This window comes from Lactuca virosa, chromosome 5 (genome assembly GCF_052849685.1).
Source record: "Lactuca virosa cultivar CGN04683 chromosome 5, Lactuca_virosa_CGN04683_v6, whole genome shotgun sequence".
Lineage (NCBI taxonomy): Eukaryota > Viridiplantae > Streptophyta > Magnoliopsida > Asterales > Asteraceae > Lactuca > Lactuca virosa.
The window spans coordinates 345,158,456-345,230,544 of NC_136430.1; the positions used below are offsets into that span (position 1 = coordinate 345,158,456).

A 72,089-nucleotide genomic window follows, 5' to 3' on the forward strand; every position below is an offset into this window, starting at 1 on the left:
ATTTACTTATGGATTGTTAGTTATATAATTTGTTTTTTTTTTGAGTAAATTACACGAATGGTCCCTATGGTTTGGGGTAATTTGCGTGTTTGGTCCCTAACTTATTTTTTTAACTCGGAAGGTCACTACTATTTGTTTTTGTTACGCGTTTGGTCTCTACTCTTTGTTTTTGTTACGCGCTTAGTCCCTGTCTCACCTAAAAAGATTATTATTTAAATAGGAAAAAATTGTGACGTAGGTAAGGTAAGGTGGGGGGTTGGGGTAGGGGTGTGTTTAGTTAAATAAATTAAAAAATCAAGGGCAAAATAGTCTTTTTAAGGTAAGATAGGGACCAATCGCGTAACAAAAACAAACAGTAAGGACCTTCCGAGTTAAAAAAATAAGTTGATGACCAAACACGTAAATTACCCCAAACCATAGGGACCATTCGTGTAATTTACTTTTTTTTTTTTGTTTCAATCTCTATCGAACAATTATTCTTTATTATAGAATCAATAATAATCCTCTAATTTTATGTAAAACATAATGATTTAACATATACACAAATTCTCTAAAACTATCTTTAATATATTATTTACGGAATGCCATTGATATTGAGGAACCCATTTAACACTTACGTATATAAGTACAAATATCAAATTTTAGATATTTACCAGATATATATAACAATTATCAAATTTTAGATATTTACCAGATATATATAACAATTCAGTCATTCAGATATCCTAGTTGTCAAGCAAATATGAATTTGGATTGGTTAAGCCTTAAAAATTGTCATTTTGCTATTTCATTTACGGATTTAGTTAAGCCTTAAAAAGTTGTCCTTTTGCTATTTCATTTACGGATTTACCAAACAATGCGAGTTTTATAAATACATTAGACTAAACTGCACAAATGGTCCTTGTGGTTTGCTCAAAATTGCTACTTTGGTCCAAAAAAGTTTGGATTAGCAGCAGAGGTCCAAAGTTTTCATTTTGTTGCTTGTTTGGTCCAATCTATTCTGATTTTTTTCAAAATGACGGATTTGCCCTTGTTAATATGATTTTCTCTTTTTTGTTAATTGTTTTCCTGATTTTCAGATTTAAAAAAAATAAAAATAATAAAAAATTAAATTAAATTTCTCTCTCTCTCTCTCTCTCTCTCTCTCTCTCTCTCTCTCTCTCTCTCATTTCTTCCTTTTCTTCTTCATTTTTATGGTAAAAACACCACCGGAGGTGGATGCATTTCCGGTGACCATCAAGAACAACTCCACCGGCGAGCCAATGGGCTGCCATCGCCACCACCAACACCTCCCTCGCCACCAACTGTTGCCTCCGTTAATGCTTCCTTCTTCTCGGATCAACAGAGGATCGAAGACCTCCATCCTCTTTTACGTTTTGTTGCCGATCACAACAGAAAGGGAATGAAGGCTTCGGGGATAGCCTTTTGCCGGCAGCCCTCCTCGTGACTGTGTAACCACCACAGATGAACCACCATAGGACCAAGTTTATTTGTTGCTCTCGTGTTTCTTTTCTGCTTTCGTTCAAGTTCTTTCTTCCCTAATCAGACAAGGACCGGAGAAACCCACTCCCAACCCTCCTCCTCATCCCCTTTCTGCGGACGATCACCACCCACATACATCCCCCTCAATCTGTTGCTGCTTCCAATCGGGTCCCTCTTCTCGATTAGACAAAGGCAGAGGACTGAAGTCATTATTCCTCCTTCGTGTGTTGCCGACCGATTGGATCAGAAGAAGAAAGAAGACGATGGTGGTTTCAAGATGAACAGAACACAAGCCCTAGCACCGTCCACGCCGTCTCTCGACCCTCCTGGCTCCATCAAACGACCCTCGGGTGAGCTTCAGAGGCTGCTACCATTCTCATTTCCTAAAACCCTAGGGTTTTCAGAGGTTGTCATCGCTTCAATCCCCAGCTTCGATCTATGTGTCACAGCCTGGAACTTTTAGGGTTAGGGTTTCGCTGCCAGAGCTTCGATTTGGTGGCGTTCATCTTTTCTGTCGGTGGTGTTCATCTTTTCTTCCGGTGGTGTTCACGATTTCCGACGAGAGTAAAGCTTGGGTGAGGGAGTAAGGGCGATGACGTTCTCTTAGAGAGAGAGAGAGATAGATAGAGAGAGAGAGAGAGAGATTTTTCATTTTTATTTTTTTTTATTTTGTTATAAAAAAAATTATAAAAATAAAATAGAAAATGCAAATTTTCTTTTTTTCTTTTTTTTCTTTTAATCAAAAAAAGTATTTAAATAATAAAAAAACTGAAAAAGAAAAAAAAATAAGGGCAAAATAGTCATTATGAAAAAGTTTAGAGAAAAGTGGACCAAACTCGCAACAAAATGAAAAGTTTGGACCTCTTGTGCTAGTCCAAACCTTTTTGGACCAAAGTGTCAATTTTCAGTTAACCACAGGGACCATTTGTGCAGTTTTGTCAATACATTATTAAACTTCGTTTCATGCGAAGTTATAACAAGAATTTCAAATCCATATTTCAACCAAAAAAGCACTAGAGTTGGCTAATGATATCATCATTCCCAGTGATTGTCGGTAGTAAACCATCATAAATTGGAAGTTGAATTTGACGCACAAGGTGGTTTTCCACTCTTAATTAAGTGTAGTGTCAAATCGACTCTTAATTAATGTGATTTTTTCATAACAAAAAATGTGTTAGATGAAATCACACTTATTACAACATATCGTTATAATAAGTTCCACAGTGTTTGTGGTTCTGATTTTATTTTTCTAACATCCCCTAATCTAATAAATAAGAACAATTTTGTCATGTGTCATTCAATTAGCCCCTCCCCATCGATTTATCCCGCTCAAAATACCAAAGTGAATTTCCACAAATACTATTCTGCTGGAAATTAGTTTCAAATTTGATAGCAAAAAAATCAGGAATTCCATAGCAAGAACTCAGTCATATCCAAACTTAATCACCAATTCTCGAAGGTAGATTCTCACTTAAACCCTAATACTCTTCTGTGACATCCCGATTTTCACGGCTAGAAAAGACCAATTTTGTTTATGCTTTATAAAAATCAGAGTATCTCTTTTAATAAAAGTGTTGCGGAATTTGTTCTCAGTAAAACATGATAAATACGTTATCAAAGCATTTCCGAAGAAATGTATTTTTATTCATTTTCAAAACCGTGGGATGTCATTGTCAATACAGAAACATAAACATAAACAGAACTTACATTCATTTACACTAGTGATCTACATCTCTTTTAAATCTCTCAGTGTAAAGTGGCTTCATATCGGCACATGTGATTCAAATAAGCTTGAGTGTGTCAGGTTGGGAAACCTGGTGAGTACATAGGGTTTTCAACCCACAACAATATAATTATTATGTTTAAACATAAAACAATCAACCCAATTACACATCCCCATTATCTTCTTTACTCTTAAGGATCTACCCTAAGAATCAACTATTCCTCGTTCATTCATTCCTAAGGAATCGGCACGAAGTCCATCGTCACCGGGGTTTAGGCACTAAGTCTGCATAGTCGCCAGGATTTATACAACAGGCACTAAGTCTGCATAGTCGCCAGAGTTTAGGCACTAAGTCTGCATAGTCACCAAGGTTAATACAACAGGCACTAAGTCTGCATAGTCGCCAGGGTTTTGGCACTAAGTCTGTGATAGTTTATATGCATAAGAACAATCCTATGTACTCATACAAACCCTAATGCTTGGATCTAGGTTTCTCTATTGTACATGCAATGAATCCAAGACTTACAAACTCTAATCTAGCATACATAATTTCGAAATTAACATATAACATCAGATCTAGATGTTTACCTCTTCAATGGAAGCTTGAATCTTCTTTCTTGGAGCTTAGAGTCACTTGGGAAGCAAGTGGCCGGAAATTGAAGGCTAAGGGTCTTATTTATACTGTAGGCTGCTAGGGTTTCAGTCTAAACCCTAATGGACAGCTTAATGACCAAACAGCCCAAGGAACCTTCTGGAATAGGGCCTTGGACGAAAATATGATGATCCTTCATCATAATTTCGTTCCCCCTTAGTCCATTAGGTTTCCCAGCCCAAAACTCAACTATCACACACTTGACAGTTTAAGCCCCTTTATTTAATTAATCTCTTTTAGTCACCAAATTAATTCCTAATTAATTTATGACTAATACTAATTAAATAAATATGATTTCTCCTTTAATATATTATTCTTATAATATATTAATAAACCATAATATCCTCTCTCTTTTCTTAAATTACCTTGTCAAGTTGCTTTGGTGAAGGCAACCCAAAAGGACCATGCATAACCGGGTCAAGTACATACCAAATATAGTTACGGACTTAGACACTAATCCAATAGTCTCCCACTTGGATAAGTCTAGTAACTATATCTCACATACGACTTCAGGATCCGGTTAGCAATCGTAGCTCTTATACGCTTCTGTCAACTCTGATCAAAAATCCTGTCCTTCAGATAAGGGATCGTATAATCCTCTGTTCTAGATATCATGCCGACAATACTTATTGTCCAGCATTTTGTTTCTCGATCTCTGATTTGTTCGACATAGAATTTAGTTGAACACATCAACTTCATCCTGACCGGGCCCGACACATAAGTCAAACCAAATCATCGAGTGGCCAAGATATCGCTTTTATTCTCTTAGAATAAAAGGAACAGATAAACTTTGATTTATATGCTTTTATTATCCACTAGCTAAGTTACACACAATAATACGTTTTATAACATCAAGTTACTGATGCGTTTTCGTGTTATCAATGCATAATCAACTAGCAAACAATAACCATATCTCTAGGTTTAAAGATTATATGATATTATCATCTTGCGATCACTTGTGATAACTTTCATGAAGTGATACTAGCAAGTGCGGGTTTATTCCAATGCTCAAAACATATTTCATAAGCACTCATAAACTTTGTAGCAAACCTTTGCTATGTCTAAAACCTTTTAGACAATCTACAAACAAATTTATGACAATCTTCTTTCATATCTACTTCCAACATATGAGCGATTGTGGACCGTTCGAATAATCTTATTATTCAGAAAGTCAAAACATGCAAAATTTAAACAATAGATAAATAATCAACACAAGTTAGTAACCTTTCTTATAAATAACACATCTTTATTTAATCATCAAATGTTGAATACAAAATTATCCATTACAAGTTTCCTACCTATCTAATCTAAACTAATATCGTCCTTTAGCCCAACGCTCCTAGCATGCTTCAAATGCTTGACCCTACTCAGTCCCTTCGTAAGGGGATCTGCTGGGTTATCTTCCGACGATACCCTCTTCACAACGAGGAGTCCCTCTTCTACCCGATGTCTAATAAAATGGTATTTCCTGTCGATATGTCGAGATCTGCCATGATCCCTTGGTTCCTTGGTCAAGGCAACCGCTCCTTCATTATCACAGAAAATTTCCATGGGCTCCTTTATGGATGGCACAACTCCAAGGTCTCCTATGAAGTTCTTCAACCATATAGCCTCCTTTGACGTCTAGCTTGCCGCAATGTACTCTGATTCGCACGTTGAATCAGCTACGGTCTCTTGCTTGGAACTTTTCCAAGTTACTGCTCCTCCGTTCAGGGTAAAGACCCAGCCCGACTGCGATCGGTAATTATCCCGATCCGTCTGAAAACTAGCGTCACTGTACCCTCGCACCCTTAAGTCATCACTCCCACCGAGGACTAGAAACCATTCCTTGGTCCTTCGTAGGTACTTAAGAATATTCTTGACAGCAATCCAATGTGCTCTACCAGGGTTCCCTTGATATCTGCTGACCATGCTCAAAGCGAAAGCCACATCAGGGCGGGTACAGGTCATAGCGTACATAATCGAGCCAACTGCGGAAGCGTAAGGTACTCGGCTCATATCAGCTATCTCTGCCTCTGTACTCGGGATCTGAGTCTTACTCAGTTTGGTATTGCATTGAATTGGCAACTCCCCTTTCTTGGAATTTTCCATACTAAAACGTTTTAGTACCTTTTCCAAGTATGTATCCTGACTGAGTCCTATCAGTCTCTTACTTCTGTCTCTCACTATCCTTATTCCCAGAATATACGCAGCCTCTCCGAGGTCCTTCATAGCGAAACATTTCCCAAGCCAAGACTTGACCTCCTGCAAGGTTGGGATGTCGTTTCCTATGAGTAGTATGTCATCGACATACAATACGAGGAAGCTCACTATACTCCCACTGTCCTTGACATACACACATGACTCATCTTCGCTTCGCAGAAAACCAAACTCTTTGACCTTCTCGTCAAAACAAAGATTCCATCTGCGAGACGCTTGCTTTAATCCATAAATGGATTTTTCAAGCTTGCACACTCTATTGGGATGCTTCACATCGATAAAACCCTCTGGCTTATTCATGTAAACATCCTCAGCCAACTTCCCATTAAGAAAAGCGGTTTTAACGTCCATCTGCCATATTTCATAGTCATGAAATGCAGCTATTGCGAGCATTACCCTAATAGACTTTATTTTAGCAACTGGCGAGAAGGTCTCATCATAGTCAACTCCAGGAGTTTGAGTAAAGCCCTTCGCGACCAATCGTGCTTTATAAGTGCGCACTTTCCCATCCATGTCTGTCTTCTTCTTGAAGATCCACTTGCACCCGACTGTCTTGCGACCTGGTACATTATCAACCAAATTCCAAAATTGGTTGTCATACATGGACTGAATCTCGCTGTCCATTGCCTCTTTCCATTTCGTAGACTCCGGGCCTGCCATGGCTTCCTTGTAGCTATTAGGTTCATCCAGATTTATTAGTGTACTATCACTAATAAACGTATCCCCGTCAGTAGTAATATGGAAACCATAAAACTGGGGTGGAACACTAACTCTACTCGAACGTCTAAGAGGTAAGGACTGATCAATTGGTTCAACAGGAGTTTCCTCCTCAGGTTGAACGCCGGTGTCAGAGGTTCCTTCATCTCCTGACTCTTGAAGCTCTTCAAGGTCAATCTGACTCCCACTGTCTCCTTGACTTATGAGTTCTCTCTCTCTGAAAACCCCTCTCCTAGCAACAAAGACAACATTGTCACTTGGTCTATAGAAGAGATAGCCAAAAGACTTTTGTGGATAGCCGATGAAATAACACTTCTCACTACGAGGTTCTAGCTTGTCGTGAGTCTCTCGTCTTACGAAAGCTTCACAACCCCAAACCTTGATATGTGCTAACGAGGGAGCTTTCCCTGTCCACATCTCGTGAGGTGTGTTTGTAACCTTCTTGGTGGGAACTAAGTTAAGGATATGGGCGGCCGTCTCTAAGGCATACCCCCAGAATAAGATCGGTAACGAAGCACGACTCATCATCGAACGAACCATGTCCAACAAGGTTCGATTATGTCTCTCAGCCACACCATTCAATTGTGGCGTTCTAGGAGGCGTCAATTGCGAAACTATTTCGCATTCTTTTAGATAGTCGTGAAACTCAAGACTTAGGTACTCTCCTCCTCGATCAGATCGAAGCATCTTGATTTTCCTGCCCAACTGATTCTCTACTTCATTCTTTAACTCTTTGAACTTTTCAAAGGTTTCTGACTTCTGCTTGATTAAGTAGATATATCCATATCTGCTATAATCATCTGTAAAAGTCACGTAGAAGCGACAAGCGTCCCTTGTGGTGGATCTAAAGGGTCCACATACATCTGTATGTATGAGATCCAATAAACCCTCACCCCTTTCACAAGAACCAGTAAAGGGTGACTTGGTCATCTTCCCAAGCAAACAAGACTCACACATATCATCATCCCTAAGGTCGAATGATTCCAAGACTCCACACTTTTGGAGTTGGGCTATGCGTTTCTTGTTTACATGGCCAATGCGACAATGCCACAAGCATGCTTTGTCCAAACATGTGGATGAATCAATATTCAAGACATCATTTCCTAAATTATCTATAATCAACACAGATTCATAAATCCCATTACAAGGTAATGCATTGAAATAAAAAACACCATTCAAATAAGCATTAATAGAACCATTGCTATTATCAAATGAATATCTGAAACCTTGTCTAAACAATCCATGAAAAGAAATGATGTTCCTTGCTATATCTGACGAATAGCAACAATTATTTAAATCTAGCCCTAACCCATTACTCAACACTAAGGAATAAACTCCGATCTTGGTGACTGGTGAGGACTTCTTGTTTCCCATGATCAAGTTTATTCTTCCATGCTCCACTTCCCTACTTTCTCTTAGCCCCTGTAAATCAGAACAAATGTGGTAACCACATCCAGTATCAAGGACCCATGAAGTAGCAAGTGATGAGTTACTAGATTTAATTAAATACATACCTGCAAAGGTGGGCTTTATCTTCCCATCCTTAATATCTTGCAGATATTTAGGGCAGATTCGTTTCCAGTGGCCCTTCTGGTGGCAATAGAAGCACTCTGCTTCCTTGGGGTCAGAAGAGGGCTTAATAGAACCTGCTTTGGTCCCACTAGAAGAGGAACCATCTTGGGTCTTACCATTTTGGTGGCTCTTAGAAGGAGCCTTCCTCTTTTTACCCTTTCCTTGGCCAATTGCCAGCACAGGAGAAGCTACAGTAGAGGATGATGCAATAGATTTGTCCTTGAGGTTGCTCTCAGCAGTCCTCAGGAGCCCTTGAAGTTTACTCAGGGTGACCTCTTCTTTGTTCATGTGGTAGCTCATTCTGAACTGGTTGTAGCAGGAAGGCAACGAGTGGAGGATGATGTCGATAGCCAAATCCTCATCAAACTTAACATTAAGTTTGAGAAGACGATCAACATACCTTTGCATCCTTTGCAAATGAGCGGTTAGGGATTCTCCACTCCCCATCCTAGCGGTGATCATGTTGGTAATGATCTCATAGCGCTCTTGCCTCACGCTTTGGTGGTACCTGTCCAGCAAATCTTGATTCATCTCATATGGATACATGTCCTCATAGGACTTTTGGAGTTCGAGGTTCATGGTGGCCAGCATGATGCAATGAACTTTCATAGTATCACGCTCGTGGGCCTCAAAGGCGGCCATTTCTTCAGGAGTCGCAACTTCTGGGTTGATCTTTTCTAGTTTCTCATCGAGGACATATTCTTTTTCCTCGTAGCGAGTTATCATGTGAATGTATCTCATCCACTCGTTGAAATTCGACCCATCAAATGTCACCTTTTGACATAGGTTCATCAACGAGAATGACCCAGAAGCGTTGTTGTTTGCGTTTGCGTTAGACATCTGAAATAGAAAGGAACAAAGTTTGATTAGAAATGAATCCCCAATTAAACGCCCAAATGAGAAATTAGGGCTAGGATCCAACAACATTATTTACAACTTAGAAAAGGGATGCCGTAATCTAAAAGTAAATAATTTGAAGGTAAGTGAATGACGATTCACTAATTTTCACCATGAAAAACGAAAAGAGATTAAGTTTTAAATGTATTTGAAAATTCCTAGATTTCTTTTGAGATTCATTGAACATTTCAATGGCATGTTTAAATCTCGATATGCACTTCAAATTTGCGACTGGGATGCCGAGGATCGCAAACAAGTTGTGAATAACCATGCGAATCAACATGGTGCACTCAATGTCTCTATCACCTAATCAATGTGCCGGTTAGCCACACACGCTCCATTGATCTATGATAAACATCGAGCCACCCTTTGCCACCAATGTCAATCCCAAATTAGTGTGCCGGTTAGCCACGCACGCTCCACTAACGTTTGACAAGAGTACAAAGTGTAATTCCATGGAATAACATCATTTTTCACATTTTACCCTAAAGTAACTAAGATTGAGAATTTATAAAACATTTTAGTTACTTTATTATTTCCATTATACTTATAATGAGGAATTAAGTGCCCTATCCTATCCGTTCGGCTAACGACCCTCCACCAGTCAAGCAAGCGGTGGGTGTGAGTGTACACCCATTAAGCGTCGTTTTATAGGCAACAACCTTATACCCACCTTATAGACCGACTTCGTGAATGAGGCCTACTAGCGATAAGACTGGCTTATTCTTATACATATATATTAATCTTATAATAAATAAAGTATAAGGTTGATTTTTAAACTTGAAAAAATCTAAGGGTTGAAATTTAAAACTTTTCAATAATTAAACTTTTAATCAAAGAATTTAAATTTCAAAACTTGAGGGCAAGTTTTGAACCTTTCAAAACACAAGGGATCAAATAACAAATAATATAAATCAAACAATTAATTTAATGATTATCTATATTTGACCTAATTCAATTTCTTGCAAGATAAGTTACCCAATTAATTCAAATAATCAATTTTAATCATATAAGGAATTTATTATCTAATCAATTGGTAATTATCTTGTGTTTTGGCAAGGATAATCTTTCAATAACAATAAAAATCGAATCTTATCAGTTAAAAACATATAAGGCAATTATCCTTTAGCAAAACAGCAAGAAAATCCGAAAATCCCTCTGTCTGACGCTCCGACTCGCCGAGTCACTCACTAGACTCGCCGAGTTGGGTTGACTCGCCGAGTCAGTTCGAACAGAGGGCCAAAAAACGTTTTTCAGCAGATAATCGATCATAGCATCACATACAACAGAAACCAATCAATGCTTTGATACCACTGATAGTTTATATGCATAAGAACAATCCTATGTGCTCATACAAACCCTAATGCTTGGATCTAGGTTTCTCTATTGTACATGCAATGAATCCAAGACTTACAAACCCTAATCTAGCATACATAATTTCGAAATTAACATATAACATCATATCTAGATGTTTACCTCTTCAATGGAAGCTTGAATCTTCTTTCTTGGAGCATAGAGTCACAATTGTAACTCCTCTAATGGCTTACAAACACCACAAGCAAGAAAGCAATTATGAGAGAGAGGGAGGATGCTTAATTTCGGCCTAGGGTTTCTCTTGGGAAGCAAGTGGCCGAAAATTGAAGGCTAGGGGTCTTATTTATACTGTAGGTTGTTAGGGTTTCAGTCTAAACCCTAATGGACAACTTAATGACCAAGCAGCCCAAGGAACCTTCTGGAATAGGGCCTTGGACAAAAATATGATGATCCTTCATCATAATTTTGTTACTCCTTAGTCCATTAGGTTTCCCAGCCCAAAACTCAACTATCACACACTTGACAGTTTAAGCCCCTTTATTTAATTAATCTCTTTTAGTCACCAAATTAATTCCTAATTAATTTATGACTAATACTAATTAAATAAATATGATTTCTCCTTTAATATATTATTCTTATAATATATTAATAAACCATAATATCCTCTCTCTTTCCTTAAATTACCTTGTCAAGTTGCTTTGGTGAAGGCAACCCAAAAGGACCATGCATAACCGGGTCAAGTACATACCAAATATAGTTACGGGCTTAGACACTAATCCAACAGTCTGCATAGTTGCCAGCGTTTATACGACAGACACTAAGTTTGCATAGTCGCCAGGGTTTTGGCACCAAGTTTGCTTGATCGCCAAGGTTTAGGCACCAAGTCTGCATGATTGCCAGGGTTTAGAGTACACCGGGTGAACACATCGTTCACAACACCTACAGGTTGCGAGCCTGCTAGTGTTCCACTGGACTGTCTAGAATAGTCCGTGGTTGTCATCCATACTCTGTTAGATGACGGGGCCATCATTTGGGAACAAGGCTTCTCACATCATCCACCTCTCACCCTTACCTCATGGTCTATATCACCTCTCAACTCATCATCCAACTCATATTTCATCTACCCATGTTTTACCCAACATATTATTTAGATATAAATACATATACAATTTAAATCATATAAAACTTGTATAAAATCGTTCATCCAGCATAGATAGCAAGTATACAGATAATATGCACACATAGCACGTAATTTATATAAAATACTTCATATCTATGTGTAAGATGAAAGTAACTATGCACTCACTTGAAAAGGTGGTGATTCCAAACTCAGACAGCGCTTCGCTTCTTAAAAAAATAATTTCCTTCGACGAAACCTAGTATTATTACCACTAGAGTTTAGTCTATTATTCGCCGAGACTAATTAATAGTCTAGCTATTATTACTATTATATAAGCGTTAAACAATACTTATATAACCCATAATAATAGCTCAAGTACTTATTATAAGTTCCTAATAACATTACTATAATTAAATAAAAGCTATATTAAAAATAGCGTAGGCGTAGCTCACTTACAGCGGGTTTTATAGAAAACCGGGATTTGCTTGGAGCAGCGTCCCCGAGCCAAAAATCTCTTCTTCTCGGAGCCGTCGAGCACTCCGGGGCTTCCGCCTCGTGCTAGGGAGGTTCCCTAGGCTTTTCGAGGGGTTTCGGGGCTAGAGAGAGAGTAAAGAGAAGAAAGAATGGGAAAGGTGTGAAGAAAATGAGGGTGGGAGAGGTTCTATTTATAGGGTGAAAATGGCTGAACTTGGTGCCACATGTCACCATCTAGTGGCAAGACTTGGGGAGAAAGCAATGGCCAAGATTGTGCCACATCACCCATTTTCGCACAACACACTTCCGACTTCTAAAATCTGTAACTTTTACATACGACCTCCGTTTTTGACGTTCTTTATATCCAATCTTAGGTAAAAATAAGATCTACAACTTTCATTTTGACTCTGTCGGCTAATTCTCGACCGATCTTAAATTTAACAGTACGAGGAGATTATACTGTTAAATGTCCGTGTAAAATTCATAACTTCTACATACGGACTCTGTTTTCGTTTGTCTTTTTACCGTTGAGTTCCTATTAATGAGATCTTCAATTCTCATTTAGGTCGCGTAGGCCAAAAACCGCTCGATCTAAAATTCGAGTTTCGGGTTGTGCACTGCTAAGCCAAATCTTAGAAAATTCATAACTTCCTCATACGAAGTCAAATTTGGGCGTTCTTTTATTGTATGTTCTCGGTTTAACATATACTACAACTTTTGTTTAGATTTCTAAGGCTAAAAAGTCCTTCATCGTAAATTCACTATTTACGTCTCCCGGTGTCGTGCCGGTTTTGCCATAAAACTTCGACAGACTATAACTTCTTCGTTATAACTCGGATTTCAACGTTCTTTATATGTATGGAACCCTTGAGACGTATTCTACTTGGTTAATATTATTTATTCTAAATAATCTTTTGTCAAAAAGTCATCTTCGACTCCTATTATCTCTAAATTGACTAGCCTGGATCTACGGGCATTACATCTTCTCTCTCCAACAATGGTTCGTTGCAAGAAACGGCGTTCGAAACGCTACATCCAGGTAATTAGCCTTTGGAGTCGCGATTGACTTTCTGGAAGGAACTTCTGCCCTGCCGATTACTTTCGCTTCACATTCCTCGAATGGTTGTCGTCTTCGTCACAGCTGGTAAGCCTGGTTTCTCTAAATATCAGTCTAGAGTTTGAATTTCTTCTCCTCCACCTCCGTTTCCATCTTCTAAAGAACATCAAATCACCTTAATGTTAAGACTCCTTGATTATTTCTTTAATTTTTAGGATAATATGAAAGAAATCATTTATGAGGTCCATCATCATTTTTGTCCAGGTTCGTTTGCTTTAATCTCTATTTTGGTCTTCCATCTTTTTTTTAATGAAATAACAATCTTTTTGTGAAATTCATTTTAGGGTAAGTATGAGTGTTTGTAGATAATTGTGTATTCTAGGTGTATTTGAATCATCCTGTGCTTTTACAAATAACAGGGTGGTTTTTATGTTGCAGGTGCGAAGGCATTTGCTTTTGTTGAGATGCTCTTGTTGGTGATAAATCTAAAAGATTTACAACAAGAGAAGAAGAGAAGTTCAAATTTAATGGGAAGTAAGTACCTGTACTTTTGCACCTTTAATCTCTATTTCTTCCTTTCTCTTTATAGTTTCTACAAAAATGCAGTTTAATTACTTTTTATGCTGCTCTTTTGGTATTATGTTGTGATTAAAGCTTTTTGTTGAGTAGAGCCCGGAAGGATGCCAAGAAGAGATTACATGGTAATGAAAACTATTATCCATGAACTCTGGAAACCATTTTCAGTTTCAAAAATTGAGGTTAGTATATTTATTATTCATCTTCTTCCAATTTACAATACAGGTGATGAATATATTAAATTTGCTTGATGAAACTTTTAGTTTTTAAGTTTGTAGGTTAACTGTTTGATGAAATGTCTAAGTCAATTACAACTGCTTTCTTTTGAATAACTAATAAATAAGTTGTTGATTGCAGGCTCTATCTCAGCTTAACATTGAGAGAACTCCAACCCAGGTACCAATTTTTACCATTTTACAGATTAAACAATTCAAATTTATGAAGTGATTAAACCATCTTACCTTTTTTACTATTAAATAAACAGTTTTTACTTGGTTACCAGATTTATTTTGATCCCAGGGCAAAAAAAATATAGAAAATGACAACTTACTTTTACCATTTTATTGATTTAGCCATTCAACAATTATAATAATAATAATAATTATAGAAAAATAAATTATTGTAAACAGTCAAAAAAAGTATAGCGGTTTAATATTCTCTTTTACAATGGTTTGTTTACACCGGTTTGTTTTCAACTTTTTACTAATGTATCAGTTTTCATCATTAACTTTTTTTGATAATATTAATTTGGGTCCAAAGGATTTCATTATTTGTCATTATCAAAGGGTATTTGGGCATTTGTGATATAGACATATAAAGTTGCAATTTTCTTACAAATTTATAATATAATATATATCATATTCCATTAACGACTTGATGAGCCATTTGGTAACATACCTCTATGGAAATTTGCATCTTTGTTCATCAAAATCTTCAAATATTGTCACAAACTTCACGAGTTCTCTCAATCTGCTTGCTTTTTTCCAACATATTCATAGCAGATGCTAAATTTGGCCGTTTCTTAGCCATCCTTATCTTTTCAGCTATTTGTGCTTTGGTAACTTTCTTTCTACACCTAATCACACAAATTTATATTGATTTCATTTATTAATTCTGTAAATAATAAGCATACATAGGGGTTGCTTCTTCTTTCTGTCTGTTAAGTCATCTATGGTAAATGTGGCTGACTGAAACTAAATGACCATTTTACCTTTACATTCCATTAAGGTCATTAAGTACAAAAGAAACAAAGTCTAACATGTTGAATTGAATTTGAACCAGGGTGATGTTAATGACACTACAAAATTCGAATTTTGTTAAAGGGGTGTTTATGTGGTTCTAAGGTTATCAGAAGGAGGATAAGTGGTTTTTTGACACTCTGGTGCTATTGATTCAATAATCCGATGAGGTATATTAGATTGAAGAATCCTATGAATTATGTTTCTTGCATTATTTCGAAGGACCGGTATAAATGTGTTATTAAATTCAAAAGGAAGATCATTAATTTCTAAATTTCAAATAAAGGGCGATTTGGTCTTTTTTTGGTGGATATAATTTCGATAGTGTTAAAGTTGATTTTATGGTTCTGGGTTTAGAAAGGAATTTGAAGTTTTGGTGTAATAATTTGGAAAAAGGGCATTTCAGTCTTTTTTGAATTTTGGCATATGCGACAGTTCTCTGGTTAGTCTGGATATTCGATTTTATGCTATACATGTGGGGCTTCGGATTTGATTTGAAGTCTTTTGAGTCTTGACCGTCTGGTGCAATAATAAGTTCTGAGGGTACTTTGGTCATTTTTCTGGATTATTACAAGAATGTGCTTTTTTCTGTGATAGCAAATGAAGTTTCAATGCCTATGTGGTTATCGAATCAATTGTAATTGGATTCAGGGAATTTGCAACCTTTATTATACCAAAAGATCTAAGGGGTATTTTCGGTATTTTGTTAATAAAAAAGAACTTGCTGGAATTTTTTTTATCGATTCAAATCCTTGTTATTTTGATTTTACTCATTATTGTTACAGTATAGTTGTTGGTGGCGTGCTCAAGCCATGGAAAAGTGTCTTTGCATACATACAACACCTATTCAGATTTCAGTGTGACCCGTTCTTGTGTAAATTGAGAGCATTTTTATTTTTATTTTTATTTCAATTGTTGACTTAATGTTGTCTTTGAATGTGTTTGACTGTATTTGTTCATCTGGAATTCACATTTTCTTTATTTCATGTTCTATTTGTTCATTTAAACATTTTGTTTGTTTCATGAAAGTTGTTTTTATGGTGAGAAGAAATGAAAATATGTTTTTGTATCCAGTTTCCTGTATGTGTTTTCTATAAGAAATAGAAAAGTTAAAGAATACAAGATTATAGAGGAGATAAGATCCGATTAAAATTGATGTATTTAAAAAAAATCAATCAAATGTATGGCTATTAAAAAAGTTGCTAGAAGATGTATGTAATTAATAAAAAAGTACAGTAATGTTATAATAGAACTCATAATCATATAAACAGCTTGCACAACTATTTATTATCTATGCTAAAACTTTTATCTTTGTAAATCAATAAATCTTTTGCAAATATTTGATTAGTCGACTTCGAATTATCAATACTGTATTTTATTTCTTCGATAGTGACTTGAATTATGAATACTTACAAATTACAAAGTTATTAAAAAAATACAATATTACAATTCATAAGTTTTTCTAAATTAATGATATATTATTTTATTACATAATCAACTTTTTAATTCTATTTAAAATTAACACCCGTGGGTTCCACGAGTTTTAACCTAGTATATTTATATATCCACACAAGATGTCTAATATTCAAACCTTCACACACTTAAAATATTGTTAGTGTTCCGCGATTGATATTTTATGTGGGCCATAAAAAGGGTTGATGTTGACCGTTTACATGATTAGGTTTCCCGGTTTATCAACTTTTGAAATGTCTTATAAAAAGAGTCATTGAAACCATGTATTTCAAACAAATATTTATCTTTTAAAATATTAATTTTATTTTTATTTATTTATCACATATTGCTTCACAAATATATATCTAACATCTTCCTATTTCTCAAAGAGTATTTTGGGAAAGTTACTCGTGAAGGTAATGAACTATCATTTTTGTTAGTCGCTTTTTTTGTACATTCTTTACAAGTACTGAACTTGTTTTTGATGTTTACAAAATAGCATTATGGCTTGTTGTAAAAGTATCATGCGACTTTGGCATCTCCGACGACACTCATGTCACTTTCTCATGTGAGTTATTGGCTCTTCGAGTTCAGGTTGTTCATCAGCTTCGATTTTCGATTTCTAGTGCAACTTTGAGATCATGTTGTGCATCAGCTTTGATTTTTGATTTCTAGGGTTTTTGAAATCGTTCCAAAAATAAGAACACGAATATAGGTTTTTAATTCCAGATTGCATTCCATGAACATGAACCTAGGGTTTCTTGAATAGTTCAAAATTAAGGGTTCGATTTTCGATTTTCTAGGGTTTCTAAGACCATTCAAAGAACAAGAACAAACCAAGAACCTGTGGATTTCCATATTCGATTTTAGGGTGTCTAAGGGTGCGTTTAGTTGCGGAAAAATGATCCGTTTTCCGGAAAAATTTTCCAAGAAAAATGAGAATTTTGAAAACGCGTTTAGTTCGTCTATTTTTCTAAATTTTCCACGGAAAATAAAAATTTTCCGTTTTCTAAATTTACAAAGAAGTTTGAAATTTTTGGAAAACCAATAATTATTGTTTTCCACGTTTTTCTAATTCCAAAATTTTTCTAAAATATAAACACACACTCACTCACACCTCTACCTACCCCCACCTTAATACCCCCAACTGTGACATCCCCTAATTTCTCGGTCAGAAAAGACCGATTTAATTTATGTTTTTTAAAATAAAATCAGAGAAATCTTTTTAAAAGATGTTGCGGAATTGGTCATCAAAACAAAACATGATAAAAGTTTGTCAAAACCTTTCTTTAAGAAATATATAATTTCCTTTTATATCAAAACCTCGGGATGTCATGTTCCGATACAGATCAAAAGCATAAACAAGACATTATAAGCCTTACAACAGTTATTTATAACTATTGGCCTATAATCCAAAAATCACTCATTATCATCATCCGACAATGCTCGGGGTCCTCTACCTGTAATATAAACAGCTGAGTGGGTCAGGCTTGGAAGCCTGGTGAGCATATAGGGTTTTCAACCCACAATACATAATTTAATATGCTTAAACATCAATCAATCAACCGAATTACCCCAACCCCATTATCTTATTTATTTCTTAAGGGTTTACCCTAAGAATCAACTATCACTCCTTCCTAAGGATTCATCCTACGGAATAGACACAAAGTCACCTTGTCACCGAGGTTTATACAACGGACACTAAGTCCATAGCTGCCAAGGTTTATTCAACATGTGCTAAGTCCATAACTCTCATTTATCGACAGTATTATTTACAGGTATTCCCCCTGCAATAAATGCCAATGGGTTTTTAGAGTACAGCAAATGAACATATAGTTCATTACACCTACAGGTTGCGGGCCTGCTAGTGTTCCACAGACTGTCTAGAATAGTCCATGGTTGTCATCCATACTCTGCTGAATGACGGGGGCCCACGTTTGGGTAAGGGCTTTTCTCATATTGCACCACTCACGCCAACGTTTGGGTAAGGGCTTTTCTCATATTTCACCCCTCACTATCAACTCATGATCTCATTTCACCACTCACTCTCAACTCATGATCTCTATCACTGATCATCTCATCTATCCAACACACTTTTCATCACACCCACTATTTCATTTACCCATGTTTTACCCAACATTTTTCGTAGATAAAAATACATATACAGTTTAAATTATTTAAAAACCTGTATAAATCATTCCTTCAACACCCATCTCAAATAAACAAACAACATATATTCACACAGCACGTATTTTATGTAAAATACTTCATATCTATGTGTAAGGTGAAAGTAACTACACACCCACCTGATTTAATGAAAATCGGGCAGCAATTCGTTTCCTAAAACGATCATTTCTAATAAAACCGGGAGTTTTATTGAGAAACCGGGCTCTGCGAGGGTCGGGCTTCGAAACCGAAAAGATAAATTTTTCGGGCTTCTCGGGCACTTCGTGGTGTATTCCGGGGGTTATAATCGATACCGGGGCTTTGGGGAATGTTAAGATGAAGAAAATATGGAAAAAGGGGTTAAAAGTGGCAAAACTACCCGAGAAGGCTCGCATACCCCTTCTATTTATAGGGTCCGAAGGTCGGCTTAGAAGGGTGGGGTCCGCAGGCGAGGGTCCGCAGGTGCTCGCACATGGGCTGTGCGTGCGAGGGCCTCGCTGGAGGCTTCTGATTGGACCGCTTCGGACTGCTCTTCGGTTCGGACACGTTGCTGATGACACACCGAGATCGGACACGGGGCAGCCTCCTATTGGACCGAACCTCGGACTCGAGAAGAACATGACACGCCTCGCCAGGTGGCTTCGGTGACTCAGCAGGTTCCGGACACACGTCGGATGCGAAGCGAGGACACGTGGCCGAAGTCCACGTGTGCGAAATTCCTCGGTTTTGGGGATTTTTCTCGATTTTCACTCCAAAACTTCTAAAATCCATAACTTTCGCATACGAGCTCCGTTTTTGACGTTCTTTATATGCATGCGTAGGTAAAACTACGCTCTACAACTTTCGTTTAGACTTCGTCGGCTAATTTTGACTTTAATTTTTATATTATTATTTTTAACAGACCGGGACAGGAATTCCGTTAAAAATTCATAACTTCTTCATCCGAAGTTCGTTTTCGTCAGACTTTTTACCGTTGTACTACTATTTACGAGACCTTCGATTCTCGTTTAGGTCGTGTCGGCTAAAAATCACTCGATCTAAAATTCGAGTTTTTAGCTGTCTACTGCTAAGCTGAAACTTCGAAAAATCATAACTTCCTCATACGAAGTCAGATTTGGGCGTTCTTTTTATACCTACTCTCGGTTTAACGAACACTACGAGTTTCGTTTAGATTACTAAGGCTAAAAAGTAGTTTATCAAAAACTCACTTTTTACGACATTCGGCACCGTGCCGGTTTATCGCGAAACTTCGACAAGTCATAACTTCTTCGTTATAACTCGGATTTCGGCATTCTTTATATATCTGTAATCCTTGTCACGCCCACTACAAGTTTCTTAATAGATATCGACTTTATCTAAAATTTAATTTTTGACGCTCATTTTTATTCTTAATTAATTAAACCCTAATAATTAAGCATAAAACACATAATATTCACATAATTCCTTTTCATTTCTTCAAAATGAGTCACAAAGGTTAACCTAGACTATCATGTCAATATAATGCCTAGCCTAGAAACACGGGCATTACAACAACCCACTACACCCACACATACCCACTCCCAAGCCCCCCCCCCCCACACACACACAAACACACCCACCCCCACCCCTACAAACACACACACACACAACCACAAACACACACACACACAACCACAAACACACACACACACAAACATACATACACACACCCACCCCAACCCCCACTCATACCTACACCCCCACAAACACACACACACACACACACACAAAAACACACCCACACCCACCCCCACCCCCATAAACACACACATCCACACACACACACACACACACCCACCCAACACCACTACCACAATCACCGCCTACCATTACCATCACCACCACCACTCATACCTACACCCCCCCCCACACACACGCACACCCACACCCACCCCCACCCCCATAAACACACACACATCCACACATACACACCCACCCAACACCACTACCACAATCACCGACCTACCATTACCATCACCACCACCACTACCCCATCACCACCGCCGCCGCCACCACCACCGTCGCCATCATCGACACCACCACTGCCCCCGCCCCCACCCCCACCTTATCACCGCTACCGTTTTTTAAAAATGAAAGCCGATAGAAATATACACATCTAAACGTATTTTCTAATTTTCTAAAACTGAAAATGAAAAATGAATAAGTTTTAACTAAACGCGTTTTCTAAATTTTCCAATGAAAACTGAAAACTGAAAACGAAAAACGAAAACTGAAAAGGGAAAACGAAAAACAAAAAATGAAAACTGTTTTTCCGTAACTAAACGCAACCTAAACTGTTCATGCTAATGTTTAATTTTCCATATTTGATCTTAGAACCCTACCGATTTCTTGCATGTTTTTCATGTAGCCATGCTATCTTTTTCAGCTCGATCTAATGTTGGAATGAAGTTCAAATTTTAGCAGACATGAAAAATATGTTTAAGTTATTCATAGTGTTCATAGTTTCGTCGGAATATTCATATATTCTCTAGAAAATTTTTGTATTGGGTGGAAAATTCATCTTGACCGGCTAAACCTACAATAGCCGGTCATAATGGTATTTTGTGAACATAAAAACAAGCTCAATGATAGATAAGGTATAAAAAATGAATAAATGTGAACAAAAATGATAGCTCGTTACACACACACACACACATATATATATATATATATATATATATATATATATATATATATATATATATATATAACTTTTCCTCTTTTCCTTATAAATCTAGCACCCATTTGCTTCTTTATCTCCTAATTTATAAGAACATTTTTTTCATCTTAAAGTTTCAAAGACGAACCTTAAATTGAATAAGGAATTGAGTTTGGGATGAAAGTGGAAAGTGGAACCATGTAACATGAACTGTTAAGAAAATCCGAGATAGGATATCTTTCAAAGAAAATGAATTTTAATATAATGAGAATGAAGAATGTACGAAATTGTTGTGACAAAACATTTTTTATAAAAATAAATGTAAGATGACATAATTATCTTTTATCAATTTGTTCCCCGTGGGCATCATATTCTTATTTCACATTAAGAAAACACATCGAAACATCCGATAGTTGCTAGGTGACATTTGATATAATGAAATATAAATAAAAGAAAAATCTTACAAACTAAATTAAGATATATGTATTAATTGTCATAAAATAAACTTGGGTTACAAACTTGCTCAAAGTGGAGTGTTTGCATTTTGTATTTAAACTAAACCAAAACAATAAAACAAAAAATACATTAGTTATTTAAGATGACAGTGCATTATGCACTTACATTACATATACTTCAACATGCCTTCTCATATTTTGATCTTAATACGCATATGCCGCATTTGTTCTATTTGTCTTATGATTTATATGAGAAGGTTAAACCAATAATGAAATATAACAATTTTAACACGTATCACTTACAAGTTGCAATATCTACCTTTTCAAAAATAAGTTTGAATATACATACATCATTATCTACATTTCATTTTTACTAAAACTAGTTGTAATCATATATTACAAAATACTATTACTTCACATTACTATAATAGAAGTCGGTTTGTATTGTTTGAAAAAAAAAGTTAGTTTGTAAACGAGAAACAACCTTAAACCCTAATTATCTATTACAAAACTATCTTTTAATTTAATTTCTATCGACCAAGGGTAAATATGTCATTTATCAACACCTCGTGCTATTACACTAATCTGTAAAATAATATTTTGTGTAAATTCCAATGACAATCTCATGCATTCTCACATACAAGCTAAAAAGACACAAATACCCTTCACATGATATCAATACCCAAATGTGCAATATAACAACCTACTTCCAACTTCTCTAACCACACAATCTCATTCATTCCCATCTAGACGCTTAAAAGACAAAAATACCCCTCACATGATATTAATAGATGAAAGCACACATTATGTCAATAATTCAATTAAAGATACCTGTTGAAAAAGATGGTCTTAATTTCTATAAATTAGAGTGAAAGTGTGAAAAACATCACCTCATAATTTCATATCTTCCTCTCAATTTCACACACACATTCCAAAAATGGTAAGTCTTCACTTAACCAACATCATCTTATTATATTATATTCATACTTGATAGTTGATACTACTACTAATTCATGTTTAAATTTACCATTTTAACAGGTTTGTTCTACTTCTACGAATGAGAATGAGAATGAGAATGAAGAAGATGAATGTGTAGATTTCAAAGGGAATCCTGCTGACATGTCCAAAACAGGTGGATGGGTTGCAGCTGGACTGATTTTAGGCACTGAACTCTCAGAGAGAATCTGTGTGATAGGAATAGCAATGAATTTAGTAACATATCTCCATGGATCTTTGCATCTTTCTTCATCAAAATCTGCAAATATTGTCTCAAACTTCATGGGCACTCTCAATCTGCTTGCCCTTTTTGGAGGATTCATAGCAGATGCTAAAATCGGCCGTTTCTTAGCCATCCTTATCTTTTCATCTATTTGTGCTCTCGTAAGTTTCCAAATCACCATTTTACCCTTACATTCCATGAACATCATTAACTAAATATTTTAAGAAACATCCCCTATGTTGAATTGAATTTTGAATTTTGAATTTTGAACCAGGGTATGGTGTTACTGACACTAGCAACCACCATCCACCGCCTGAAGCCGCCATCATGTGAGAACTCAGGCGGGTGGAAATGCATAGAAGCCACCGGAAGTCAACTGGTGATGCTCTACATAGCACTTTACACGGTGGCACTGGGTGGTGGTGGGATAAAGTCAAATGTCTCAGGGTTTGGGTCTGACCAATTTGACAAGTCAACACCCAAAGATGAAAAGAAAATGGTTTTACTTTTTCAACAGGTTTTATTTCTGTATCAGTGTTGGATCTCTTTTTGCAGTGACTGTAATGGTTTATTTACAAGATAAAAAAGGTTGGGGGTGGGGGTATGGGGTGTCTGCTGGGACTATGGGTATAGCTGTCTTTTTGCTGTTGTGTGGGACCCGGTTTTATCGGTATAAAAAACCAAAAGGGAGCCCTTTGAGTGTTATATGGAGAGTTGTGTTTTTAGCTTGGAAGAATAGGAGATTGTCTTACCCTAATCATCCTAGTTTATTGAATGGCTATGATTCCTCAAAAGTTCCACATACTGACAAACTCAGGTAAATAAAATTTTATATGGAAGAAGAATTTACAATCATCTATGAATTTATAAATTATATGGTGGTATATTATATATAGGTACCTTGACAAGGCTGCAATAATGGCAACAAATGAAGCAAATGAAGATTTATGGATAGTTTCAAGTGTAACTGAAGTTGAAGAAGTCAAAATGGTTATAAACCTAATCCCAATCTGGTCAACAGGGATCCTCTTCTGGACAATTTACTCTCAGATGAACACTTTCACAGTAGAACAAGCAAACATCATGAACAGAAAACATGGAAGATTCAACATCCCTCCAGGATCATTCTCCTTCTTCCTCTTCATATCCATTCTCCTATTTACCTCCCTTAACGAAAGGGTAATTGTTCCTTTTGCTAGAAGGATCACAAATTATCCAAAAGGTCTCACAAGTCTTCAAAGAATTGGAATTGGCCTTGTGTTTTCAGTAGCAGGAATGGTGGCTGCTGCCATTTGTGAGATAAGAAGGAAATCTGATATGAAAAATGGTATCAAAACGAATGCTTTTTGGTTAGTGCCTCAGTTTTTCTTGGTGGGTGCTGGTGAAGCTTTTGCTTATGTTGGTCAACTTGAGTTTTTCATCAGAGAAGTACCTGAGAAGATGAAGTCCATGAGTACAGGTCTGTTTCAAACTACTTTAGCTATGGGGTTTTTTGTGAGTAGTTTGTTGGTGTCATTGACTAACATGGCAACTCATGGGAAATGGCTCAAGAACAATTTGGATCAAGGGGAGTTGAATAACTTCTACTGGATGCTTGCAATTCTAGGAGTGTTAAACTTTTTCGGGTTTTTAATCTTGGCATCTAGACACCAGTATAAATCGCAGCATTATGAAAAGGAGATTGAAATTTGAGACAAGAAGGATTGATGAAATATAGCTATATAGAAAAAGAATCAAAGATGTAAGCATTAATGTAAAGAAAGAAGACAAATAGTGAAATAGCATATAATGTATATAGGTCATAGGATAAGAAAGTAAGAAACCATTCTCTACTAAAAATATATCATGAAAATGGTACATTATGAGCTATTTCAATAACTAGAAAAGGAGAATGATAATAATATCTTCAAGAAACAATGGAGTCTCTTTCATATCATGCATAGTTTCAAGCACTTGCAGGTGTTGGAAGATGGGTGACAATCAAAGGTGGACGAATTGCACACTGTTTTTCTTGCTCTTGTTTGCGTGATTTGAACATTTCTTCAGTCTCGATTACAACCAATCTTTTAACCTGTGTTCAGGACTAGATTTGTTAATTTAGAAAGTAAGAAGATGTGAGATTTTGATGAAAATGGAAGATGTTTGAAAACCTGTTGAAGCATTCCTCTGAGAGTAGGAGTATTCCATCGCATGACAGTTCTGTTGCATTTCCCAAGACGCAATGCTTCTAAGGTACGCCTGTGAAGTTTTCGTGTTCCTGGAATGCCCCTCACTAGAGTTATGTAGAGGTTGGGACTCCATGCGATTGGAGCACATGCTTTGTAAGCATTCATCTTTCTTCTTCCTACACATAAGATTTACATCATTACAACACCTAATGACCTAAATTATAACGGTATTTGTAGTAATTGTTAATTGTAGTTGTGAATTCGTTTGTTTAAACATATTGATTTTGTAGTTGCGATGTGGTTTTTCGACTCTTGATTCTACGTGAACGCACTATTGATAATCAAGGTGGCATTTCTACAAACAGTTTGGGGGCATAAGGCATTCGACCAAAAAATTGATCAGGCCTCATCATATACATTAATACATATACCCAAGATTAACACTTTATAGAGTAAGTGAGTAACTAAACAACAAACTCGTTAAATTTTAATCATGATTGAATAAGCCTTGTTTCCAACAAACAGAAATCAATTCCACCCAAAAAAAAAAAAGGATAACGGATGAGGGAGTGGGGGAGGAACCTGAGAGAGCGTTGCAATAAGAAAATACAAATCGAGTCGCCGCCGACGAGAAGATCAAGACTTTTGGTGGACAGTGGTACTATGTAACGCAGCAAACAATGTATTTTGTAGTTAACTAGGGGTATCATAGAAATGAATTAATAATGAAAGGCATAATAAAAAGTAGTAGATCGTAAGAAATAAATTTGTAAAAATAATCCATAATCTATATATCTGTACAATCCTAATAAAAGACTCTTTGAAAATGTCACGTGTCCTTTCTAGAGTTTATTCTTGTCACATGACAACTTTATACACCTTGAATTTTCCCCGCCCATGTAATAATTCTTCCTTATCAAGAACTAAATTTTGAAACAATCTATCGTATCACAATTAATCATGAATCTAATGCCTTAAAATCAGGAACGAATTTAGAAACAGTCATTGAACTTCATCTTTTCTGTTTCTCGCTCAGAACACGCTCTCTCTTCACATCCTAACCTAAATTTTAATGGTGCTTTATTTTATGTTTTCGATTTTGGAATAAATTAAGCAACAATAGTTTGTTATCTCTATTACTTACATTTATTTCAACTCATATAGATGTGTAATTTTACTGTGCTCCATCGCTTATCCTTCTGGTCATAAGTCACCAAAATCCATTCCAATTTCTTCTTCGCTATTTCTTAAATCTAGGTGTTTACTGATTTAATTTCTTCAATAATTAGGTCAATCTCACAGTTTCCCCATCGCTACAGGGTCCCTCTTCAGTTTTGTTACTGTTAGATTTATAATAAATTTACTTGAAGGTAAGTAACAAAGCTCTTCTTAAACGATTTGTTAGTTGCATATTTTGATTTTATTTTTAATATGTGGAATTTGAAGTTTTCGCAGGCTTCTTATGTGCATCGATTATTCAATATATTTTAATTTGATATAATATCGAATGTAGTCCTATAAAGGAACAAGTGCAGATATGAAGATCTCTCTTTTAGCGGAAGAATCAGTTCCAGGTTACCACTATGATTCAAAGAAGTCTGATTTTTTGGCTGATAATGATTATGCTCCTCCTAACATCTCATTCATTTTAGTGTTATCTAATGTAATAAGTATAAATGTTTCATGACTTATGCCCAATTTGTTAACAAAAGTTTTTTTTTTTCTCTTTTCCCATCATTGCCTCCAAACATGACTTGTTTGTATAATTTGTATTTCTCATTTCATATATATTGCATTTGGTTGATGCATCATATAGGAGTGTGGAATAACATGTTACAAGTTCGGGAGTGGGGACTATTATACATGCATTAGTAAAGACAGCATCTTTTAATAGTATTATGCATTCATCTTTCTCACTTCTTGACTATTGGTTACTCTTACCAATGTTAGCGAATGTAGTCTAAAAAAAACCATTTATTTAAGCTTAAACTTAGGTAGGGAGGTCATACATCCTTTATGGTCTTTAGAGAGTGTTTGAGCTTCAAAGTCAATGATTATTATTACTACCTAACATGAAAACTAATTATACATGCAAATAATAAACTCCATAACTATCGGGGGTAAAATTGTCTAAACCGAGGGTTTGTCTATGATACAAGCCGAGATAAGTTATCTCTTCAAAATTTCATGATTTTAGTGTTTCTTTCATGATTTCAAAATTTCATGATTTTAGTGTTTCTTTCTGATACTAAAGTAAGTTCTATTTTTAACGATTTCTGGTTTCGTTTAGAAAGTTCCTCAAAGAAAATGGGAAGGAAATGAAAGATGCTATGGTGTTTGATTAATAAAAGGTGCAAGAAAGGAAAGAGGATCCTAAAGAAGTGGTTATTAGTTTTAATTGAGTTTTGGATGAATAATAATGAAAAATAATAAAAGATTGATTATTGGGAGAAGCAATAAAAGTAAAAGGTATTTTTGGTATAGGGTGCCATTTAAAAACATGAATTGTCCGAATTTTATTTATATCAGAAGAATGCAGGGTTAAAAAGGAAGGATACTTTTGGTATTTTACGAAAAATGGGTATTGATAAAATATTTGGTACTCTGAGTGCATAAAAAATTGAAATACTTGGTTCAAAACTAAAAGGCATTAAATTCGAATATGGAATAGTAGTGATAAGAGCAAATGGTGGGTTAGAAAGAAAAGAAAATGGTATTTTGGTCTTTTTTTTTTTTTTTACCTGTTTTGTAGATTTTACAAGGATTGAGGCAGCAAAAAGAAGATGGATTTCTTGCATCAACTTTTTATATAGTTCAAATTAAAATTGCTTTGTATAATTGTTGTTTTTGCAAATTGCAATAACAGATGTTCTTGCAAACACTTTTGGTGTTTTTGTTTTATTGCTTATTTAGTCCGTTGAGGACTTGTAGTGTGAGCGGGTAAGCTTCTTTTTCAATATTTATTAATTATTTAATACAATGGTTATCTAGCAAGCCTTTGATGTTCTAAAGAGACGTTGGTAGATACTCTCAATACCAACACGATCGTTTGAGCGAAAAAGAATAAGTAGTTTGGTGTACGCATGCATCATATTGCATAATATGATTATAGAAGATGAGGGGAATGAGATTTTCCGTTATAATGAAAATGAGAATTTACCAAATGTTGAAGGAGTAGATATTGGTACCGCTAACGTACATGACGAACAAATGGGAAATATTACGACTGAGTTGGACACCACAACCTTCGCATTGTTTTGGTGGAACACATCTTCAATGCTAAAGTGAATCCCGTTGTCGACAATTTTGAAGACGATTTCGACAATACAGATGATGAATCAGACATGTTTGTAGATGATTCGTACGAGGATTATGATGACATGGAGAGCAACAATGATTAGGGTCACATACTATTCTACTATGTTTCGATTATGTTTTTTTTTTTTTTACTTATGTTTTTAATTTCATGTCTTTTTTTAATTAGTGAAGCACTTTTCTTGTATTAACTTTATATAATTACATTTTATTAAGTTACGTTTTATTCAATTTAAAAAAAGAAAAATAAAAGTGTGGTATGACACCTACTAGTTTTGTGAGGTGCTGGGAAAATGATGTGTCAATGACCTGGCAGACCAATAGTTGAATATATATGACACCCACCGATCTTATCTTCAATATGTGGTTGCATATGAATAATCAATGTGATGCAGTATTTGATGCAGTATTTGTGTTTGTGGTATGAAAACATACGGTGTTATCCATGATGGATGGTGGATCGGAGTTGATGTTGATTATGTTATCAACTTTCGTATATAATCAATATATAAATTTGAGTTGATGGTGATTTCGATTGAGGAGGAGAAGAAAGTGAGAAATAAGGGATGATGATGGGTCATGAAAAAGACCACAACTCATTTTAAACCAAAACGGGCCACAATGAAGCGAATACATGAATGTTTCAAAGGCATTTATTATTTTAGTATAACCAAAATCTTTTACTCTTTATGAAGCCCACTTTTGTGTTTATCCAAGGCCGAAATTAAATACGTTGTTATAATAGGCGTGAAAAGAGCATTCTCAGACCTTCAGATAATCATGTGTATTGATCAAAAGGGGTGTAACTTGTAAGCATAAAGTGTAGTCCTGCTGACACCTATCAAAAAATAAAATTACACGCACAACGACAAAACCATTTGAGGTTTTATTGTTTATTTAACATAATGTATATACCTATTTATATATTAAATACGTGTAGTATCATACTTTATAGATCTTGAAGTATGTTTAGATCTTAGACCAAACGACAACGAAAAAGAATGGAAGAATATATATATATATATATATATATATATATATATATATATATATATATATATATATATATATATATATATGAACATATGTTTCTTACAACCATCTAATTATTACAATTATTTAAAAAAAAAAGTGTGATTATTTACAATTATTTAATCAGTCACTTGAAAAACTTTATTTTAAGTGTAATTTATTTAATCATATTGTTATAATTCATGTGAATGCTTATTATTCCATATATGCAACTTAAGCAAGGTCTTTCCCCAATATAGTTGCCGGGAGGATCATAGTTACATGTCACGAACCATGCACCATTATTGCATTGAACCCTTGCACAACCAAGACGAACCGAATTGTTCCAAATTACTTGAGTATAATGCCCACACACCTGTTCCGGAGCACAAATGTTCAAATTAAAATCATAATCTGCCTTCTCGCTAACCCACAGGTTCACAACATCTACACCGGTCAAGTCAAACCCTGACCAGAGGCAAGATTTTCGCCGTAGGTATTGTTTTGGGGGTGCACCAACCGACAATCAACACGTCTTTGATTGGCATAGTTTTGTGCAAAACTGGCCACACGGCGATCCTATGTCAGGGGCCCTACACCAACCAGAGCTCGGGCTTGATTATGAGCATCAACATAGTCTTGTGGCGAGTTTTGGGCTCGGGAAATATTAAGAATTCTCGTGAATATAGCAAGAAGTAATATGTTGTTCCAATGGCCCATTTTTTGATTTTGTTTAGTGATACCAAAACGACACTTCAAGGTTGTGGGAATTAAATGGGTGATTTTAGTGGGAATTTATAGGTAGAATTCTCTAGAATACAGAATTCAAATTGTGACGTTGTATATACATAAAAATATTCTTTTTTTTTAAAAAAAAAATCATTCTAATTTATCTTTCAATGTAGATTTTAATAATAACATAACGACACTTTATCAAAGCTTTTTCAGTCGTTTTGGTGACTTATTTTCCCCACTTTGGAAATTCTCGTGGATGCAAAATGAAGAATAAATCATATGAATTTTGGCACCAGACATCCTTTCATAACAATGAAAGGACAATTTATTATATAAACCTTTCAGTCTTTTTGTTGACTTATTCTTTTTTCCACACCTTTTAGTCTTTTTGTTGACTTATTCTTTTTTTCCACACCCTTTAGTCTTTTTTGTTGACTTATTTTTCCATAATATGAAAATTCTTGTGGATACAAATAGATACAAGAACGATCGACGAATACTACCAAATAAGATAAATATGATTTGTTTATTGTTAGATATAATTAAGTAATGAGTTGCATGCTTCATCCTTTATAAGACATAAAATGACTATAATGTCCTTTTCAATTTATTTTTCATTTATTTTTGACATTTCTAATCATTATTAACTAGAAATTGCCCGGTCCCCGCTCCACGGGTGACACAGACAAGGTTTTGCTTAATATGTTTTTTTTTTTTTTTTTTTGGGGGGGGGGGAATAGTGTTCAGTTTGATGAAACGATGGATTTATTTATTTGTGGGAGACCACATTTGCCGACATACAAAAGTCTAGGGACAAAACCTGCAAACATGCCAAGTCTACATACATTTAGAAACATGCTTTACATATTCTACATTCAACAATCCTTTCAATAAACAAAACTAATCCTTTCAATCTCAAAGCAAGCCCACATACATGTCCATTGAAACATCATAACCTTTTCCACTTAATCACTTCAGTCCTCCTCCAATTGTGTTCACCCCTCCCCTCACAAGTAAGTCTCCCTCCTTGGAACTACTAGAGCACTTGATGTAACATGAAAATCGGCTTGGAATGTTTTGATATTAAAAAGAAAACTGAAAAGTTCAAGGTAAATGACTTGAAAAATCTATTTTTTTAAATTTTTAATTCTGCTCATTATATATAATGAGAATACATTGGTCTTTTAATATATGTCTTGTTGACTTACATTGATTTTGGGTTGGAAATGTTGAGAAAGTCGAATGTGTGTGGTTGCAAGTACAACGCTATAATTGGTAAAAATTTTGAAGTAAAAAGTTTTGGGATTTTTGTAAAAAATGTCTTGATAAATGAATAATTGAAAGTAAAAATGTTGTAATAGTAAAAAAAAACTAAAAAACTTAATGCTTTAATTGGGATGATTTTTCAAAAGAATTGTGCTTTTAATAAGAAAATTGAAAGTACAACGCTATAATTGGTAAAAATTTTGAAGTAAAAAGTTTTGGGATTTTTGTAAAAAATGTCTTGATAAATGAATAATTGAAAGTAAAAATGTTGTAATAGTAAAAAAAAACTAAAAAACTTAATGCTTTATTTGGGATGATTTTTCAAAAGAATTGTGCTATTAATAAGAAAATTGAAAGTACAACGCTATAATTGGTAAAAATTTTGAAGTAAAAAGTTTTGGGATTTTTGTAAAAAATGTCTTGATAAATGAATAATTGAAAGTAAAAATGTTGTAATAGTAAAAAAAAACTAAAAAACTTAATGCTTTAATTGGGATGATTTTTCAAAAGAATTGTGCTTTTAATAAGAAAATTGAAAGTACAACGCTATAATTGGTAAAAATTTTGAAGTAAAAAGTTTTGGGATTTTTGTAAAAAATGTCTTGATAAATGAATAATTGAAAGTAAAAATGTTGTAATAGTAAAAAAAAACTAAAAAACTTAATGCTTTATTTGGGATGATTTTTCAAAAGAATTGTGCTTTTAATAAGAAAATTGAAAGTACAACGCTATAATTGGTAAAAATTTTGAAGTAAAAAGTTTTGGGATTTTTGTAAAAAATGTCTTGATAAATGAATAATTGAAAGTAAAAATGTTGTAATAGTAAAAAAAAACTAAAAAACTTAATGCTTTAATTGGGATGATTTTTCAAAAGAATTGTGCTTTTAATAAGAAAATTGAAAGTACAACGCTATAATTGGTAAAAATTTTGAAGTAAAAAGTTTTGGGATTTTTGTAAAAAATGTCTTGATAAATGAATAATTGAAAGTAAAAATGTTGTAATAGTAAAAAAAAACTAAAAAACTTAATGCTTTATTTGGGATGATTTTTCAAAAGAATTGTGCTTTTAATAAGAAAATTGAAAGTACAACGCTATAATTGGTAAAAATTTTGAAGTAAAAAGTTTTGGGATTTTTGTAAAAAATGTCTTGATAAATGAATAATTGAAAGTAAAAATGTTGTAATAGTAAAAAAAAACTAAAAAACTTAATGCTTTAATTGGGATGATTTTTCAAAAGAATTGTGCTTTTAATAAGAAAATTGAAAGTACAACGCTATAATTGGTAAAAATTTTGAAGTAAAAAGTTTTGGGATTTTTGTAAAAAATGTCTTGATAAATGAATAATTGAAAGTAAAAATGTTGTAATAGTAAAAAAAAACTAAAAAACTTAATGCTTTATTTGGGATGATTTTTCAAAAGAATTGTGCTTTTAATAAGAAAATTGAAAGTACAACGCTATAATTGGTAAAAATTTTGAAGTAAAAAGTTTTGGGATTTTTGTAAAAAATGTCTTGATAAATGAATAATTGAAAGTAAAAATGTTGTAATAGTAAAAAAAAACTAAAAAACTTAATGCTTTAATTGGGATGATTTTTCAAAAGAATTGTGCTTTTAATAAGAAAATTGAAAGTACAACGCTATAATTGGTAAAAATTTTGAAGTAAAAAGTTTTGGGATTTTTGTAAAAAATGTCTTGATAAATGAATAATTGAAAGTAAAAATGTTGTAATAGTAAAAAAAAACTAAAAAACTTAATGCTTTATTTGGGATGATTTTTCAAAAGAATTGTGCTTTTAATAAGAAAATTGAAAGTACAACGCTATAATTGGTAAAAATTTTGAAGTAAAAAGTTTTGGGATTTTTGTAAAAAATGTCTTGATAAATGAATAATTGAAAGTAAAAATGTTGTAATAGTAAAAAAAAACTAAAAAACTTAATGCTTTATTTGGGATGATTTTTCAAAAGAATTGTGCTTTTAATAAGAAAATTGAAAGTACAACGCTATAATTGGTAAAAATTTTGAAGTAAAAAGTTTTGGGATTTTTGTAAAAAATGTCTTGATAAATGAATAATTGAAAGTAAAAATGTTGTAATAGTAAAAAAAAACTAAAAAACTTAATGCTTTATTTGGGATGATTTTTCAAAAGAATTGTGCTTTTAATAAGAAAATTGAAAGTACAACGCTATAATTGGTAAAAATTTTGAAGTAAAAAGTTTTGGGATTTTTGTAAAAAATGTCTTGATAAATGAATAATTGAAAGTAAAAATGTTGTAATAGTAAAAAAAAACTAAAAAACTTAATGCTTTAATTGGGATGATTTTTCAAAAGAATTGTGCTTTTAATAAGAAAATTGAAAGTACAACGCTATAATTGGTAAAAATTTTGAAGTAAAAAGTTTTGGGATTTTTGTAAAAAATGTCTTGATAAATGAATAATTGAAAGTAAAAATGTTGTAATAGTAAAAAAAAACTAAAAAACTTAATGCTTTATTTGGGATGATTTTTCAAAAGAATTGTGCTTTTAATAAGAAAATTGAAAGTACAACGCTATAATTGGTAAAAATTTTGAAGTAAAAAGTTTTGGGATTTTTGTAAAAAATGTCTTGATAAATGAATAATTGAAAGTAAAAATGTTGTAATAGTAAAAAAAAACTAAAAAACTTAATGCTTTAATTGGGATGATTTTTCAAAAGAATTGTGCTTTTAATAAGAAAATTGAAAGTACAACGCTATAATTGGTAAAAATTTTGAAGTAAAAAGTTTTGGGATTTTTGTAAAAAATGTCTTGATAAATGAATAATTGAAAGTAAAAATGTTGTAATAGTAAAAAAAAACTAAAAAACTTAATGCTTTATTTGGGATGATTTTTCAAAAGAATTGTGCTTTTAATAAGAAAATTGAAAGTACAACGCTATAATTGGTAAAAATTTTGAAGTAAAAAGTTTTGGGATTTTTGTAAAAAATGTCTTGATAAATGAATAATTGAAAGTAAAAATGTTGTAATAGTAAAAAAAAACTAAAAAACTTAATGCTTTAATTGGGATGATTTTTCAAAAGAATTGTGCTTTTAATAAGAAAATTGAAAGTACAACGCTATAATTGGTAAAAATTTTGAAGTAAAAAGTTTTGGGATTTTTGTAAAAAATGTCTTGATAAATGAATAATTGAAAGTAAAAATGTTGTAATAGTAAAAAAAAACTAAAAAACTTAATGCTTTATTTGGGATGATTTTTCAAAAGAATTGTGCTATTAATAAGAAAATTGAAAGTACAACGCTATAATTGGTAAAAATTTTGAAGTAAAAAGTTTTGGGATTTTTGTAAAAAATGTCTTGATAAATGAATAATTGAAAGTAAAAATGTTGTAATAGTAAAAAAAAACTAAAAAACTTAATGCTTTAATTGGGATGATTTTTCAAAAGAATTGTGCTTTTAATAAGAAAATTGAAAGTACAACGCTATAATTGGTAAAAATTTTGAAGTAAAAAGTTTTGGGATTTTTGTAAAAAATGTCTTGATAAATGAATAATTGAAAGTAAAAATGTTGTAATAGTAAAAAAAAACTAAAAAACTTAATGCTTTATTTGGGATGATTTTTCAAAAGAATTGTGCTTTTAATAAGAAAATTGAAAGTACAACGCTATAATTGGTAAAAATTTTGAAGTAAAAAGTTTTGGGATTTTTGTAAAAAATGTCTTGATAAATGAATAATTGAAAGTAAAAATGTTGTAATAGTAAAAAAAAACTAAAAAACTTAATGCTTTAATTGGGATGATTTTTCAAAAGAATTGTGCTTTTAATAAGAAAATTGAAAGTACAACGCTATAATTGGTAAAAATTTTGAAGTAAAAAGTTTTGGGATTTTTGTAAAAAATGTCTTGATAAATGAATAATTGAAAGTAAAAATGTTGTAATAGTAAAAAAAAACTAAAAAACTTAATGCTTTATTTGGGATGATTTTTCAAAAGAATTGTGCTTTTAATAAGAAAATTGAAAGTACAACGCTATAATTGGTAAAAATTTTGAAGTAAAAAGTTTTGGGATTTTTGTAAAAAATGTCTTGATAAATGAATAATTGAAAGTAAAAATGTTGTAATAGTAAAAAAAAACTAAAAAACTTAATGCTTTAATTGGGATGATTTTTCAAAAGAATTGTGCTTTTAATAAGAAAATTGAAAGTACAACGCTATAATTGGTAAAAATTTTGAAGTAAAAAGTTTTGGGATTTTTGTAAAAAATGTCTTGATAAATGAATAATTGAAAGTAAAAATGTTGTAATAGTAAAAAAAAACTAAAAAACTTAATGCTTTATTTGGGATGATTTTTCAAAAGAATTGTGCTTTTAATAAGAAAATTGAAAGTACAACGCTATAATTGGTAAAAATTTTGAAGTAAAAAGTTTTGGGATTTTTGTAAAAAATGTCTTGATAAATGAATAATTGAAAGTAAAAATGTTGTAATAGTAAAAAAAAACTAAAAAACTTAATGCTTTAATTGGGATGATTTTTCAAAAGAATTGTGCTTTTAATAAGAAAATTGAAAGTACAACGCTATAATTGGTAAAAATTTTGAAGTAAAAAGTTTTGGGATTTTTGTAAAAAATGTCTTGATAAATGAATAATTGAAAGTAAAAATGTTGTAATAGTAAAAAAAAACTAAAAAACTTAATGCTTTATTTGGGATGATTTTTCAAAAGAATTGTGCTTTTAATAAGAAAATTGAAAGTACAACGCTATAATTGGTAAAAATTTTGAAGTAAAAAGTTTTGGGATTTTTGTAAAAAATGTCTTGATAAATGAATAATTGAAAGTAAAAATGTTGTAATAGTAAAAAAAAACTAAAAAACTTAATGCTTTATTTGGGATGATTTTTCAAAAGAATTGTGCTTTTAATAAGAAAATTGAAAGTACAACGCTATAATTGGTAAAAATTTTGAAGTAAAAAGTTTTGGGATTTTTGTAAAAAATGTCTTGATAAATGAATAATTGAAAGTAAAAATGTTGTAATAGTAAAAAAAAACTAAAAAACTTAATGCTTTATTTGGGATGATTTTTCAAAAGAATTGTGCTTTTAATAAGAAAATTGAAAGTACAACGCTATAATTGGTAAAAATTTTGAAGTAAAAAGTTTTGGGATTTTTGTAAAAAATGTCTTGATAAATGAATAATTGAAAGTAAAAATGTTGTAATAGTAAAAAAAAACTAAAAAACTTAATGCTTTAATTGGGATGATTTTTCAAAAGAATTGTGCTTTTAATAAGAAAATTGAAAGTACAACGCTATAATTGGTAAAAATTTTGAAGTAAAAAGTTTTGGGATTTTTGTAAAAAATGTCTTGATAAATGAATAATTGAAAGTAAAAATGTTGTAATAGTAAAAAAAAACTAAAAAACTTAATGCTTTATTTGGGATGATTTTTCAAAAGAATTGTGCTTTTAATAAGAAAATTGAAAGTACAACGCTATAATTGGTAAAAATTTTGAAGTAAAAAGTTTTGGGATTTTTGTAAAAAATGTCTTGATAAATGAATAATTGAAAGTAAAAATGTTGTAATAGTAAAAAAAAACTAAAAAACTTAATGCTTTATTTGGGATGATTTTTCAAAAGAATTGTGCTATTAATAAGAAAATTGAAAGTACAACGCTATAATTGATAAAACTGTTGTAATAGGAAAAAAAAAACTAAAAAAATGTAAAAACTTATATAAAAAATGTCTTTGCTAAAAGAATGTTTGAAAGTAAAATTGTTGTAATAGGAAAAAAAACTAAAAAAATGCATGCAATTCTTTAATTGGGATGAATTTTTCAAACGAAATGTGCTTTTAATAAGAAACTTGAATATACAATGCTATAATTGGTAATTTTTCAGAGTAAAATGCCTAGATAAGTAAAAAATGTAAAGATTTATATAAAAAAATCTCTTAATAAAAAAATATTTGCAAGTAAAAATGATATTATAATAATAATAATAATAACAAAAACAAAATCCAATGCTTTAATTGGGATGATTTTTCACACAAAATGTGCTTTTAATTACAAAACTAAATGTACAATGCTTTACTTGGTAAAGATTTCAAAGTAAAATACCTAATGAAGTTAAAAATGTGAACATTTTTGTAAAAAAATTATTGATAAAAGAATATTTGATAGTAGAAATGTTGTAATAATAAATGCAAAGATTTTTGTAAAAAACGCCTAGATAAGTAAAAACTGTAAAGATTTATAGAAAAAATGTCTTGATAAAAGAATATTTGAAAGTAAAAATGTTGTAATAGAAAAAAAAAACTAAAAAAATGCAATACTTTAATTGGTAAAGTTTTTAAAGTAAAATTCCTAGATAAGTAAAAAATATAAGATTTTTGTAAAAAATGTCTAGATAAAAGAATATTTGAAATAAAAAATGTTGTAATAATAAAAAAATAATTGGTAAATTTTTCAATGTAAAATGCCTACACAAGTAAAAAAATATAAAGACTTTTGCAAACAATGTCTTGATAAACGAATATTTGAAAGTAAAAATGTTGTAATAGTAAACAAAAAAACTAAAAAAATGCCTAGATAAGTGAAAAATGTATGATTTTCGTAAAAAATGTCTTGACAAAAGAATTTGTGCTTTTCATCAAAAAAAAAAAAAAAAAAAAAAAAAAAAACTGTACAAAGCTATAATTGGTAAATTTTTCAAAGTAAAATACCTAAAAAAATGTTCTGATAAAAGAATATTTGCAAGTAAAAATGATGAAAGAGTAAAAAAAACTAAAAAAAATGCAAAGCTTTAAGTAGTATGATTTTATAAAAGATATGTGCTTTTAATAACTAAATATATAAATAAATAAAAACTGTAAGTACAAAGCTAAAATTGGTAAATTTTTCAAAGTAAAATGCCTAAAAAATGTTTGATTTTTGTAAAAAATGTTCTGAAAAAAGAATATTTGCAAGTAAAAATGATGACAGAGTAAAAAAAAACTAAAAAAGTGCAATGCTTTAATTGGGATACTTTTTCAAAAGAAATGTGTTTTAATAAGAAAAATTTAATGTACAATGCTATAATCGGGAACATTTTTAAAAAAAGATGCCTAGATAGATAAATAAAAATGTAAAGATTTTTGTAGTAAACAATGTCTTTGATAAATGCAAGTAAAAATAATGTAATACTAAAAAAACTTCAAGGCTTTAATTGGGGATGATTTTTCAAACAAAATGTGCTTTTAATAGAAAAAATTGAAAGTACAATGCTATAATTGGTAAATTTTTTCTAAGTAAAATGCCTATATAAGTAAAAAAAATGCAAAGATTTTTGTAAAAAATGTCTTGAAAAGTAAAAAAATGCAATAAGAAAACTGTACAACACTGTAATTGGTAAAATTTTCAAAGTAAAATGCCCAGATAAGTAAAAGATGTAAAGACTTTTTAATAAAATGTCTTGATAAAATAATATTTGAAATTAACTTTTAATAGGAAAAAAACTAAAAAAATTCAATGCTATATTTGGGATTATTTTTCAAAAAAAAATGTGCTTTTAAAAAGAAAACTGAAAGTACGATGCTATAATTGGTAAATTTTTCAAATTAAAATGCATAGTTGTAAAACATTTATAAATATTTTAATAAAATGTCTTGATCAAAAATTTTGAAAGTAACTATGTTTCTAAAAAGGAGCAAAGCTTTGATTGGGATGATTTTTCAAAGTAAATGTGCTTTTAAAAAGAAAACTTACAGTACAATGCTATAATTGGTAAAATTTTCAAAGTAAAATGCCTACATAAGTGAAAAATGTGAAGATTTTTGTAAAGAAATGTCTTGATAAAAGAATATTTGAAAGTTAAAATGTTGAAATAGTTAAAAAAAAAACTAAAAAAATGCAATGCTTTAATTGGGATGGTTTTTCAAAAGAAATGTGCTTTTAATAAGAACAATGAAAGTACAGTGCTATATTTGGTAACTTTTTCATAGTAAAATGCCTAGATAAGTATATTTTTTAAAAATGTAATGCTTTAAATAGGATAATTTTTCAAAAGAAATGTACTTGTAATAAGAAAACTGAAATTACAATGCTATAATTGATAAAATTTTCAAAGTAAAATGCCTAGAATAGATAAGTAAAAAATGTGAAGATTTTGTATAAAATGTCTTTGATAAAAGAATATTTGAAAGTAAAAATGTTGTATTGGTAAACAAAAATTAAATAAATACAATGCTTTAGATGGGATGATTTTTCAAAAAAATATGTGCTTTTAATAAAAAAAAAACTAAAAGTACAATGCTATAATTGGTAAACTTTTCAAAGGAAAATGCCTGGATAATTAAAAAATATTTTGATAAAAGAATATTTTAATTTAAAAATGTTGTAATAGGAAAAAAAAACTAAAAAAAGCAATACTTTAACCGGAATGATTTTTTAAAAGAAAATGTCTTTTAATAAGAAAACTGAAAGTACAATGCTATAATTAGTAAATTTTCAAAGTAAAATGCCTAGATAAGTAAAAAATGTCTTGATAAAAGAATATTTGAAAGTAAAAATGTTGTAATAATAAAAAAAAAATTAAAAAATGCAATGCTTTAATTGAGATGATTTTTCATAAGATATGTCTTGAAAAAAAATTGAAAGTCAGAAAAGAAAAAAAAAAAAAACTAAAAAACTGCAAAGCTTTAAATGGGATATTTATTCTAAGGAAAATGTGCTTTTAATAAGAAAACTTAGTACAATGCTATAATTGTTAAAAATTTCAAAGTAAAATGCCCAAAGAAGAAAATAATGTAAGGACTTTTTAACAAAAGTTCTTGATATGAAAATATTTGAAAGTAACAATGTTGTAAAAGAAAAAAAAAACTAAAAAGGTACAAAGGTTTTAATTGCGATGATTTTCAAAGGGAAATGTGATTTTTAATAAGAAATTTGAAAGTAACATTGTTGTTACAGAAAAGATCTAAAAAAAGTGCAATGTCATAATTGGGTTGATTTTTAAAGAGAAAATGCTTTTTATAAAAAATAGAATCTAAAATGCGTAGATATGAAATGCTAATCAGTGTAAAGTATCATACAAAAACAAGAATGAAGAAGACACGAGAAAATATAAAGATGTTTAGTAGAACAAAACAAACCTGGAATAAGACCTGAGAGTATTTTGCTATCTCTCAGTAAACCTGAAGTATCAGTTTCTCCACTATAAGTGACAAGAACTAAAAACACACAACAAAATATACAGAAGTTTGGTATCACTCTCAATTGTATCTTACAATGTCAATATTGAGTTTATTCAAATTGGAAAAGATTGAAAACAGCAGAACATACCCATCAGTAAAAAAGAATGCCCAAATCTCAACTTAAATGTCAAAAGCCTTGGGAGTTTCATCTTTAAATAATTGGTGCCTGTTATACACAAAAAAAAAATTTAACAAAAGATTAACTTAACCCTATAAAAACAGGACACTTCAACACACAAATACCCTAATATTAAATGGTAAAGTTAACTAATCATTTACTTTTAGTTTAATTTGTTACCCACAATAGCAACTTCCTAGATTTTTTAACCAATAATAGTAAAATATATTAGTAAGCAAAGTGCAAGTACATTCCTATTAATAAAATATACCTTTTGCTTTTGAGAGGCGGCATTAGAACTGAACACGAGTTTTCCCTGAGTTTGGTGGGAGCTAGAACCGGTAGGAGGCGGCAGTGGCACACCTCCGCCAGGCACCGCCAGTTGTTTTCCATTGGAGGCGGAAGTGGTTGAATTTTGGTTCCTCTGGTTGCAAAAGGATAAAATGGAAAACAAAAGGAATGGTAATTACTCACATATAAAATTATGGGTGAATTGCAGTTAAATAGCAATGTATTTTACTGTTTTAAAAATTAATATAGACAATCTACTCTATTTCTCTTTACCCACGAGATAGCAATGTACTTAACAGCACTTTACCTATAACAGCCAACCTACTTACATACTTTTACCAATGTTGCCATTATGAGAAAAAGTACATAAGTACATTGCTTATATGCATAAATAATGAAGTACAATGCCTATATTGATAAAATAAAATAAAATAAAAAAGTATAGCATGTTGCTTCCTACATTTTTCCCTAAAATCATCAGATAACATAAGATCAAAAATATAAAACTGCTTGAAAACATGCAAGTAATACCTTGGTCAGGTGGCAAGGATGATAGGGGTGGGGCCTCTCTGGTTCATTGTAATCAAGAGGAGGAGCAAAATCTACCTCACAATCGGTTTCAATGATGGTTATTGGATTTGAAGGCTTTGATTCAATGATATCAATGTAGTATTTCTTGTTGTTATATCCCACAATGATGATAACAACAGTCCAAAGTGTTGTCTCTAATCTGCATTGAAAACAGAAAAATATTAGGGGCGTTTTGGTCCGTAGAATGTCTTTTTTAGGAATGAAAGCTGTCAATGAAAATAAGAAATGCAGGAAATCGGAACTGTAATCTGTCACATTTTTGGTTTCGTATTTTTCTTCTATTTAGGGTTGCAAATAGGAGGGAATGAAGGCTTAAAATTGGGATTGTAGTCGAGTAGTATAGCCTTATTAGTATTAGTTACTCGTTTGTTTAACATCAAAACTCAAGAATGCAAACAGAACGCCAAAAAGTAAACATAACCAGGAAACAACAAGAGCACCAGAACTTACCATATTTACTCTTCTGGCGACACCAATCCTGCAACCTATGTGAAAAACGACAAAATCAAAATCGAAATCGTTAGTTATATTTGGTGATCGATTTTTCACATTAAATCAAAGTGCATAGCTGAAATCGGAGTAATTCGATTCAGAATCCAAGATTACGCACACCTTAGTATAATATGATTAACTACAAATAAATAAATCAAAGAAGGGAGAAACAGTGTTACCGAGTAAGCAAGTGTGAGGAGATTCGAATATTTGCAGGAGATTTGAGAGCGGAAAGGTTTATGGAAAAGAGAAATTGTGGTTGGAGTTGGATAGAAATAGGTTTTGGGGAAGACACAAAGGCAAAAATGCGTCGGGGTCGTAGTGTGGATCACATATTTCCTAAACCAAAACCAGAAGAATTCCGTTAGAGGATTATTTCGTTTCCATTAATTTGGTTTAGAGAAAGGATAACAATACTTGAAGAAAAAATGCAGAGCATGAAAGGAGAACAGCTAAAAACGCTTGCTCTCCGACATCATCGTCTGTTCCGCTGTCGCCAATTTCTAGAGATTAGTTCTGCTTTGGAAGCGGCATTGTTTACTGGAACCGGAGAAAACGACTAAAATCAAGTGTTCTTTGAGAACCCAAGAACCTACAATGGAAATCAACATATAGTGTGTTTAAAACCCTATACAAACGCATATGTATTTTGGATCTAGAGAAAGAAAAGAGACGAAGAGCATACCAAGAACTAATACCAGCGGAAAACGATTAACATCCTCCTCGTAATTTCTCAGAGGAAGAAGAAATATGAATACTGAAGAGTTCGGGAGCCTAGTGCTCTTTCGTAGTCAAACGAACCGTTTATGGAAGATCATGATTTTAATTAAGAATCTTTCGCATTAAGTAACTTGAAAATATGGAAAGTTTAGTTAAATCGACATTCCAAATTTTGCATCTATTTCGTATTAGGGTTCCCTTCGTATTATTAACCAGCCAAATTGCTCTTATGATCACGAGAGTATCTTGTAGTAGGAACATTTAGTAGGATATTTAACCTCTCTCTATCTAATATAATCATATTGGCCGTTCAAATTAATTGTTTGAAATGTTTTTTTTTACCAATAATCATTAATTTTTTATTATAGTTCTTTAAAAAAAAAAAAAAAAAAAAAACTGCAAAAACTGGTCCATCTTATTTGTAATTTTTTTACTAAGGTCCAAAATAGTTTCAAATTGCAAAAATTGTCCTTATTTAAGAGTTTTTCATTGTCGATTTAGTCCCTAATTATAACAAACGTTAAAATTATTTGTTTTCTTCAGCACGCGCCCCTCACATGAGGGTAGTTTTGTCTTTTCTTCTTGAGGAACCAATTTCGCAAGTAAATGTTTGAATTTCAGCTATTAAATGTCGTCTTCCGAACCTGAGTGTTATTTCAAACCCACAACCAAAAAGATAGTGCTATGCTACTATGTAAATTTTGTTGTTGAAAGAAAAAACAAAATCCAACAGTGAAGTTGCCTAATCAATGCTTATATTTTCTTACATGTCTTATAGTATTTTTGGGATGAAGCAAATACAAGTACATGCTTTACACATAACTGGTCTTTTGATCGATTGTATATTAAATGCTACTCTTTATGAAGCCATGAACAAATGAAAATCAAATGTTAAATTATTTCATATTCTTGGTTGTTGATGCTTCATAAAGAATAATAAATATAACTTGGGAAAGTTTGAATGTAAATCAAAAAGAGGGGTCTTCTTAGTCTACTATTTCACTTCAGCATCTTTTCTCAAAATCCCGCTTAACCTATTTATGTTACTAAATTTAATATTGATCGTGATCTACTTTTTGTTCCTCCTTACGATTATGAAACTCTAATCACTCCAAATGTTCATACATTAACTACTTTGCCTAAAACAAACACAAGAGTACATCTTTCGGTTCACAATAAATCCAACAAGAGTTGTCAACTCAATCATTCCCAATAATCATCAAGTTAAGGGGAAACTACCATCTACCGATTCACATATGTACATTCATAGAACATCTGTCCAATACATCTCAAGTCCATCTAAAGCACTTATTTAGCTAGAACATACGCTTATTCGACCATTACGGGACATAGTGCGAGTGTATTTTGGGTGATGGCCTTGTCAAAGTGTAACGACACGAATTTCAAACCAAATTTTTTTATTTTTAAAACTCATAAAACATATGTCTCATCATTAATTCTCAAAATCAATCAACAAGTTTTCAAAACAATTATTCAAATCCAGGATCCACAAACATAGCTCCATAACAAGAGTGTGTGCACAATCACGCTGGTGCCTTCCCGCGATCCTCTGAGGTACCTGAAACACATGATACATAACACGGTAAGCACGGATGCTTAGTGAGTTCCCCAAAATACCACATACAACAATTTAGCCCCTCGAGGCTATACTCTGTAAGACCCTCCGGTCTATGTGTCTCAGCGGGACCCTTCAGTCCTGTAGCTCGTTGGACCCTCTGGTCTGGTCTAGCTCGTTGGACCCTTCGGTCCGGTCTGATTGAGAACCCTCTGGCCTCATAGTTCGTTGGACCCTCCGGTCCGGTCTAAGCAACAAATGATACAGCATACAATACATAACACACAAACATGCACAACTCAAGCAAGCACATAAGACCCTCTGGTCACACATAGTTTTCACTCTAGGTAAGTATAGTGAGAAGACTCACCTCGTAAGCTAGTAAGTAAAAGCCTCGTGCTCGGGAATCCTCGATCTAGCCTCCGCCTAATCACAAGGATAATATCTCAAATTAATACCCTCCCCATACTCGACTATACCACTCATTTGTCTCTCTTACACTCTTAGCCCTAGAAATGGGTAAAAGACCATCTTACCCTTCCCTGACCTCCATTACTCATTTGACCAACCCTAAAGTCAACAGAAGTCAATTCCAGTCAATAGTCCAAATTGACCAGACTCGCCGAGTGCACTCGTGCGACTCGTCGAGTCCCATCGATTCTCAGTAATCCCATGAAGGTCCGGCTCGTCGAGTCAACCCACAATAATATAATTATTATGTTTAATCATCAAACAATTAACCCAATTACCCATCCCCATTATCTTCTTTATTCCTAATTACCTTCCCTAAAGATTTATCCTAAGGGTCATCTCCTGCATCGTATTTACCTCTCATCTCCTTACACCGCATTTCCTTATATGTTTGTTCCTAAGGATTTTTCCTAAGGATCATCGCCTACATCATATAGACAGTACTAATTCGAGGATTACTCCCTCAATACGTGTCGAGTAAGGGTTAGGGTATCATCGCATGAATACGTAGTTACAACATCGCCTGAACTCGTAATTCATCACCTAGGGTTAGGGTATCATCGCATGAATACGTAGTTACAACATCACCTGAACTCGTAATTCATAGTAAGGGGTTAGAGTATCATCACATGAATACGTAGTTACAACATCGCCCGAACTCGTAATTCATCACCTACATGTTATGAGCATGCTGGTGTTTCCACATGACTGTCTAGAATAGTCTGTGGTCGCCATCTATACTCTGGTAGATGACTACATCGCCGGTCAAGGTTATGGTATCTCTTCTCATCTCACATCACCTATTTATCATCACCTAATTATCATAATCTTTCTATCATCTCCTAATTATCATCACATTTCTATCATCACCTAATCATTATCACCTTTCTATCATCACCCGTTGCTACCCAATATATATTTATAAGTATAAAATTACATATACAGTTTAAATCACGTAAACATGTATAAATCGTTTATCCAACATAGATATCAAGAACACAGATAACATGCACACATAACACGTAATTTATATTAAATACTTCATATCTATGCGTAAGATGAAAGTAACTATGCACTCACCTTAATAGCGTGAGTTGATAGAATCTAACTAGAAACAGTCGGCAGTTCGTGATCGTTGGGCTCGGAATGCAGAAACGCCTTCAGCAAACGAGAGAGAGAGAGAGAAGAAATGGTGTAAGAAGTGAATGAGGTCGAACTTGATATTTATAGGATGATTTCGGCCCATTCACGTCATGAGAATTCATTGCTCACGTCGTGAGCCATGGCTGAATCACCTCGTATCTTCGCCATCTGCGTTCTAGGCTTGAATAATGTCAGTTTGACTCCTCACGTCGTGAGAATTCATTGCTCACGTCGTGAGCTTTTGAGTTATCGTTTCCGTGGACTTCTTTCTAGCTTCGAAATGTGGCGTTTTGAGTCCTCACGTCGTGAGAAAAGAGGCTCACGTCGTGAGTCCTGTCAGATTAGGGTTTCTGACACGTGTCATGCTATCAGGCAACTGCATCTTCGGAAGGCCATAACTTTTGCATACGAGCTCCGTTTTTGACGTTCTTTATATCCACGTGAAGGTGGAGACGTACTCTATAACTTTTATTTAGAACCCTAAGGATAAAAAGTACTCTATCATAAACTCACTTTTTACGATTCCCGGTGTCGTGCCGGTTTTGTCGCGAAACTTCGACAGGTCATAACTTATTCGTTATAACTCGGATTTCAGCATTCTTTATATGTATGGAAACCTTGTGACATATACAACAACTTAGTTAAGATTATTTATTCTAAATAATCTAAATAATATTCTATAAAAAAATCATTTTTTGACGCTTATTGTCTCAAAACTGACTAGTCCGAATCTGCGGACGTTACAAAATATGAGATAATTTATATATATATATATATATATATATATATATATATATATATATATATATATATATATATCCTAAACTGTGAATAAGTTGTCTAATACACTGAAATATGAGATTATACTTATAAATGAGTTGTGAATGTATTGTATTAAATTATAAAATTGTCAATAAGAATCTTGAATTGCTTTATTAAATTGTGAATGATAGTCTTAAACTGTTTTATTAAACTGTGAATGAGAGTTCTGATGTATGTGTTGCACACAAAGTGTTTGATGAAATGCCTTAAAACGAAACTCGGTAAGTTATTAAGTTGTGAATATATGTTTTTATGTATTAATTTGTGAATATGTAAGTTATTAAGTTGTGAATGTGTATTTTTTGATGCACTAACTTGTGAATTAGTGTCTGAATTAAGTTGTGAATTATTGTTTGAAATGTTGTATTAAACTGTGAATTCTGTTTTTTTTTAGATCTTATTTTTTGAGGGAATGATGTTGGTGGTGTTGGCACTTGTGGTTGATGGCGTCATATGGTAGTTGGCGGTGTTGATGGTGGTGGTGGTGGTATAGTATGGATATGTTCTATTTCTCATTCTTCTTCTTCGTTGATTTCAGATAAGTTATCTTCTTTTATGATTCATGTATATGTTTTTCTTTTGATGTTTGCCTCTGAAAAATATGAGATAATTTATATATGTGCTGGCTTAGGTTATTGTATTCTAATTAATTATTGTGTGGATGTAGGGATGAATGTAGACCAATGGTTTTAATTATTTTAAGTAATGATTTACCTATATTTAAATTATGAGACACATGTTTAAATTAGGAAACAAATGTTTAATTAATGAAAATTTCGGATTTTAAGGGATATTGATTCTTTTAATTTTGAATTCTGATTTTTTTTAATTAATTCATTTTTAATTCTAACATAATTTTTAATTTTACTCAATTTTATTCTTTTAGAATGCAATTCTGTTAGAACGACATTCTATGAAAATGTCAGAATATATTCTGATAGAGTACATATTTTGATTGAAGTAATTTCTTGTAAAAAAACAATATTCTTGAACCTTCAGTTGAAATATAACATGATCCTTATATATATATATATATATATATATATATATATATATATATATATATATTCAAACATTGTAATGCAAATATAGATTCATACATATTCTTACAGAATAATAGTCTAAATAACATCCTTAAATATACAATTATTGAACAAATAGATTTGATTACTAAAATTAATTAATAGATAACATTAAAAATTTACCTTATTTAATTAATTCTTAAACTATATTGCCTAAATTAAAGAGATTAATTAAATATTTATTTAATTACTAAAATTAATTAATAGATAACATTAAAATTTTACCTTATTTAGCTTTTGAAATGATTGGCTCACACTGATTCCTATATCCACACAATAATTTGTTAGAATACTTGAACCTAGCTCTATATGTACTAAACTGTGAATAAGCTGTCTAGTACACTAAAATATGAGATTATACTCATAAATGAGTTGTGAATATATTGTATTAAATTGTGAATTTTTTGTATTAAGCTGTGAGTTTTATTCATAACTTAATATAATAAATTCACAATTTAATACACAGAAATGTCTGCAGATATGAATGCATAAATATAAGTTTTAAGTTGAGAATATGAATGTAAGTATATAATTTTTGTGTATTAAATTATGATTTGTTGTATTAAGTTATGAATTTTGTGAACATATATATTTTTTGTGTATTAAATTGTAAAATTTGTTGTATTAACTATTAAACTGTGCATTTTGTATATTAAATTGTAAATTGACTGTATTAAGTTGTGAAACAATTGTGTTAAACTGTAAATTAACTGTATTAAGCTGTGATTTTGTTTTTTTATAAATTATGTGTTTAGTTTTGAAATAAGAGAAGAAAGAATTATTATATATAGATCTTATTTTCTGTAATTTTAAATAAATTATGTAAAAACTTAAACTATGAATATTGCGTAAATTAAAATATGAAAGAAGCACTGACCTTTAGATCGAAATGTGTAAATGTAAGTTTTAAGTTAAGAATATGACAATTTTGTGTATTAAATTATTAATTTGTTATATTATGCTGTGAACTTTATGTATTAAATTGTATTAAGTTTTCAATTGATTGTTTTCGTCTTTGAGTTTTTCATAAACTTTGTGTTAAAATATGAATGATTTATGTATTATTTTTCTTATGAATAATTTTTGTTGTTGTATAAGTATGCAATAATGCATTACTCTTTATAATTGTTTTGCATTAAATTCAAAATGAACGAATTAATAGGTTTATTAAACTGTGAATGTAGTATTTAAGCTGCCATTGCATGGATTTATATACATATATGATTTTGAAGGAATAGTGGTTGCGATGGTGGCACAGGTGGTTGGTGGTGGCGTGTGGTGGTGGTGGAAGTAGAGTTTGAGTTTGAGTCTGACTTCTCTAAATCTGTGAATTATTGTAAAATGAATTGTATTAAGTTATGAATTGTGTATTAAATTGTAAATAGGTTATATAAAGTTGTATTTTATATAAATTTTATGTTAAAATATGAATGAATGTATGAATGTAAATAGTAGACTATAAAAATTATGATTTTGCCATTTTTTTTACCAAAAAGACAAAAATCAGGATTTTAACATTTTTAGTAATATTCACTATACATATTTACTTATGAAATGAAGGTTCCTAGGGTTCTTAATCTTTTGTAGTTCTCATTTGAACCACTCCATATATATATATATATATATATATATATATATATATATATATATATATATATATATATATATATATATATATAAAAGACATTTAGAAAAATCAATTCATTTAATTTGAGAAGGTGTTTTGAGATTGTTTATTTAAGATGTTTATTATAGTTTGGTACTATTAACAATCATTTTTAGTGTTTAGATAGAATAAATAAAAAGTGATTATCGCCTTATATAAATAATTTAGATAAGTTATTTCCTCTTATAACTTATTTGAAGGTGGTTTATAACCAGGGTTGGTACTGAAAAATTAAATATCTTTAAAGGCTTAGAACGAACCAAAAAAAAAGATCATTATCATTATTATAAGTTTTTAATTTTAAATAAAAATATATAATAAAAAAATTGGGCTGCCCACTTTGCCCCCAATGTCCCCATGTTTATAACTTATTTGAAAGTGTTTAACGTTTATCAATTGGATCTTCGTATATTTGCAATAATATTCACCACAAAAACAAACTAAGGGTGTAAATTGATAAGTAAACCACTTGGAGGGGATATTCTAAACATATATTATAACCATTGGGCATATCAAGCCTTATCTTTAAACTTGAGGGTGTGAAATCTCATAATATGGATTGGCTTGCTTTTAACTTTAACGTGTACCATGCTCCTACGCATATCCAATTGGCACATCCAATTGAATGATCCCGAACAAATGTCATGTACTCGGATAATAAACTCGGATTTCAAATACATCTCTTGTAGAAGAAAGTAACACCAACACCGTATGATGGTTGTGATTCAAGTTCAGCTTCGACCACACCCATCCAGCTCCAACCTCAATGGCAATGGCTTTTCTCTACACCCTTCTGTTTACAATAATATCCAGAGATCAAGGAAGCTATCTCTGCAACTAAGAGCGGCCTCTTCAAGAACTCAGGTACACATTTCTTGCTTGTGAACCCTCAGTCCCGTTTGTATAATATAATGCACACAAGGTGTTTGATATTCGTCCTACCTGAACCATGGGTCTAAAATTTCCTTCCCTTGCCTTTTAGAGGATAATGGAGAGCATTTCAGTAGGTGGGGAAGTTGGAGGAGCTGGTGGGGCATACTCTTATGATGCTTTGAAGAGATTGGATAGTTTGTGGTCTACTATATGCTCTGCTGAAACAGGTCGATAGTTAATTTCAATATCATCATCAATTCAATGTTATGTTTTCCCACAATTTGGCAAAATTTAATATGAAATTTACGTGTCAATTGCATTGCAGCAGCTATTCAAGAACCCAAAAAAATTGTGACAAATACACTTGGTTTGTTTGATAATGACATGAAGGAAGTGGATAAATTTGATGTGTTGGTTTGTGGAGGTACTTTAGGGATCTTTATTGCCACTGCATTAAGTTTGAAAGGCCTCCGTGTAGGAGTTGTGGAAAGAAACTTACTAAAAGGGGTATGTATGTACTATGTACTATGTACTTTCTGGTGTGCTATTTTTAAAAATTTTAAGTGAATTAATCTAATGACATTTTGTTTGGATTAATATCAGAGGGAACAAGAGTGGAATATATCAAAGAAAGAGCTCTTGGAACTTGTTGAAGTTGGCATCTTAACAGAAGATGACATTGAAGAGGCCACAACTTCAGTTTTTAATCCCGTAAAATAATATAATACTGTAGTATCCAACTTTCAGTTAACAAAATTTTAATTGGTTTATTTATCTTGAACTCAAATGATCATTCATTCTTGTTATTTCTAATTTGCATTGCAGAACAGATGTGGATTTGAGAGGAAGGGGGAGATATGGGTTGAAAACATTCTTAATCTTGGTGTTTCGTAAGTGTTTCTATAGAATATAATAAATTATGATGATTAATTAATTAATTCATGATATAGTGGTTTATATATATATATATATATATATATATATATATATATATATATATATATTGTAGGCCTGCAAAACTTATAGATATTATGAGGGAGCGATTTGATTCACTTGGTGGAGTAGTCTTTGAGGGCTGCAGTGTGTCTAGCATAAATGTTTATCAAGATACAGCAGTAAGATCCTTAGTTTAATGCCAAGAACATATGTTTCTACTTTATTAGCTATTTGCTTAAATAAATAGCTTTGGTTGATGAATATTGATAACTGACTCTGTTTTGAAGGTATTAGAACTAATGGAGGGAAAGATTTTGTCAGCTAGTCTCATAATTGATGCAATGGGAAATTTTTCGCCTGTGCTAAAACAGGTTATGACAAAACTAAAACAAATCTTTTTCTTCCATTTATAATCAAAGTGTAAGAAGCTGATTTTAGTAGAAACATAATATAAACAAACAGATTAGAGGTGGCAGGAAGCCGGATGGTGTTTGCCTTGTTGTTGGTTCTTGTTGTCGTGGTTTCAAGGAAAATTCTAGAAGCGATGTCATTTATAGTAGTGCAGAAGCAAAGCCAGTTGGAAACTCTCAAGCACAATACTTTTGGGAGGTAATTCACTAATTATCATTTATCATTTATGTTTGTTTGGAATTGGATTAAAATACTAATTGAATTAATGTTTTTTGGTAAACCAACAACAGGCATTCCCTGCTGGTTCTGGACCGTTGGATCGAACTACTTACATGTTCACTTACATTGATCCACAACCTGCTAGCCCTAAACTTGAAGATTTACTAGAAGATTATTGGGATTTAATGCCAAAATATCAGGTAACATTTATTAATTAAAAAAGAAAAATAGACGTCTCTTGATTTCATGCTAATATTTACTGATTGATACCCAAGATTTTGATCTTCTTCCACTTGCACCCAGGAAGTCTCGTTGGACGATCTAGAGATTCTCAGGGTTATATATGGAATTTTCCCAACTTATCGTGACAGGTAAGTAAAAAAAAAATGCAATCTGATAGAATCTTTTTCTTTTTTTCTTTTCCCATATATAAAAATCTAATTTTTCTCATTTTAATTCATTGTGGAGAAATGAATCTGCAGTCCACTGCCAGCAGCTTTCAATCGTGTTCTACAGTTTGGTGATGCAAGTGGAATACAGTCTCCAGTTTCCTTTGGTGGTTTCGGGAGTTTGACTAGACACCTTGGAAGAATATCAAATGGTAACTTAAAAGTCAAAAGTCAAAAGTCAAAGTCAAACTAGCCTCCATGATTACCAATGTGTTCATCTTTTTTTTTATCAGGAATACACGAAGCTATCAGTTCCAATCTCCTGGATTCTGACAATCTATCGTTATTAAATCCATACATGGTCCCCATTTCCTCCCCAATAAACCCTAATTAAATTAATATTACTGTTTTAGTTTAATATAATAAAATATATATATATATATATATATATATATATATATATATATTTTCAGCCAAACTTAAGTGCATCTTGGTTATTCCAAAGAGCCATGTCAGCAAGAAAACAAGCCGGGGTCCCACCAGATTTCATCAACGACCTTCTCCATGCCAATTTCATCAGCATGCAGGTATGAACCTTTTCTAGCTTTTAACTCACCATATTAACCATGGTTAATTTCATAGCATTTCCTCAGAGACTAGGGGAACCAGTGTTAAGACCGTTTCTTCAAGATGTTATACAATTTGGTCCTCTCGTGAAGACACTAGGCCTAGTTATGCTAACTAAACCTCAAATCCTTCCTTCAATATTTAAACAGGTAAATAAAAAAGTAATTATATATATATATATATATATATATATATATATATATATATATATATATATATTCACTAAAAGAACATCAGATTTATAAACTAACTTAACCATGGTTTGGTTTAACAGGTTGGGTTACCTGTACTCATAGACTGGCTAGGACATTTTTCGCTTTTGGGTTGTTATACATTTCTTTCCATATTCATTGACCCATTATTAAGGTATTACCTTTTATATAATTATAATTTATTAATTATTATATAATATGCCTTTTAGATTGTAAGATGATTATACCAAATTTTTAACTTTCTGATAGGTCTGTGATTGATACGTTTTCAACTGAGATGAAGTACAAATGGAATAGGAAACTTGAGGCATGGAAATATGGAGCTGGTTTAGACTACAAATTTGAAAGTGAAGAAGCAACCAAGAGTACATAGAACCAAAGGCAATAGTATCAAATTTGTGGTATTTAAAGTGTAAAACATGAGTTTATATATTAATGAATGCTTTTCTAGCATAGTGTAAACATATGATACAAGTATACAACAAGATTGACTAAATTATTTATTCATTTAACTTATTTACAAAAATGATCATTCGCATGTATAACAAAGTAGAAGAAATCTACTGACTTTTGACTTATTAGGTAAATCTTTTGGCACCCAACATTCTTGAAAGCTCTTTAATTAGAGGCTTCTCTTTCATGTCTTCCTTTTTCTCCATATGCCATTCCTTAGCTACTCCTTCTGCCTGAAAATTTAGTAAACTACATTAAACTGATTCGAATTTTACTAAAGTAATTAAAAATCTTAGCTGAAAGTTATTTGATATTTTAACATACCCAAGTTCTTAAAGGGCCCATTTGTTCCTTGATTGATTCGAATTTTGGTTGAATGATATCTTTTCCTTTGGTTCGAATATCATCAGTCTGAAAAACACATGAAAAGTTCCTTGAAAATGTCAACAATGTAATTCATAGATAATCATAATTTCAAAGATCAAGAAACTGCAAAAATATCACTTACTGTATGTAGCTCAAGCTGTGAAACTGCAAGTCCAATAGTCAATGTGGCTCCACCAAAGATAATAACAGTGGCAGCAGCAAATGCTTTTGCAACTAGGGTTCAAAAAAGATAAGGGAAAATTGAGCATGTTAATCTCCATAATGGCATAAACCATATCATGTTCTTCAATCAATTTAATAACAAATACTACAAATAGCAAATCTCAGTTTCAGAACTTGTAATGATTATGCATCAGTATGAAGTCATCTAGTGAGTGAGTGAAAGATGAACAAGTTATGAAAACATGAAACGAAACCTACTTTGTGATAATCCAACAGCTGCAGCCTTCAACTTCTCAGGATTAATTGGGGTGTACTTGTCATTACGCAGTTCATTTGCGGTTGAAGGAGAAAATGAATGCTCTGTGTTAGGAAACTGCCATCTGCAAGTAAGATAAAAACCTCAGAGATCGATTTGAAAACTGAAAACCATGGTTCCTAAAACAACAAGGCTTATCGGGATTACTGAAACACAAAGTTAATTATCTTCTTTAATCAGATTTCATAATGTTCTTGCATTCCAGAAAGCAAAACCATATGATTTAGAGCTTGAGAAAATAAATCAAATGCTTCATTAAGCTCGAAATTACATACGTTTGTCCAAAAATCGAGCGAGTTATATATAAGGCTAACAGAGTACGCAAAACTGAAGTACCTTTTGGGTCCAAAAGTGACTTGGGGAAGGGATACGTAAGCCCTAAGAGGGTTTATAGCATCACGTGATACAGAAGAGACGCCGTTGCTTTCATCGGAGTTGAGAAGCCACTTGGATCCAGTCGACAGAGTCGAATCGGAAGGTGGTCGGAAAATCCTTGACGGTAAATTATGCTTCAAAATCTCCGGAAGGATATCGCTTTGGTTGTCAGGGACTTCATGAATTGTGGGCGCCGGAGGACGATTAGTGACGGCAGTGGTGGACTTATTGGTTTTTTCAACGAGTCGACCGACGGCGTGCTTGGATTTTTGTAAGAAGTAAGCGCCTTCTTTGCCTGCCGCCAATCTTCCGACGATAAAACTCATCACAAAACCTCTGAACTGAGATGGAATTTGGTTGATTTGTGTTTTGGCAATGGCAGATGAATTTGTATGAGGTGATTTATATAGGGTGAAAAGATATGGTGGTGTTTGGGTATGGGAGAAAGTCTATCCCCTTTTTGTTTTTCTTAAAATAGAAATGGGTAAAAATGCATTTTGACTACAAAACCGAACTAGGGGATGTTTGTGCTTTTTTTAACTCTAAAAATGTTTTTAGATATAAGTCCTTATTTGTTTATAGCGGTGGTAAAAGAGGTTTTTTAAAAAGTATTTGGATAAATTTTTATAGTGAAAAAGCCAATAAATCAATAAGTTAAAAAGTGTTTGGCTTAAAAAGTGATTTTTGAAGTTATTTTGGTTGAAAAGCCATAAGCAGTTTCAAAAAGCCACGTTTTACATGCTTATTAAAAAGTGTTTTTTGAAGCTTATGGAAAAGCTATCTTGAAAAATGCTTTTGAGTTTGTCAAACATTTTTTTTGACTTATTAGTTTTTCAAAAAGCCAATAATCCAATAAACACTTTTCAAACGCAATCCCAAACACCCCCTAGTGTTATATTTGTGTGGTTGTTGGGTTAACGTTGATGGATGCAAAACTATAAATTGTTTTTTTTTTATAACATTTTATTTTCATTTGTTATCGTTATACTATGAAGTTGTTTATTTAATAAAAATTATAAAAGTTTAAATAATATTAATTAATATTATAAGGTTTACTTAATATTTAAATTTTTTTTAAAATGGTGAAATGACATTTAATTAGTTATAGGGTGTTAAATGTCATAAAGACAAACATAAATGTAGAAAAGAATGTTTACATGGATCATTTTATACATTTAATAACATGTGTTTTATTATTGCTGAAAGTACTAAAAATAATAAAAATTGGATTTTGGTTAAGTTTAAGCAAGTGTCCAAAGTGTAGGTCTAAAATGAAACATTGACCGTTTTTATAAAATTTTGGTCCCTATTACGTTTTCCACCCATTTTTGCACACTATAATCCTAGCAGAAGTAGAAAAGGAGAAAGAGGAGAATCTGCATGAGCAAACTATAAACCTAACTTTCATCTTATAAAAATGATTCCTAGCAATACAAACACAACATGAAATAACATTGTACTTTTGTTTCTTTGACAATATTAGCGTCCTACTTCCATTTCTTTTAAAAAAACAATAGTAAAGGTACATAACTATCTAGATACACAACACACATATAAAATAAAACTACATTAACATTCCCACACAAACATCAGCACACACGTAAATAACATGAAATAACATCGTACTTTTATTTCTTTGAAATCTTAGCATCGTACTTCCATTTCTTTGAAATAGACAAAACAATTAAAATACATTAATTTTCCCACACACAAACATGTTGCTTTCACTTTGCGCCTTTGTGTCATTTTAGATCCCTCATAACCCAACACATGGTTGATTCTTCAGTTAAACAAGATATTTCAGTTAATACGGACCATAATCGACTAAGTCTTATTTAGATGGACACTTCTTCATTGATGAATTTGGTGATGAGGGTAAGTGGTGTTGTTGTATGGTTGTTTCCGATGGCTTATAGTGTAACATCCCAACAATTAAGGCCAAAAATTTTGATTTTTATATTAATAAAACTATCATCCATATCAATACCATAAAACCATAGTGAAATCAGAGTATATCAAATAATACCCAAAATCATTAGAGTCATGTAAAATGCGCAACAATATGGTGTGTGTAGTGCAGTCATCCCGAGCTCTTCCTCTTTAAACCAGAAGTACCTGAAACATAAACTGAAAACTGTAAGCACAAAGCTTAGTGAGTTCTCCAAAAGACCACATATCATACATATCAAACATATAATGGGCCATGACCGTGTAACGCCCAGATTTTTTTCTACCAAGGTACACCCAATTTTATCAAAAATCATTTAAAAGTTTTACAATTAATCTTAGTGTACAATGGCACTCTTGAAGGGTTTTGAGAATTCTAACACTCCTAAGGTGTTCATGCAACCCTAAATACCTTGGATCTATGTTTTCACTATTATACATGCAAACTTGAAGTTTCCAAGGTATTATCCTAACTAGCATACAAAACTTTGATACATAGTGAATAAAACAAGTTGGGAAACATACCTTTTGTTGTGGCTAATTGCTTGGAGCTTTAAGAGCTTAGCACCAATAATGTGAATGCCTTAAGTGGAATCACAAATCACCACCAACACTTTGGAAACTTGGAAGAGAACTACAATGCTCACAAAAATCGGCCTATCCTTGTCAATATACTAGGGTCCCATTTTCTTGAACCAAAGGGCTTCTTATATAATGTGCACATTAGGGTTACACCATGTAACTCATGACTCTCCACATCCCTCATGATCCATGGGTTTTAACCTCCATGGAGCACCCATGGGTCACTACATGGGTTAAGCTCATCATAAGGAATCATGGATCACTAGCCCACATTATAAGAATGAATGATTTACACAATCAATCCCTATATATTTAATTAGTCTCTTTTGACCACAAAATTAATTCCAAATTAATTATTGATCAGTACCAATTAAATAATATGATTTCATATTAATATATTATAAATACTAATATATTAATAAATCATACATATCCTCTTCTCAAAATCCAAATTGTTCCGGTGAAGTGCAACCCAAATGGACCATGCTAAATCGGGTCAAGTACATACCAAATATAGTTATGGACTTAGACACCTTATCAAACAACTCTGGCATACAAGAAGTTATCACAAGGATCGTGCTGGCAGCAAGTACATGATCGAGCCAGGCGTCACAATAAATCTACCTGCAAAACAGATCATCACAAAAATGTATGTCTCACGGCTTAGTGAATAACAACTACTAAAACATAATCAAATAAATCATAAATCATACAAATAATGTAAATCATGTATATTCCACATAATTGTCACATACGTAATCATTTCATCAAATGATTCATTTCTTCGGTAATAATCTATCAAATACCTGTCCAATCAGTAATCAATATCACACTCATATTAAATCTCATGCTCAATGACCAATATATCAAATGTGTTATATCTTCCAATCATAATATATCTACCGATCAAATATTAATCTATCAATATAATCCAATCTCTCATCTATAATCTATTTCTCAATATTTCCTCAATCTCTCAATCAACAATTAATATTCTAAATAACAATCAATTATATAATAATCATCACAATTATCGCAACTATGGATATTGGAGTAGTGTTACTCACCTGGTAAGTTGACATTTTTATGTTGGATTAGGTGTCTAAGCCCATAACTATAATTGGTATATACATGAATTGATAGTAGCACAATCCTTTTGGGTTGCCTTCACTCTAGCAACTTGACAGGATGACTTTTGGAGAGAGAGGTTGAATTTATTATTTGGAATAATAATTTGATATAAATGATTTATTAATGTATTATGAGAATAATATATTAATTATAAATCATGTTGTTTAATTAATATTTAATCAGAAATTAATTTGGAATTAATTTTGGGATTAAAGGAATTAACTAAAAGTGCAAGGCTGTTTTGCAATTTATTGATAGTTATGAAATTGGGCTATTGGATCCCTTAGAAAATAGTAGACGAAAATTATAGGGAGGGCCTATAAGTTTTTGTCCAAGGCTCTTAAATAAGGAGTCCATGGGTTGTTTAGGCCCTAAGCTGGAAACTAGGGTTTCCTCCAGCAAACCCTAGCTTTGGGACTAAGCAACCAATAACTATATAAAGACCCCAACCCCTTAGAATTTCGGCCTCCCATGCTATCAAACCCTAGTAGAGCCTAATTCTAGTGCTTACTCCTCCTCTATCCTCTCATCCTCTTGCATAGAGTGTTTGTAAGCCATTAGAGGTGTTACATTTGAGGCACTTGCTCTCAAGAGTTCAAGATCTTCAAGGATTCATTGTTATTGCTATATAAAATCAAGGTATGTATCTAAACCCTAGTTTATGTTGATTTCGAAAATAGTACATGCCTCCTAGGGTTTCTAGTTTTGTGTTCAATGCTTGTATGTCTAATAGAGAAAACATAGATCCAAACAATTAGGGTTGCATGCACACATAGGATTGTTTGCTATGTATAAAACCCATCAGTGATATCAGAGCGTATGGTTTTTGTTTTCAATTAGATTTTATACAATTGATTGAACTTGACAAAATTAGGGTTTATGGCAATTAAACCCTAAGGCCTATGATTTTCGCAATTAGGGTTTATAACCCTAGTTTTTCGAAAATTGCTAAGGGTTTTTAAACCCTTTCCTTTGGCCTCCATATTTTCGAGATCTAGGGTTTCCTAACCCTAGGGTTTTCGAAAATTAGGCAAGGTTGAAAGCCTTGTCTTCCACCCCAAGTCATGGATTTCGAAATTAGGGTTTTGGATAGGATAGTTGTATTTGGTAATTATCTTTTAATTGTTTACTAGATAATTATAAAATTGGATATATACAGTAAAGTCCCAATATTTTCCTCGATTTGACAAGAAAATCCTAAACTTTATTTTTTTGACAATAAAGTCCAAATTACCGGCAGTTTTTGACACTTTTACCCTTTTTCCGGTTAGCCGGTAATTAGGACTTTTTTGTCAAAAAAATAAAGTTTAGGACTTTCTTTGCAAATCGTCAATTAGGACTTTACTGTCAAAAAAATAAAGTTTAGGACATTCTTGCCAAATCGTTGAAAATATTGAGACTTTAGTGTATTTTCGTAACCCAAGAACTTTTAAATGTGACTTTTGTTGCAGCACCATTGTTTTTCTTACCATCATCATCTTTACCCTGACATAATCACGATCAAGAGAAACATATGCAAAAGAGAGAGCGAGAAAGGGTGAAAATACTTGTAAAACTTTCTTCTTGCTTCGCCACCAAATCTTGAACTAAAAAGAGAGGACAAATTATACAAACACAAACAACACATGCCTAGTAAAAAAGGTGTGAATGTGGAGAAGGTAAAGAAGGGCAATTTCGTTTTTTTTTTGTTTCTTATTTCTCCATTTTTGGGACTGCAAAAAGCCAACACAACCTTGGTTCTTTCTTTCTTTCTTTCTTGATTATCTCCATTTTTTTCAATGTCGGTTTGTTGAGATTAAAAAAACGATTTAACAAGAAGCAAACGTTAAGGATTTCAATAGGATCTAGCTGACTAGAGAAGGTTTCAATAACGCTTATGCTTAAAGAGTATTATACCATTAAATTTCTAACCAAAAAAGGGATATATACACTAAAGTCCCAATATTTTCAACGAGTTTACAAGAAAGTCCTTAACTTTTTGGCAGTAAAGTCCTAATTGACGATTTGACAAGAAAGTCCTAAACTTTATTTTTTTGACAAAAAAGTCCTAATTACAGGCTAACCGGAAAAAAAGGTAAAAGTGTCAAAAATTGCCGGTAATTTGGACTTTACTGTCAAAAAAATAAAGTTTAAGACTTTCTTGTCAAATCGATGAAAATATTGAGACTTTAGTGTATATATCCCTTATAAAATCTTGTAGTTATCCTTCCCCATTTTCGAAATCTAGGGGGTAAAGGATTAGGTTAAATTAATTTATTTAATTTAATGGATAATCCTTAATTGATTTAATAATTTAATTAAAAGTTTAATTAAAGGATAATTGTTAAATCAAGGTTTTTAAATTAAAAAATTTAAAATTAAAATGGCTTTTAATTTTCGAAATTTTAAATAGATTTAAAAACCATAGTATTTTGAAATGTTTAAAATACACCCTTATACTATATGTAATATTAAAGGTTTACGTATTTACTATACGTATAAGACAAGTCAGTCGAACTACCGCCTCATTCACGAAGCCGATCTATAAGGGGGTATAAGGAAACTGCCTATAAAATGGTAGTTGAATGGGTGTCCACTCTCACCCACCGCTTCCTTGATTGGTGGAGGGTCGTTAACCGAACGGGTTTGATAGGACACTTAATTCTCATTAATAAGTATAATGGAATAAATAAAGTAACTAAATGTTTTTATAAAATTCTCAATCTTAGTTACTTTAGGAAAAATGTGAATTTGATGCTAACCCATGAAATTACACATTGCACTTTATGAAAGTCGTTAGTGGAGTGTGTGTGGTTAACCGGCACACTAATATGGACTAATAAAGGGTGGCAATGGGTAGCTCGTAAATTATCATTGATCAATGGAGCGTGTGTGGTTAACCAACACATTGATTAGGTGATAAATGACATTGAGAGTACCAAGCTAATTTGCATGGTCATTCACACCTTGTTTGTGATCCTCGGTATCCCAGTCACAAATGGAAAGTGCATAATCGAGATTAAACATGCCATTGAATAGTTCAATGAATCTCAAAATATCTAGGAATTTCATTTAAAACCTAATTCGTTTAAAATTTCATTTTTCGTGGTGAAATTGGTAAATCATCATTTACCTACCTTCAAATTATTTACAATTTGATTACGACATCCCTCTTCTGAATTGTGAATTATTGTGTTGGGTCCTAGCCTTAATATTTCATTTGGGTGTCATATTAAGGATTTCCTTATCTAATCAAAACTTGTCCTTCTTCTTTTTCAGATGTCAACTTCAAACAACTCTTCTGACTCCAACTCCAACAACAACACCAACCAGTTCTCGCTCTTGAGCATCTGCTCAAAAGTCACCTTTGATGGATGCAACTATAATGATTGGATTTGCAACATCAAGATGGCTTTGAGATTCGAGGACATGGAATATGTTCTCGAAAAGGAGCTGAACGAGATCGGTGAAACTAAAGCTACTCCTGAACAAATCGTTGAGTATAGGAGACATTGCAACGATGCGATCAAAGTGTCGTGCATCATGGTTGCCACTATGACTCATGAGCTTCAGAGGTTCTATGAGGACTATTTTCTGTATGAGATGAACAAGGACTTGATGGAGAATTACCATCAACGAGCTCGTCAATAAAGATACGAGATAGTTAAATCCCTCATAGCCAGCAAGATGAAGGATGAAGAGTCCATCACGACCCACTTGCAATGCATGCAACGCTATGTGGATCGTTTGCTCAAACTCAACGTGAACTTTGATGAGAAATTGGCTATTGACATAGTCTTGCACTCATTGCCTTTTTGTTATGATCAGTTCATCATGACTTATCATCTGAACAAGGAGGAAACCACGTTGAGTCAACTCCAAAGCTTGCCGAGAACCGTTGAGAAGGGAAAGAGTATTGCCTCCACTCCTCCTGCTATTGTTGCTCCCATCTTGGACATTGGGCAAGGGAAGGGGAAGAAGAGGAAAGCTACCTCAAAACAGAATTGGAAGGTAAAGTCTCAAGTCAGGTCATCAAGAAATGGCCCTAAAGGCAAGTCTAGTTCTGATCCCCCCCCCCCCCCCCCCCGCCGCCGCCTTTGACCCCAAAGAGGCTACTTGCTTCTATTGCCATTATAAGGGGCATTGGAAGAGAAGGTGCCCCAAGTACTTTCAAGACATTAAGGATGGCAAGGTGAAGACAAGGACCAAGCGTGCAACAAAAACAAACTGTTGGGACCTTCCGAGTTAAAAAAATCAAGGGCAAAATAGTCTTTTTAGGTAAGACAGGGACCAAGCGTGCAACAAAAACAAACTGTAGGGACCTTCCGAGTTAAAAAAATAAGTTAGTGACCAAACGTGCAAATTACCCCAAACCATAGGGACAATTCGTGTAATTTACTCTATTTACAGTATTCAATCTAAAAACTCATCACATTTTAATTCTTGGGTTCTTGATACAGGATGTGGTTTTCACATTTGCTCTGTCTTGCAGGGACTAAAAAGAAGTGAGGATGTGGAGCATGGGAAGATGAACCTGATTATGGGCAATAGGAGATCGTCACCTGTTACCAAGATTGGGGTTTATTCTTTAGTGCTTAGTAATGAGTTGAATTTAGATTTAAACAATTGTTGCTACTCGTCAGAGATGACGAGGAATATTATTTCTTTTCATGGTTTGCACAGACAAGGTTTTAGATATTCTTTTAATAATGAGAATGGTTCTATTAATTCTTATTATAATGGTGTATTTTATTTTGAAGCATTACCTTGTGATGGTGTATATGAAACTGTGATGGTTGTAGACAATTTAGGAAATAGTGTGTTGCAAATTGATGCGTCTAATGGTTTAGACAAGGCATGCTTGTGGCATTGTCGTCTTAGACATGTCAACAAGAAACGCATTGCCCAACTCCAAAAGGATGGAGTGTTGGAATCATTTGACTTAAGGTCAGATGATACATGCGAATCTTGTTTTCTTGGAAAGATGACTAAATCACCTTTCACTGGTTCTTGTGAAAGAGGTGAATGACTGTTGGATCTTATACACACAGACGTGTGTAGACCCTTCGGATCCACCACAAGGGATGGAAATCGATTTTATGTGACTTTTACTGATGATTATAGCAGATATGGCTATATCTACTTAATCAAGCATAAGTCAGAAACCTTTGAAAGGTTCAAAGAGTTCAAACATGAAGTCGAAAATCAATTGGGCAAGAAGATCAAGATGCTCATATCTGATAGAGGTGGTGAGTATCTTAGTATCGAGTTCCATGAATATCTTAAGGAATGTGGAATTGTTTCACAATTGACACCTTTTAAGACACCACAACTTAATGGTGTGGCTGAGAGGCGTAATCGAACCTTGTTGGACATGGTTCGTTCCATGATGAGTCGGGCTTCACTACCAATATCATTATGGGGGTATGCCTTAGAGATTGCCGCCCATATTCTTAATCTAGTCCCAACAAAGAACGTTGCCAAAACACCTCACGAGATATGGATAGGAAAGATTCCCTCGTTGGCACATATCAAGGTTTGGGGTTGTGAAGCTTTCGTTAGATGAGAGACTCACGACAAGCTTGAACCTCGAAGTGAGAGATGTATTTTCATCGGCTACCCACAAAAATCCTTTGGATACTTGTTCTACAGACCTAGTGAGAACATGGTCTTTGTAGCACGAAGGGGAGTCTTTTGCGAGATAGAACTTATACGCAAAGAGGACAGTGGGAGTACAATAGATCTTGAAGAAATTCAAGAATCAAGCGATGAAGGAACCTCTAACACTATCACTCAACCTGAGGAAGAAATTCATGTTGAACCTATTGAAGAGTCATTACCTCTTAGGCGTTCCACTTGAGTTAGAATGACACCTGAGTTTTTGATGGGTTTTGAGCATTCTAGCACTCTTATGGTGTGCATGCAACCCTAGAAACCTTGGATCTATGTTTTCTCTATTATACATGCAAATATTCATTTTCCAAGGTTTCATCCTAACTAGCATGTGATTGGGGTTATATGTAATATAAAACTAGTAGAATGACATACCTTTCTTGTTGCTTGGATTCCTTAAGACCTTGTAAGCCTAGCACCCCAAATGTGATGCCTCAAATGCTTCACACAACACCACAACTCTTGGAATAACTTGAGAGAAGTACAATTGTGCACAAATTTGGCTAGCCCTCACCCTTATGCCTTAGTTGCCGATTTTGCTCCATATGAGGCTCTTTATATAGTGTGCCACATGTAGGGTTACACCATGTAAATCTTAATGTGCATGGCTTTTCATTTCCTCCATGATCCATGGGTTTTAACCTCCATGGAGCATCCATGGAGCACCCAATGGGACTTAGCCCAATCTAGTGAATCATGGATCATAAGCCCACTATATAAGAATGAATGATTTACACAATCAATCCCATATATTTAATTAGTCTCTTTTGATAACAAAATTAATTCCAAATTAATTCTTGATCAATACTAATTAAATAATATATTTCATATTAATATATTAGAACTTAGAATATATTAACAAATCATAAGTGTCCTTTTCTCATTTTGTCTATCCAATTGTTGCGATGCCATGCAACCCAAATGGACCATGCCAAGTCGGGTCAAGTACATACCAAATATAGTTATGGACTTAGACACCTTATCCAACAGTCTCCCACTTGGATAAGTCTAATAACTATAGTTACAGGTATGACTTCAAGATTCGACCATCAATCGTAGCTCTTTCAAAGTCTCGCGGAACTAGGATGATGCGCCATTTAAGATAAGTGATCATATAATCCTCTGTTCAAGATATCAGTCGATCAAATACATGGAACAACGTCGTACTTATTATCCAGTAGTTTTTTTCCCGATTTTCGATTTGTTTGACATATAACTTAATTGAACACATCAATTCAGTTCTGACCGGGCCTGACACATAAGTCAAAACAAAATCATCGAGGGGCCCAAGATATCGCTTTTAATCCTCCAAGGACTAAAAGGAACAGATAAACTTTGATTCATATGCTTGTACTAACTAATCATCAAATTATACACAACAGCACGTTTTATAACATCAAGTTACTGATGCGTTTTCGTACCATCAATGTACAACCAACTCATAGTCAACAACTCATATCTCTTGGTTTCAAGACTTATATGATATTACCGTCTCACGATCACTCGAGATGAATTCCATGAAGTGATACAAGTGAGCGTGGGTTGAATCCAATACTTAGAACTTATGAGCACTAATGAATGTTGCAGCAACAATTGCTATGTCTCATACAATTCAGACAAATCTACAAACCCAATTCATGACAGTCTTCTTTCAATAACTACTTCCAAAGTATGCTCGAAGGTGGATAGTTTGAATAATATAATATACCATAACATAATTATTCTGGAAGTCAAAACATGCAAACTGAAACAATAGTAAATGATTGACACAAGACATTACCATACTAGTAAATAAAAAACACCTTTTATTTAAACATCAAATGTCAATTACATTTCAACTATTACAACTTTCGAAAGCTATCTAATTACTAAAACTAATATCATCCTTCAGCCCAATGCGCCTCGCATGCTGTAAATACTTAACCCTACACAGTCCCTTCGTGAGGGGATCTGTTGGGTTCTCATCCGATGATACCCTCTTTGCCACGAGGAGTCCTTCTTCTATTCGATGTCTAATAAAGTGGAATTTTCTGTCGATGTGCCTGGATCTGCCGTGATCCCTTGGTTCCTTGGCTAAGGCAACTGCACTCTCATTATCATAGAAAATCTCCATGGGCTCCTTTATAGCTGGTACAACTCCAAGGTCTCCAATGAAGTTCTTCAGCCATATTGCCTCATTCGCCGCCTCGCTTGCTGTTATGTACTCTGATTCGCAAGTTGAATCAGCTACTGTCTCCTGCTTGGAACTTTTCCAAGTAATTGCTCCTCCATTTAGGGTAAAGACCCAGCCCGACTGAGAGCGGAAATTATCCCTATCAGTCTGGAAGCTAGCGTCACTATACCCCACTACTTTCAAGTCATCACTCCCACCAAGGGTAAGGTCCTAGTCCTTAGTCCTCCGCATGTACTTGAGAATGTTCTTCACCGCAGTCCAGTGAGCCTTGCTCGGATTCTCTTGATATATGTTGACCATGCTCAAAGCAAAGGCCACATCAGGGCGAGTACAAGTCATAGCATACATGATCGAGCCTACATTGTAAGCATACAATACTCGACTCATCTCAGCTATCTCAGCCTCTGTACCCGGGCTCTGAGTCTTACGCAGTTTGGCGTTACTCTGGATCGGTAAGTCACCTTTCTTGGAATCCTGCATGCTGAATCTTTTCAGCACCTTATCCAAGTAGGTACTTTGACTAAGTCTAATTAGTCTTTTACTCCTGTCTCTCAATATCCTTATCCTTAGGATATAGGCAGCTTCTCCAAGGTCCTTCATAGCGAAACACTTCCCAAGCCAGTACTTAACCTCCTGCAAGGTTGGGATGTCATTTCCTATGAGTACTATGTCATTTCCTATGAGTAGTATGTCATCCACATACAATACCAAAAAGCTAACTATACTCCCACTAGCCTTAACATATACACAGGACTCATCCTCGCTCCTCGAAAAGCCAAACTCTTTGACTTTCTCATCGAAACAAAGATTCCATCTGCGAGATACTTGTATCAATCCATAGATGGATTTCTCAAGCTTACACACTCTATTAGGGTACTTTGCATCGACAAAACCCTCTGGCTGACTCATGTAAACATCCTCAGCCAACTTTCCGTTAAGGAAAGCGGTTTTGACATCCATTTGCCATATTTCATAATCATGAAATGCAGCAATGGCTAGTATAACCCTAATGGACTTAATCTTCGCTACTAGTGAGAAGGTTTCATCATAATCAACTCCCGGAGTCTGAGTAAAACCCTTCGCAACCAGTCGTGCCTTATAAGTGTGTACATTCCCATCCATGTCGGTCTTCTTCTTGAAGATCCATTTGCACCCGACTGTCTTATGACCCGGTACATTGTCAACCAAGTTCCAAACTTGATTGTCATACATGGACTTAATCTCGCTGTCCATAGCCTCTTTCCATTTGGCGGACTCAGGGCCTGCCATGGCTTCCTTAAAGTTGTTGGGCTCATCCAAATTTACCAGTGTACTATCACTGATAAATGCATCACCTTCCGCAGTAATATGGAAACCATAGTAATGCTCAGGTGGATTCCTAACTCTGGTGGAACGCCTGAGAGGTACAGACTCATCAACAAGAGTTTCCTCCTCAGGTTGATCGCTAGTGTTTGAGGTTCCTTCACCGCTTGACTCTTGAAGTTCTTCAAGATTAATTTGCCTCCCACTGTTTCCTTGGCTTATGAATTCTCTCTCACGAAAGACTCATCTCCTTGCCACAAAGATCACATTCTCACTGGGTTTGTAGAAGAGGTAACCAAAGGATTTATGTGGGTAGCCGATGAAAATACACCGCTCACTTCGAGGTTCGAGCTTGTTGTGAGTCTCGCGCCTCACAAAAGCCTCGCAACCCCAAATCTTGATGTGGTCTAAATTGGGAACTTTTCCAGTCCACATCTCGTGAGGTGTTTTGGCAACCTTCTTGGTAGAGACTAGATTAAGGATATGGGCGACAGTCTCTAAGGCATACCCCCAAAATGAGATTGGTAACGAAGCTCGACTCATCCTGGAACGAACCATGTCCAACAAGGTTCGATTGCGCCTCTCAGCCACACCATTCAGCTGTGGTGTCCTAGGAGGTGTCAATTGTGAAACAATTCCACATTCCTTAAGATAGTCAAGGAACTCGATACTAAGATATACTCACCACCTCGATCGAATCGGAGCATCTTTATCTTCCTGCCCAACTGATTCTCCACTTCCTGTTTAAACTCTTTGAATTTCTCAAAGGTTTCTGACTTATGCTTTATTAAGTAGACATAACCATATCTATTGTAATCATCAGTAAAAGTCACATAGAAGCGGTTAGCATCCCTTGTAGCGGTTCTGAAGGGCCCACACACATCGGTGTGTATGAGATCCAACAAACCCTCACCCCTTGCACAAGTACCAGTGAAGGGTGACTTAGTTATTTTTCCAAGTAAACAAGATTCGCAACTATCATCTGACCTTAAGTCAAATGACTCCAAGACTCCAACCTTTTAGAGTTGGCCTATGCGCTTCTTGTTAACATGTCCAAGACGACAATGCCACAAGGATGCCTTATCCAAACTAGTGGAAAAATCAATATGCAAAACATTATTTCCTAAGTTGTCTACAACCGAGACAGTTTCATATACACCATCACAAGGTAATTCTTTAAAATAAAGAACACCATTATAGAAAGCATTAATACCACCACATTCATTATCAAATGAAAAAGTAAATCCTTGTTTGTACAAACCATGAAAAGAAATAATATTTCTCGCAATTTCAGACGAGTAACAACATTTATTCAAATCTAATATTAACCCACTACTAAGCAATAAAGAATAAACTCCAATCTTGGTGACAGGTTAAGCTTTCCTATTCCCCATGATCAAGTTTATCTTCCCGTGCTCCACATCCTCACTTCTTTTTAGGCCCTGCAAATCAGAACATATGTGAATTCCACACCCTATATCAAGGACCCAAGAATTAGTATGTGGTGAGTTATTAGACAATATAGTGTAAATACCTGCATGGGTGGGTTTCACTTTCCCATCCTTAACATCCTGCAAGTACTTGGGGCAACTTCGCTTCCAGTGCCCCCTTTCCTGACAGTAGAAGCATTGTGCATCCTTCGGGTTGGAAGAGGGAGTAGCAGAACCTCCTTTGGTTCCACTCAAAGAGGAGCCATCAAGAGACTTTCCCTTGGTACCCTTCGAAGAGGCCTTCCTCTTTTTCCCTTTACCTTGCTCGATTGCCAGAACAAGGGTTGTGGTAGGAGTAGATACAACCGTTTTACCTTTGAGACCAGTTTCGGATGTCCTCAAAAGTCCTTAAAGTTTGCTAAGTGTGACCTCCTCCTTGTTCATATGATAGGTTATACAGAACTGATCATAACATGGAGGTAAGGAGTGCAGTATGATATCAATAGCTAACTCCTCAGGGAAGTTCACATTCAACTTAAGCAATCGGTCCACAAACCTTTGCATCTTCTGCAAGTGGCCCGTGATGGGTTCACCATCCTTCATCCTGGTTGTTATCATGGAAGAGATGATTTCATACCTCTCTTGACGAGCACTTTGATGGTATCTTTCCATCAGGTCCTGGTGCATCTCATAAGGGTAGAAATCTTCATAGGATTTCTGGAGTTCTGCTGTCATGGTAGCCAACATGATACAAGACACCTTAGTGGCATCCTTCTCATGACTAGTGTACTCAGCAATCTCCTCTGGAGTAGCAGACGACTCATCGATTTCCTTCAGGTCCTTGTCTAGGACATATTCCTTGTCCTCGTAACGAGTGACCATCCTGATGTTCCTAATCCAATCTTTGAAGTTGGAACCATCAAAGATGACTCTCCCACAAAGGTTCATGAGAGAGAAGGAGCCAGAAGGGTTTGAGCCAGAAGCATTGTTGGAAGACATCTGAAAAGGAAGAAAGACAAGTTTAGATTAGATAAAGAGTCCTTAATAAGACACCCAAATGAAATATTAAGGCTAGGACCCAACACAATATTTTATAACTTGGAAGAGGGATGCCATAATCCAAGCTACAAAGTATTTGGAGGTAGGTAAATGACGATTTACCAATTTCCACCATGAAAAACGAAATAGATCATTAGGTTTTAATTGGATTGAAACTCCTAGATCTTTTGAGATTCATTGAAAAATTCAATGGAATGTTTAAATCTCGATTATGCCCTTCAAGTTTGTGACTGAGATACCGAGGATCACAAACAGGGTGTGAATAACCATGCAAATTAACTCGGTACACTTAATTTTATCACCTAATCAATGTGCCGGTTAACCACGCACGCTCCACCAATCTATGATAAACCTTAAGCCACCCTTTGCCATCCTTGTTAAGTCCAAGTTAGTGTGCCGGTTAACTACACATGCTCCACTAACGACTTTAGCAAGGTGAAAAGTGTAATTTCATGGGTTAGCACCAAATTCACATTTTCCTAAAGTAACTAAGATTGGGAATTTATAAAAGGTTTAGTTACTTTATAATCATTATACTTTTAATGAGAATTATAGTCTTTGTCCTACCCGTTCGGCTAACGACCCTCCACCAGTCAAGGAAGCAGTGGGTGAGAGTGGACACCCATTAAGCTGCCATTTTATAGGCAACAACCTTATACCCCCCTTATAGACCGGCTTCGTGAATGAGGCCTACTAACGGTAAGAATGACTTGATCTTATACATATATATATATATATATATATATATATATATATTATTAACTTATAATACTATAAAGTATAAGGTTTGAATTTTAAACTTTTAAAATTCTAGGGTTTGGAATTAAAGTTTTCTAAAGTGACTTTTCAAATTCCAAAACTTGAGGGAAAGTTTTGAAACTATTCAAAACCTTTCATTTCTATAACTTATAGTTTTAATGGTTTTAAAGAAAAGACTTTTGGAATTCCATAACTTGAGGACGAGTTATGGAGTCCATTAATTAACATTTAGATCAAGAATTACACTAACAAACAATTTGCAAATAATTCCTATGATCTACCAAAACTCATAAGCATGAACATTCATATCAACAATTTTCAAGAATCATATAAACATATATAAAACTTGAAACTTTGATAATAACCTTTGAAAATGGATTAGCATAATCATTACCACAACAAAAACATATTTTATAAGTCCAAAACAGTTTACGGTAATGATTCTAGTCCAATTCCAACAACAAAACTCGAATTTCTGCACTCAGGGCCTCCTACTCGCCGAGTGCAAGAACCTACTCGACGAGTAGGATGAACTTTCACTTGGACTCGTCGAGTCCCCCCATGGACTCGGTGCGTTCACTGAACAGTGAGCAGATTTTCGACGTTTTTCAGCAATTTTCATCAAGTATAATGAAAACAAGCCTAGTCTCTGATACCACCGATGGGTTTTGAGCATTCTAACACTCATGTGGTGTGCATGCAACCCTAGAAACCTTGGATCTATGTTTTCTCTATTATACATGCAAATATTCATTTTCCAAGGTTTCATCCTAACTAGCATGTGATTGGGGTTACATGTAATATAAAACTAGTAGAATGACATACCTTTCTTGTTGCTTGGATTCCTTAAGACCTTGTGAGCCTAGCACCCCAAATGTGATGCCTCAAATGCTTCACACAACACCACAACTCTTTGAATAACTTGAGAGAAGTACACTTGTGCACAAATTCGGCTAGCCCTCACCCTTATGCCTTAGTTGCCGATTTTGCTCCATATGAGGCTCTTTATATAGTGTGCCACATGTAGGGTTACACCATG

At 33.5% G+C, this 72,089-nt stretch overlaps 3 protein-coding genes, 2 long non-coding RNA genes and 2 pseudogenes across 6 annotated transcripts; 3 read left to right on the forward strand and 4 right to left on the reverse strand.

Annotated features, from left to right (window-relative positions):
- Positions 1–13,147: 13,147 nt before the first annotated feature.
- On the forward strand, positions 13,148–24,783 carry LOC145113355 (protein NRT1/ PTR FAMILY 6.4-like; annotated as a pseudogene).
- A 22-nt stretch (positions 24,784–24,805) lies between these two features.
- Positions 24,806–25,907, reverse strand: LOC145110901 (uncharacterized). Its single transcript, XM_079047215.1, has 3 exons — positions 25,741–25,907; positions 25,141–25,334; positions 24,806–25,061 (listed from the first exon to the last, which is right to left on the reverse strand). The coding sequence occupies exons 2-3, from the start codon at positions 25,321–25,323 to the stop codon at positions 24,936–24,938; spliced, it is 309 nt and encodes a 102-aa protein (XP_078903341.1). The 5' UTR covers positions 25,324–25,334; positions 25,741–25,907; the 3' UTR covers positions 24,806–24,935.
- A 3,716-nt stretch (positions 25,908–29,623) lies between these two features.
- Positions 29,624–30,204, reverse strand: LOC145116077 (pathogenesis-related protein PR-1 type pseudogene; annotated as a pseudogene).
- A 762-nt stretch (positions 30,205–30,966) lies between these two features.
- LOC145116078 (uncharacterized) lies at positions 30,967–43,107 on the reverse strand. The gene is made up of 9 exons (XR_013711859.1): positions 42,861–43,107; positions 42,593–42,767; positions 42,355–42,514; positions 42,134–42,168; positions 41,624–41,822; positions 41,073–41,225; positions 40,772–40,849; positions 40,582–40,659; positions 30,967–31,314 (listed from the first exon to the last, which is right to left on the reverse strand). It is a non-coding gene; the product is annotated as an uncharacterized LOC145116078 (long non-coding RNA).
- On the forward strand, positions 31,120–47,721 carry LOC145116079 (uncharacterized). Its single transcript, XR_013711860.1, has 3 exons — positions 31,120–31,232; positions 41,089–41,263; positions 47,302–47,721. It is a non-coding gene; the product is annotated as an uncharacterized LOC145116079 (long non-coding RNA).
- A 2,526-nt stretch (positions 47,722–50,247) lies between these two features.
- LOC145116081 (Lycopene beta/epsilon cyclase protein) lies at positions 50,248–53,848 on the forward strand. Of its 2 annotated transcripts, none has more exons than XM_079052439.1 (16): positions 50,248–50,519; positions 50,638–50,755; positions 50,854–51,035; positions 51,132–51,239; positions 51,354–51,418; positions 51,538–51,643; positions 51,752–51,835; positions 51,927–52,073; positions 52,166–52,294; positions 52,398–52,465; positions 52,577–52,695; positions 52,777–52,844; positions 52,957–53,070; positions 53,137–53,259; positions 53,385–53,476; positions 53,572–53,848. In XM_079052439.1, the coding sequence occupies exons 1-16, from the start codon at positions 50,367–50,369 to the stop codon at positions 53,693–53,695; spliced, it is 1,800 nt and encodes a 599-aa protein (XP_078908565.1). In that variant the 5' UTR covers positions 50,248–50,366; the 3' UTR covers positions 53,696–53,848. The 2 variants fall into 2 exon arrangements, with proteins under 2 accessions (XP_078908565.1, XP_078908566.1); XM_079052440.1 differs by having other exon boundaries at positions 50,249–50,519; positions 50,857–51,035.
- Positions 53,708–55,426, reverse strand: LOC145116082 (coiled-coil protein). Its single transcript, XM_079052441.1, has 5 exons — positions 54,977–55,426; positions 54,583–54,704; positions 54,284–54,375; positions 54,100–54,186; positions 53,708–54,008 (listed from the first exon to the last, which is right to left on the reverse strand). Exons 1-5 carry the CDS (start codon positions 55,339–55,341, stop codon positions 53,901–53,903), a joined length of 774 nt encoding a protein of 257 aa, XP_078908567.1. The 5' UTR covers positions 55,342–55,426; the 3' UTR covers positions 53,708–53,900.
- Between the last annotated feature and the right edge of the window lie 16,663 nt (positions 55,427–72,089).

Bases quoted from the DNA above. Each gene is read 5' to 3' on its own strand.
- LOC145116081 (XM_079052439.1), top strand. From the start codon at position 50,367: ATGATGGTTGTGATTCAAGTTCAGCTTCGACCACACCCATCCAGCTCC. The intron at 50,756-50,853 runs GTCGATAGTTAA...ATTGCATTGCAG, and splicing joins TATATGCTCTGCTGAAACAG to CAGCTATTCAAGAACCCAAA. The intron at 53,477-53,571 runs GTATTACCTTTT...ACTTTCTGATAG, and splicing joins TTCATTGACCCATTATTAAG to GTCTGTGATTGATACGTTTT.
- LOC145116082 (XM_079052441.1), bottom strand. From the start codon at position 55,341: ATGAGTTTTATCGTCGGAAGATTGGCGGCAGGCAAAGAAGGCGCTTAC. The intron at 54,376-54,582 runs GTAGGTTTCGTT...TTTGAACCCTAG, and splicing joins AGCTGTTGGATTATCACAAA to TTGCAAAAGCATTTGCTGCT. The intron at 54,187-54,283 runs GTAAGTGATATT...TGTGTTTTTCAG, and splicing joins CACAGCTTGAGCTACATACA to ACTGATGATATTCGAACCAA.
- LOC145110901 (XM_079047215.1), bottom strand. From the start codon at position 25,323: ATGAATGCTTACAAAGCATGTGCTCCAATCGCATGGAGTCCCAACCTC. The intron at 25,062-25,140 runs GTTTTCAAACAT...TCCTGAACACAG, and splicing joins TCAGAGGAATGCTTCAACAG to GTTAAAAGATTGGTTGTAAT.